At 39.3% G+C, this 72,089-nt stretch overlaps 2 protein-coding genes across 2 annotated transcripts; one reads left to right on the top strand and one right to left on the bottom strand.

The window, feature by feature from the left end:
* Positions 1-23,794: 23,794 nt before the first annotated feature.
* On the bottom strand, positions 23,795-31,091 carry ttc22 (tetratricopeptide repeat domain 22). Its single transcript, XM_036140908.1, is given in 9 exon segments — positions 23,795-24,549; positions 24,634-24,786; positions 25,404-25,516; positions 25,519-25,543; positions 26,370-26,488; positions 27,805-27,920; positions 28,230-28,285; positions 28,512-28,812; positions 30,697-31,091. Coding segments are annotated over 9 exon segments (1,683 nt in total). The 5' UTR covers positions 30,960-31,091; the 3' UTR covers positions 23,795-24,012.
* A 7,470-nt stretch (positions 31,092-38,561) lies between these two features.
* lurap1 (leucine rich adaptor protein 1) lies at positions 38,562-58,600 on the top strand. The gene is made up of 2 exons (XM_036140909.1): positions 38,562-39,220; positions 54,066-58,600. Exons 1-2 carry the CDS (start codon positions 38,984-38,986, stop codon positions 54,888-54,890), a joined length of 1,062 nt encoding a protein of 353 aa, XP_035996802.1. The 5' UTR covers positions 38,562-38,983; the 3' UTR covers positions 54,891-58,600.
* Positions 58,601-72,089: the final 13,489 nt, after the last annotated feature.

Here is a 72,089-nt window from a genome sequence, read left to right as displayed (position 1 = left end):
TTAAATTCATTAAGAATTCGTTTTGCACATAAGCATACATGCATTGGTTTGACAGTTTTAGGATAAATTACCAAATCCAAACACCAATTTAGATTTACACCAATAAGAACAATAGACAGTCATTTGAAAACAACACAAAAACCACATGATAATCTGTTAACAATGCATTTATCTGGGTATCCACTCAGGTACTATTTATTTGACACAGCACAGTAAAAGCAGAAGCCAACCACAGTGGCTGCATTACAAAGCAAAAGTTGTTTTAGCATGGCGTTCAACCTAAGGACAGCTTTCATGTTATTTGCTCTAAAAAGTAACATGGTCCCTTACTGTAACATAGCAGGGCCTTTAACTGAAATCTTACATGATCTATCACCATAGTGAGCTATTACTTTTTCACCGGGAAAGCTTTGAAAGTTACCTGTGGGGTGCTAATGCTGTTAGCTGTGATATCACGTTTTTCTTCTTCAGCCAAACCGGCGCGTTTCAGTTTCTTTCGGGTGCGCCCCCTGCTGTCGGGAAGTCTGAACAACAACAACAACAACTCAATGCATCACGTGACTTTTGGCACAAATTTACCGCAGCGGTAGTGGGATTGTTTCGTACTCGAGCAGAGGCTGTTTTGTGCGAGCAGAGACCGTTTTGTGCTCGAGGAAAACTTATAAATGATATTTTGAGTGCAAGGTTGGCGAACAGTTTGCAAAACATTTTTTTTGTGTGAAACAAATCTTTTTGTGTGCAAACAAGTTTTGTTTGTGTGCAAAACTTTTTTTTGTGTGCAACGTTTTGGCAGAAATTTGTCTCCATACAGCAACCCAATGCATGAGTGTAACTAATCTTTTAATACACTAATGAGTGACATGAGTTCACCAAAGCTACTAAGCTACAGCCACAGGCACAGACTGTTATGAAACACAAAAGCATATTTGCTGATATGCTATTCAAACCACAAAAACTGTTCTGATGAAAATAAACAAAAAGTTGGCAAGGTGTCAACTTTAAAGGTGGAGAAGCAGTTTTCCTTTTAACTTCAATCATATTTTTGTTTACAGTCTACTGCTTGGAAAATTGCTGGAGTTTTCTGTTTTGAGATCTGCACCTAAACAAGGTTTCTGTTTCATACATGCCACTAATTATTAAAACACATTTACACTGAAACACAGCTAATAAAGCCACAATGAAAATAGGCTAACATGCTATGCATTTAACAGTTAATATATACGTAGGTATAATCCAATTGAAACCAGCTCTATGTTTGGCTGTTCTGAATATCTGTTCCATGCGGTTCTCCTCCTCATGAGACGGCATAAATGTAGAAATCATTCTCTGCTCATATGGTAGCAAAACTGACTTTATGGGCCAACATGCTATATGCAGAGAGAAAAAATGCACATCACCCTGAATACAGGTGGCAACGTTTTATTGTGGAGATTTTTGTCTTCAATGGGGACAGAGAAGATATTGATGGGAAAATGTATAGAGCTAAATCCAGAGCAATCCTGGAAAATGTCTGCAGATAAAAAAAAAGTCTCCTGGGGTGAAGGTTCACCTTCCAGTAGGACATCCACCCTATACATTAAGCCAACAATACAATGGATAGTTTAGATCAAAGCATGTTTATGTTAGAAAAGCCCAGACAAAGTTTAGAATTATATCAAATTGAGTACCTTTTTCAGAAATTTAAAACTGATCTTTAATATCTAAGACCTAGCATGGTAGATGCGGGTTTTTTTGGTTTGTTTTTTTATACCATTTGTTTTATGTGTGGGTGCCAGTGGCCTTAATACACTACTGAATGACCTGAGTTCACCCAAGCTATGAAAGACTACAACCCAGAGCATGAACTGTTACCAAAGACAAAACTGAACTGGATCTTTTATACTGGTTGAACAACAAAATTGATTGATCTGAGGAAAGTGAAACAAAAGCTGGCAAGGTGTCAACTATTTAAGGTGAGAAAGCATTTTTCCTCTTAACTTCAGTGAAGATTTAGTTGATATATTTTCTTTGCAAATTATTTAAAATTTCCCTGAAGGCTTAACCAGAGCACAACATCTGGTTGTTTTTTGTGTTAGTGCACAATTTTAGGATTCCAAGCTATGTTAAAGTCACTTACTGGGAGTATTGTTTACAAAAGGCAGGAAGCACTTTATTTACATACATGTGTTCTTTTCATTTTAAATTAAAGCTATTTTTAATAGGAATAATACTCTGATCATGTGAGGATAAATCATTTTTGTGTACTGAAAAACAAAATTTGGCGGTCCTATAGTTCATATTGCATATTATATTATTTAAAGTTCCGTAAATAGCCTGGAGTTTTTCTCCCCTGGTAACCTTACATATAATTTCTTTTTTTTTTCATCAGAGTAGAGGTGCTGGCCATATAATTAGAATATGATGAAAAAGTTGACACTTGGTGCCACACTCTAATCAGCTAATTCATTCAAATTACGTGCAAAGGCCTTTAAAATTTTCCCTCAGTCTAGTTCTGTACGCTACACAATCATGGGGAAGACTTGACAGTTGACCATAGCATACTGAAACAAATCTACTTCATGATATTCTAAGTATTACCTATATGCCATACTATCAATAATTGTGCTATATTTACTTTTGACTTTTTATTCTTAGTGTTTCTTTAGAATTAACTTTAGATTAGATTAGCTTGTTCCTTTTTCATTACTAATTATTGTGTGTAACTATTCATGTCTTTGTCACATCTGAATTTCCCCACTGTGGGTATGATAAAGGAATCTCTTATCTTATATCACAAAAGGTACAGAGCCCCCCCGCTGTTTTGCTGTTTGAATCCAGCAAAACAGTGAGATCCTGTAAAGGTTTTGCAAGATCCTGACTTACTTTTGCGCAATCATGCAAATGTGTTGTGAGGTCCCCAGGAAGAGTTTGTTAAAGTTTCAATTAACTTAACAAATGAGCCAAATTTGAAATGGGCTTCATAAGACGTTATTTTTCTTATTATTTTCCTTGTACTTTAATTTTAATTTTCATTTGCTTTTATTTTTGACATCTACAGTTACATAGACTAACTGCTTTCAGAGTAGTTATGCAGAGAATACAAAAGAATATGTTTTGAAACAACTAAATTACAAAAAGAAACTGAAAGAAAATATTTTGTTGGCTAAACTTCCAATAATGTGCCATAACTTAGAAACATCACATTGATGTGACACGAAAAGGAACAGGTTTTGACTGCATACCTTACCTGAAGACTAAGAAGACTTTTTCTGAGAATTGCTTTCCAGAAGCTGAATGGCGATTGTTCTTCCTGAAATGCCACCTTCTTCCAACATAATACTCTGATAAGTGACCTATTGCAGGCATATGGTAAGAATCATTCCCATAATTAATATTGAACATGCAAGGATAAGTGGATATAACTTAATTAAGCTAAATTTTAACCAACTTCTTCAAGGTTAGTTAGATCTTCCAGTTCAAAAAGGTGGGGAGGAGATAATTTGCTTTAAAAGTAAATTATCTTCTTTTCTACTGACCGTTATTAATAACTTCTGTCCTGCTTTCTGCTCATTTCTTTGCAAAGAAACCTGGTCAATATATTTGGTACATGCTAGCAGGGAATTAAGTCTCTTTCAGGCAATCTTAGGTGCTGAATAGAGAAACAAATTCCCCAAATATGACTTGAAAGGCTGATCCTGGGGACAAAGAGAAAAAGGTGATGTCATTGACTTCTCCATCCACCCATTTTCTGATACGCTTATCTTACCTATTTCCAGCTGTCAATGGGTTAGAAGCGGGGTACACCCTGGACAGGTCACCAGTCCAGGTTGCCAGTCCAGGGTACATCACAGGGCAACACAGAGGCAGACTGTCATGTTTAGGATGAAAGACTCTGAATAAGAAAAATTACAGAGCCAGACAGTTTAGTTAAAGTGTTTATTGTCAGGTTGTGGTTTGAACAAAAGAAAGGTGTCGGCAGGTGGAGGATCTTCCGGGCTCGGCTGGGGAAGGAAGAGGAGGAAGTCTGAGATGAACAGCTGCGGGACTGATGATGTGATCAATTTTGAAGGGACAGAGGAACCTGGGGGCCATCTTTTTGGAAACGCTTTTAAAGGGAAATCTTTCGCAGACAGCCATACCTCTTGTCCGGGGGTGTAAGTGGGCGCAGGGAGGCGCTTACGGTCGACAATGCTTTTGTTCTAGACGGAGGTGAGTTTGAGTGCAGCACGTGTCTGGTCCCAGACCTTTCGACAGTGGAGGAGGTGTGATCTGACTGACGGGAGGACGGATTCAGGGAAGGAAGTGGGAAGGAGAGATGATTGATAGCCGAGTGATGCTTCGAACAGGGAGACTCCAGTTGCAGCTGAAACATGGGTGTTGTGGGAATATTCCACCCAGGCCAACTATTGACTTGATGTATGGGGGTTATGAGAGCAAAGACAGCGGAGGGTGTTTTCAAGCTCTTGATTGAGCCGCTTGCACTGTCCGTTGAATTGGGGATGGTAACCAGATGAGAGGGAGGCTTTAGCTCCTAAACATTGGCAGAAGTCGCGCCAGACTTGGGAAATGGATTGTGGACTGCGGTCTAAAACAATCTCCGAGGGGAAGCCATGGAGTCTGAAGACATCATTAAATAACAATACAGCAGCCTGATTGGCTGATGGAAGTTTAGACAGGGCCACCAGGTGGCAGGCTTTGGAAAATCGGTCTATTATGGAGAGGATAACGGTCTTGCGACTAGACGGAGGAGGGCCAGTGACAAAGTCTAGAGCTATGTGGGACCAGGGACGGCTGGGTCTAGGCAGAGGCTGGAGAAGGCCAGCAGGAGGTCTACTGGAGCCCTTGTTTTTGGCGCACACAGAGCAGGCAGATACAAACTCTGACACATCTCTATTAAGAGATGGCCACCAAAAATATCGCCTGATAAAGGCGATGGTACGGCTCGAACCAGGGTGACCGGAGAACTTAGAGGAGTGCCGCCAGCGCATTACTTGGGAACGGACCGAAGTACGTAGAGTCTACAATGGGGGCCCACCTCCAGGATCTGGTTCATCCACTTGAGCCTGCTTAATTTGTCTCTCTAAGTCCCAGGTGATGGCACCCACAACACAGGTCTCAGGGTGATGGTTACAGGTTCCTCGGATTCTTCGGTGGTGGTGAATAGCCGAGACAGAGCATCAGGCTTAGTGTTCTTGGAACCCGGGCGGTAGGTGATGGTGAAATTAAATCGTGAAAAGAACAGGGACCAACGGCTCTGGCGAGAGTTCAGTCGTCTGGCTGTTTGGATGTATGCAAGATTCTTATGGTCAGTCCAGATGATGATAGGCAATTCTGTTCCCTCCAACCAGTGACGCCACTCCTTAAACACTAGCTTAATGGCCATGAGTTCTCGATCCCCCACGTCATAATTCCTTTCAGCAGGTGAGAAGCGTCTGGAGAAAAAGGCGCATGGGTGGAGCTTACCATTAGAGGTGGACATCTGAGAAAGAACGACCCCAACTCCGGAATCGGAAGCACCAACCTCCAGGGTGAACTGGACAGAGGGGTCGGGATAGGTGAGGATGGGAGCCTGAGAGAACCTCTTCTTTAACAGCTGGAATGCCTGATCATTTTCTGATGACCACTGGAAAGTCATCTTGATGCAAGTGAGGGCTGTGAGAGGTGAGGCGATGACACTATAGTTTCTTATGAGTACGCGGTAGAAGTTTGCGAACCCCAGGAAGTGCTGAAGCTGTTTACGGGTCTTTGGAGTGGGCCAGTTGACTACTGTTTAGACTTTTCCTGGGTCCGTCTTCTCTTGTCCACCCTCAAAGATCAATCCGAGGAAGCTGATGGTCTCTTGGTGGAACTCGCACTTCTCTCCTTTAACAAAGAGACAGTTCAAGAAGACGCTGAAGGACCTGACGAACGTGCAGCTGATGCTGTCTGGGGTTCTGAGAGAAGATCAGGATGTCATCAAGGTACACGAAAACAAACTGGTTAATAAAGTCTATGAGCACGTCATTAATCAGGGCCTGAAAAACAGTGGTAGCATTGGTTAAGCCGAACGGCATGACCAAATATTTGAAGTGGCTGATAGGGGTCTTGAACGCTGTCTTCCATTCGTCTCCTTCTCTAACCCTGACCAGGTGATAGGCGTTGCGGAGATCCAGCTTGGTGAAAATGGTGGTTTCACGAACTGTATCAAAAGCCAATGCCAAGAGGGTTAGTGAATATTTATTTTTAACTGGTTTAGCCCACGGTAATCAATGCATGGATCTAACGTTTTATCTTTCTTCTCAACGAAGAAGAAATCTGCCCCGAGTGGCGAGGATGATGGCCGAATAATACCTGCTTTCAAAGAATCTTTGATATATTTTCCATAGAACTCTGCTCAGACTGGGACAGTTTATAGGGGCGTGCTGATGGCAGAGGAGCCCCTGGGAGGAGATCTATGGAACAATCATAAAGGCAGTGAGGCGGAAGGCTAAGGTCCAGGTCTTTACTAAAAACCTGCTGGAGATCGTGGTACTCGGGTGGAATGTTAGATAGGTCTACAGAAACCTCAGGGGAGACAGGACCTGCCGAAGAATGAGGAAGGGCTGATTGGAGACATGTAGCCAGACAACTGGAGCTCCAGGTCTCAATTCGGGAGTTTATCCAGTTGATGTGGGCCCAGGACAACGCAGTCTTTTTGGGCCCCCCCTCTACACCTGCCGCCGCCACCACACACACACACACACACACACACACACACACACACACACACACACACACACACACACACACACACACACACACACACACACACAAACACACACACACACACACACACACACACACACACACAAAAAGTCAACTTAACTGTATACTTCATGCCCTGGAAATCTCTGTATTTTATATTGGATATTTTCAACCCATCTATTTAATTTAGTGCACTAGTTGATCTTTTCTTCATAAGAGAACAGCAAGCACTGCAGCCAAAATATGGCCTTTTTTAACCTGCTGTAGATTAGCCATTTATTACAATTAAATAATAATATTAATGTTATGCTCATGGTGTTTTTTTTCCTAATCCACCTCTTATATTTTTCAACCTTCTGTAATTTTGTCTGTGTTGTGTGCACCTGCCTATTGCTTTAATTCTATTATTGAGGGATAAATAAAGGTTTAGCTAATGTTATCTTAAATGACACTTTTTAATAGGATATATGTACTGGGTTCTTTCAAGGTCTTAATTACATTTTCTGTGTGGGCTTCAGTAACATATGATAGATAATACCTACTTTGAAAGTTAACATGAACTGCTGCTGAAAATGACCACTCTTATCTACCTGGATGTTCTCTGGAGGACTGAAACGCCTAAGTCAGTGACATCAGTCTGTGGGTCTCGGTCTGTCGGGGCAATCAGAGAAGTTTTGTCTCCTCTCTCCGTTTCTGTCACTCGACGTTTTCTTGCTTATGGTTTTTCACGTGCTTAGATAAATTAGTTGTGTTTCCACTGAATTTAACCGACATTTTACAAAACATACAGCTTGATTTAATTTACAGTATTAAAATAGTGCCAAACGGCGCTACTTTCCCTCTTCATGTTTTTGAGAGAGAGCTGAGTGGGCGGGCCAGGCTGAGCCTGTGTGCTGATTGCCTGGCGCCGCTGAGCCATGTACCAGAGGGGAGGGGAAGCAGCAAAGTGCCGTGACACAGCACACTGCATGAAAAGTGTGATTTTCGTCACTATGCGGCACTGTAGATTGTCGTGGAAGTTCAGGTTAACGGCTGTTCACGGTAATTTGCAGGCAACACCGAAAACTGCCATGAATTGTCAGAAATTGACGTGGGCTTTCGTAGGCAGTGGTACCCCCATGACACCCCTCCTCCTAATTCTAGGGGAGGCTTTAACATGTAAATGAAAATGCTGTGAGCTATACAAACGCAAATCAGTGTTGCAGGGGGATGTTTCGCCTTTCTTAGCAAGACAGAGCCACATTTCTTCCTTAATGCAGACTTTAGCTGTGTGTGAAATATAGAAAGGTATGTGACCACAAGTCTTACAAACCTTTGTGCCATCACGTCTGAGCTCGTAGGTTTCAGTAAGCATGTATACTGTCATACATTTTGGACAAACCACATACTGTAAGAAGTTGTCACGGAGGACACCAGTCCATTTCCTCAAGGAGAATAAAGTCTTTGGAATATTGCTTGCAAAGGCAGTGAGGGAATTAGCACACACAGACAACATTTCCAAGTATCCACATGAAATGTTTGATGCACAGAAGAAGTGATGTGATGGCATTGTCAGAAATCTTGAAGGTTGATTGCCATGACAAAAGCATCATGGCCAGAAGTTTCATCAACAAGTCTCCTGGTTTTTCACCTGTGGACTGATCGCTTCGTAAAATGTGTTATTTAGTTAGAAGTTATAAATTTACTGAAGGCTGTGGCTGGAAATAAATGGGATGCAGATAGACAATCATTATTAAACAAATATAGGGCTCTCATGAGATCAATAATACATTATGGCAGTTTTATTTATGGAGCAGCAGCTAAAACATTACCAAGAATAGATAGATTACAAAGTAGGGCTTTACGTATATGCACAGGAGCAGTGAAAACAACACCTATCAACGCTCTTTTAGTAGAGACAGGAGAAACTCCACTGGAATTCAGAAGAATGAAATTAGGTTTAGTATATTGGATGAAAATTAAAAGTAGTATGGATGAAAATGTAACTTCAACAATTTTACAAACTTGTTGGGAATAAAAGGACAGGCCAAGAATGGAGTCTTAAAGGATTATTGTGAAATAAAGGAAATATAAAGGATATTTATAGATTAAGGAAAGCATTATTTATTTATTATTTATTATCTTCAGAATACAAAATTAAATAGAATTTAATAGATGTAAAACAGTGTTGCTACACACTCATGAACAGTAGGTGGCGGTATGCACCTTAAAGTTGCTTGCGATCCGCCATGATAGAAGAGAAGAAGAAGAAGAAGACTTTTTTGACTTTTAACAAAACTTTAATTACAAAAGGCCAAACAATTAAACAATTGAGTCAAAAACAAGTGTCATTTACATAAAATTCTTAAATAAGAAGCTTGTTAAAGAAAAGTTCTTTTCTTTCAGACACTTCACATAAAATATTTTTAAAACCCCACAACTGCATAAAATTCTCCATGTTCTGTGTGGCTCTGTGGAAGTGAAACTCCAGCCTAATTCTGGCTTTAACGTTGCACTTCCACAGAGCCACAGCATCAAGGTGAGGTCCTCCCTGCAGTCTGTCTCTACGAGACAAATAAATAGCCATCTTTGCCTCACTGATTAAAAAGTTTAAAAGTCTGGCCTTTGCCTTATTACTTTTATTTTGGCACACTCCTCCAATAAATAAAGAAGTAGTAAAAACAGTGCCAAAAAGACTAAAAACATTTGTTAAAAGGCTAAAAATGGTCTTTTGTCTGTTACAGTCCATAAAAACATGAAAAACGTTCTCAGACAGACTGCAGAAAGGACACTTATTTAAAACAGCCCGATTAATAACGGATAAAAAAAGAGTTTGTGGCGATGGCACTGTGTAAAATCCTCCATTGGAGATCACCAGTTCTCTTTTTAATTGGAGGCTTATATAAAGTCCTCCACTGGGGTGCTCTACCAGCAAGTCTATCAGTCCATACACAGGCTGCGCGGGTCTCAAAGTGTCTTCGATTTATCACTTTGGAGCAGACTCTATAAACAGTTTTCTGGTCCATAGTGGATAAAACCATCTTCTGTGGGTCCAGGCTGGAGAGCAGAGGTCCACTTCTCTCCGGGAACCCAGGATCCAGGATAAGGCCAGGAAAGGAGTCCATTGGGTCCGGCTGGCTCTGTCCCTCACAGTAAGCACGGAGGAGGCTCCTCTCCTTGGTCGACATCTTTCCCCTCAGGAGGTCCAGGAAGCGCCGCACAAGCCTGGCAGACCATACCCCCATCACGGAACCCATGGCCTCGCCGTTGGAGAGGGACGGTCCTGCAGTCTCCACCAGCTGTTTCACGGTTGTTATCTTTGACCGGCGCAGCGCCTCCGACAGCCCTGGTCCAGCGCCGTCACACACATCCAGCCTGGACCCACAGATTAAAGGCTCCTGTAAAAGCCAGTGCAGAGAGTTAGTCGTTTGGGATGGCTTTAATTTAAACAGGGTACATGATTTAAAAACACCCTGATAAAACCTTGGCAATCCCCTTAACTTTAAAAGATTTAAATCAGTTAAAAACAGAGCCGCATCCAGCCCCAGGTTATTTACACCTCTAAAAATGCAGCTGGCCACGTCCCTCCACACTAAGTCAGAGGGCCCTGCCAGGTATTTCTGAACAAAACGTAATCTAAAAGCCGCTGTTCTCCCGGCTAGGTGGACAAGGCCCTGGCCCCCCTCTTCTCTGGGTAAAAACAACACAGACTGTGGCACCCAATGAAAACCGTTCCAAAAAAAGTTGACCATTTTTGCTTGTATGTTGGCCAACAAACCAGACGGTGGGTCTAAACAGGAAAGTTTGTGCCACAGCTGAGATGCTACAAGGTTATTTAAAACCAAAACCCTTCCCCTGTATGACATGTGGGAGTGTAGCCATCTCCACTTTTCTAGTTTACATTCTATTTTCTGTTCCATGTTTTTCCAGTTCTTTTTTTCAGTGTTTTCATTGCCTAAAAACAGACCGAGATATTTAAAACCATCTTTTTTCCATAAAAGTCCCTGAGGGAGAACCGGGAGCCCTTCACGCCATTCGCCCACTGCCAGGGCTTCACTTTTTCCCCAGTTCACCCTTGCAGAAGATAAAACAGAGAACTTAGTTGTTATCTCGTTCAGTACGTCGACATCTTGCGGGTTTTTAGTAAAAACAACGACGTCATCAGCATAGGCAGATAAAACCACTCTACTAATAAAACCAGGTAAAACCAAACCATGAACACTAGAACGTATCTTTTGAAGCAGGGGTTCCAGGGAGAGCGCGAAGAGCATCCCGGACAAGGCGCAGCCTTGGCGAACACCTCTACGCACCCTAAAAGGAGCACACAGACCACCGTTAATCTTTAGCATACTCTCAATGCCACTGTACATCACCTGGATCTTGGCGATCAGACCAGCGCCGAACCCAAACCTCTCCATAGTTTTCCACAGGAAGCCGTGTTCGACGCGATCAAACGCCTTTTCTTGATCTAATGCGATCAAGCCCGTTCTTAAACCCAATGAACCGGAGACCTCCAAAACATCCCGAATTAGGTAGACGTTATCTACCATGGACCTGCCGGGGACGCAGTCGGTCTGGTCCCGGTGGATGACCTGCTCCATAGCTTCTCTCAGCCGAGTTGCCAAGGCTTTGGAGAGGATCTTGTAGTCGGTGCAGAGGAGAGACACAGGGCGCCAGTTCTTAATGTCTTGCAGGTTCCCTTTCTTGGGCAGGAGGGTGATGACTGCCCTGCGGCACGAAATCGGGGGTGAACCAGTGGCCAAACTCTCATTATAGACCTCCAGTAGGTCTTCTGCCAGGATGTCCCAGTAGGCTTTGAAAAACTCTACTGTAAGACCATCGATGCCTGGGGCCTTCTGGCCCTGCATATTCAGGAGGGCTGTATGGAGCTCTTGTACCCCCAGGGGGCGCTCCAGCTGTACGTTGGTCTCCTCAGAGACATGGGGCAGCCTACCACAGAACTCCCCAAACAGCTCCTCGTTCTCCTTATACTCACTCTCAAACAGAGAGGAGTAAAACTCAACAGCCCTCCTCCTGATCAGGCCCGGTTCACTCACCTGCTGCCCTGTGTCAGATAGTAAGGAATGGATCACCTTCCTCTGCCTGCGTTTCCTCTCCAAGCTGAAGAAGAAGCTAGAGGGAGCATCCATCTCTGTGATGTTCTGAACCCGAGACCTGACCAACACGCCTTGGACTTTAGACTCCAGCAGGTTGGCTGGAGTCTAAAGTCCAGGGGAAGGGTTACTGGGCCCCCCCTCTGTCCAGGGCCCGGGACAACTGACCCGTTTGCCCCCCCCTGTCGGCGGGCGTGGGGACAGCAATGGGGAAATTCTTGTCCTCTGTGGAGCGGAGGACCTGAATGGCATCGGAGAAACCGCTAGAACGAAGCTAAGTTGCAGTCTCACTTCTGCGCATCTAGCCACTGTCTCTCGCTGTCCAAGGAGCTTTATTTATTTTTCCTCACAGGAAAAGATCGGTCGCCTTCCCTCACCAGACAAACTGAAAACTAAGAGACTGCATGCAGGACGTCAGGCCAGCCTACCCTGCTGCCCGCTGCTATGAGCTGCAGCTCTCCCTTGGATGACCAAAGTGAACTGAACTCACATGAGTCATAGAAAGGTTTGGCAGAGAAATAAACAGGGAAAGTTAAATAGTTATTTTTGAAGGCTTGTGTGATGCGGTTACATTGTGTTTGTAAACACAAAGAGCTATCCGACGTAGCCCGGTAGCATTCTTCAAATCATGTTATTTCTGATGTAATTCTTATGGTTATAACAAACGTTATCTCCAAAAGGGTTTTATACACTGATGGGATATTGATGTTTGCGTTAACCGGTCTACTCATTACGACAAAAATAAAGCCGCAGTTTTTTTTAATTAGTGCCGAAGGTCCGCTAGCCTAAATGCTATTAGGTCCCGGTAACTTCCGGTTTCCGGATATTCAACTACGATTGTTTCAAGCATAAGGCTTGTTCGTTTGGCTCCGCCATCGTTCGATAGTGATAAAAGCATTATTACCACATTAATGTGTAATATTAATGTCGATTTAAAGGCCTTTTGTATTACTTTTAGATCAAGCGTTCCTAAATTTTACAGCTTCTTACTGAGAAAATCAGTCTTTCAAATGTCATTTTATTATATAATGTTTTGTTTGTCACTGGATTTGCATTGTGAATGGATTGAAACCAAATGCTGTTCTGAATTAGTTACGCTAATTTAAGATCATTCCATGTTCTTTAAAATGACCTATGGTTCTTTAACTCAGATAAAATGTTATTTCAATAAAATAATGTTTTGTTTAACTCAGGATTTACATTTTGAATGGGGTGAAACACATGCCAAATGTTGTTCTAAATTAGTTAAGCTAATTTAACTCCATTCCATGTTCTTTAAGTTGATTTTTGGTTCTGTAACTCAGATCTGTAGTGAACCAGGATTCACTGAAATATTCTGATGATGATCAACCACTTTGTTTTGTCTTTTGTGTCTTTTAGTGTGTACATAATTCCTTAGCTTAGCTTCTTCTTATCTTCATTTTGCTTAGTGGTTTTAGTTAAGTTTCACTAGCCTAGTAGAGAGGATTTGTTGATCCTTGAAAGTCGTTTACAAAACTGTCAAACTGTCTTTTCATTGTATTAACACTGGTTATATTGAGTACTGCCATGTATTTTTGGTGAATACTGAAACTACGTCTGTGTCAAGTATAAACATCTGCAGTGCTTCTATAGCTTGTGCCCAGTCCGCACAGACTGGCGTGACAACCAAATGCGTGAGTGTAACTAATCTTTTAATATACTAATGAGTGACATGAGTTCACCAAAGCTACTAAGCTACAGCCACAGGCACAGACTGTTATGAAACACAAAAGCATATTTGCTGTTATGCTATTCAAACCACAAAATTGACTGCTCTGATGAAAATAAACAAAAAGTTGGCAAGGTGTCAACTTTAAAGGTGGAGAAGCAATTTTCCTTTTAACTTCAATCAATTTTCCAAGTCTACTGCTTGGAAAATTGCTGGAGTTTTCTGTTTTGAGATCTGCATTTCATACATGCCACCAATTATTAAAACACATTTACACTGAAACACAGCTAATAAAGCCACAATGAAAATAGGCTAACATGCTATGCATTTAACAGTTAATATATACGTAAGTATAATCTAATTGAAACCAGTTCTATGTTTGGCTGTTCTGAACATCTGTTTCATGTGGTTCTCCTCCTCATGAGACGGTAATATAATCTGATATTCAAAAGAATATGTTTTGAAACAACAAAATTACAAAAAGAAACTGATATAAAATATTTTGTTTGCTAAACTTCGGATAATGTGCCATAACTTAGAAACATCACATTGATGTGACACGAAAAGGAACAGGTTTTGATTGCATACCTTGATAGGGTTATGATAAATAACCCCTTATTATCCTAAAAAGAAAACCACACAAACACAAGTTTAGACTTTTCTGCAGAAGAGGAGTGTGAAGCTCAGATGGAGAAATTTTACTCCCTTGAATGTCTGTGCTCGACACTGCCGGGACATTTCTGTGCTCTGCCTTTATTATCGGACTTCAAAGTAGGGTCAGGAGATCTCAGGATTTACATTTTGAATTGGTTGAAACATATGCCAAATGTTGTTCTATGTCTTTTCATTTTATTTCCACTGGTTATATTAAGTACTGCCATGTATTGTTGGTAACTGATCCTACATCTGTGTCAAGTATGAACATCTACAGTGCCTATAACTTGTGCCCAGTCCGCACTGACTGGCACAACAACCCAATGCATAAGTGTAACTTCTATTCCAGAAATTGTAAACTGATCTTTAATAACTAAGAACTTTAGTAACTAGGAGCTAGTATGGTACATGTGTTTGTTTGATTCCATTTGTTTTATGTGTGGGTGCCAGTGGCCTTAATACACTACTGAATGACCTGAGTTCACCCAAGCCATGAAAAGCTACAACCCAGGGCATGAACTGTTACCAAAAAGAAAACTGAACTGGATCTTTTATACTGGTTGAACAACAAAATTGATTGATCTGAGGAAAGTGAAACAAAAGCTGGCAAGGTGTCAACTATTTAAGCGAGAAAGCATTTTTCCTCTTAACTTCAGTGAAGATTTAGTTGCTATATTTTCTTTGGAAATTATTTAAAATTGCCCTGAAGGCTTAACCAGACCACAGCAATAGGTTGTTTATTGTGTTAGTGCACAATTTTAAGATTCCAAGCTATGTTAAGGTCACTTACTGGCAGTATTGTTTACAAAACGCAGGAAGCGCTTTATTTACATAAATGTGTTCTTTTCTTTGTAAATTAAAGCTACTTTTTATAGGAATAATACTCTGATCATGTGAGGATAAATCATTTTTGTGTACTGAAACACAAAATTCTGCAGTCCTATCATTCTTATTGGTTATTATACTATCTCAAGTTCTGTAAATAGCCTGGAGTTTTTTCTCCACTGTTAACCTTAAATATAATTAATATTTTTTTCACCGGAGTAGAAGTGCTGGCCATATAATTAGAATATCAAGAAAAAGTTTAGTTTTTTTCCCCAGTAATTCTAAACAAGAGAAACGTGTATATTATATTCATTAATTACACACAGACTGATATATTTCAAGTATTTTTTTCTTGTAATTTTTATGATTATAACTGACAACAAATGAAAACCCCAAATTCAGTAACTCAGAAAATGTTAATATTGTAAAAATAAAAAGTCCAATATTGAAGACACTTGGTGCAACGCTATAATCAGCTAATTAATTCAAAAATACCTGCAAAGGCCTTTAAATGGTCCCTCAGTCTAGTTCTGTAGGCGAAACAATCATGGGGAAGCCTGCTGACTTTGTAATGAATGGTGTGGACTAGAACCCGGAATTCAGTCAAAACAATGTTTTCCTTTTGCTGGATTTTATTGAAGGGCAAATGAACAAAAAACAGATCCAAAAGGGGGTAAGGCAGACATCCAAAATACTTGACAGAAACAGAACTGGGGCCCGTTCTTCGTATGTCGCTAACTCAGTTAGCTGGATTTGATTGTTGACGATTAGGCATGATCTTGGATCGTTTGGTTCTTCGAAAGACATCCTGCACTTGTTGTCATAGCAACATGTGCGCCATCTTAAACCTGCTCGAGAGCAGGCTTATTTCATGTAAACAGGATTAGATCGTATAAGCGGAGGAGATAGGGAAGTCTGTCGCAGCCATGTCTTCCATTTTTACGACTGCAACCTGTTGCGGAAGGTGCAAGAATAATTTCAGAGCTTTTCGCGTATTGCGCAATAGACAGGATCTGATAGCGCAGCGCAACAGTGTAATTGTAGAGAGATTTTTCTTTGTGGCTGTTATAAACAGACAAACACATCATTTAACAGTGGCTTTTAAAGAGGAAAAAGTGGTGTTAGAGCCATAAATAGAAAATATTTAAGTTATTTGTATGATGGTTTGCTTTTTTATTTTATTTTTATCATTGTCAGTAAGAAGATTTGTTCAGGCCATTTTATTGTGAAGTTTAGTTTTACTTTGAAAGGCTTGCTTGTTGAGCCATATATTGTATCAGAAAAAACAATGGATGGATTATCTAGATACGGAGCAATACAGTTTTTGACCGTGTAAACTGTGGCTGACTTGGAAAAGGAAGAACTTAATTTTTTATAGATAAAGAATTTTTTTTGTTAAAATTCCCAGTTTGCACGAGTCCTTTACTTCCAGTGTCTAAGGAATGACACTGAAATTTGGATCTCTTGACAACAAGTGCCTTTTTAAAATAAAGTATAATAATTAAAGGCTACCATTTTGTAGAATATTCTTGTACTTCACTTTTACTTGTTGTGCAATTATACACTGTTATAAGTTATTTAATGTTTCATAAATAACTTTCTGTCTGTTAAGTATTGTCTGGTGATGATCAGCTCTTAAGCTGATATCAAGACAACGGTTGAAAGGGACGAATTCGAGCACTAGCGATCTTTTAACAGCAAAACCTGCACACACATAGAATAAAGGAGTGACAGCTTCTTTTCAAGTTCAAGAATTTAATAACAGAAATAAAATGAACATCCAGAGAACATCACTATGTAATGCTGTTTACCTGAATTAACACAATATTTCGATTAATAAATCCTCTCTACTAGGCTAGTGAAACTTAACTAAACTACTAAGCAAAATGAAGATAAAAAGAAGCTAAGCTAAGGAACTATTTACATGCAAAACAAACAAAAGACAAACAAAAGTGGTTGATCATTATCAGAATACTTCAGTGAATCCTGGTTCACTGCAGATCTGATTAACAAAAACATGGAATGGAGTTAAAAAACATCTGCCATGTATTTCAATCCATTCACAATACAAAGCCCAAGTTCAACAAACATTATTTGTTGAAATAATATTCTGAGGACCGTTTTGTCCTGTAAAATCATTTAAATCAGAATCGCTTGCCTCTGTTTATGCGATTCTACCTCCGCCCGCTATGGGTCGCTACAGCGATCGTCGCTAACCTGGTTAAAATCTATAGTTATCAAAATTATCTTGAAAACCGGCATTAATATACCATATTGATGCGGGAATAAGGCTCATAACACCATCGGAGGATGGCGGGGCAGAACAGTTACGCTTTATGCTTTAAAACAAACTACTTTTGAAATGTCCGAGACCGGATGTTAGCAAGGCTAATATCCTGTTAGCTAGCGGACGCTTGGCATTAACAAATGAAAGCTTTTGCTTTAATTTTAGTCATACTGAGTGGCTGGATAACATAAACATTAATGTCCCATCAATGTATGAAACCCTTGTGGAGGTAACCTTTCTGGTAAAACTTTAAAACGCACTCGACAGTGACATGGTACCAAATGCTAGCAACGCTATATTGTTAGCCTTTTGTTCAACACGCCAGGTGTACAACGGTTTACAAATCGTTTCCCAATAAACCTTTTTACTTCACCCTCAGCCCGCTGCCCAAACCTCTGTCCTTTGTCTCGTTTCAGTCTTGTCCAGTTTTGGCCATTCACGGGAGGAGCGTTGAATGAGGGAAGTTGTTGACTAGCGCTAGCGGGCTAGCGCTTGGCTCTTGGCAGGCTAGCGTTAGCCTTGCAGCAGCATGTGGCTAACAGTGTGGTCTGTGTTGGAGGCCTGGTCCTCCAGGCAGACTCTGACCCCGGTTGCAGTCACAGTTTAAGCAGATCTCTCCTCGGCATGGGGACGTTGCTTCTGTGCCGGCTTTTCAGCTCTGCGTTGCCTGGAACCAGCTCTGTCTGTGGTGCGCTGAGAAAGCAGAACAAAGCTGGCATAGACGGATTCCTTCACTTCGGCATCTGTTTTAAGCAGAAGTGAGAGACTTATCTTTGAATCGGCTGGCAGTTTCTCCCTATGCCAGGGAGGAACTGAGTTTCAGAAAGGCTCATTCTGACTTAGCTCGCGGCCTCTTCCAGGCCCCATCGATGGTTCCCGGAGGCCTTCAGTCACATGGCTCTCCCCTCTCCTTGAGTGCTGGTCCTCAGAAGGTTTTGGGGGTGTGTATCTCAGCAGCTTGGAGTCAGGGGAAGAGGTCTGGAGAAGTGGGAACTCTTTGTCTGTGCTGTGTCTTATCTGTTAGGAGGGCTCACAGCTGACCTCCTGCTGGGGAAAAAGGGCCGCCCAAGCCTTGAGAGTCTCGTGTTACGGGCAGAGTGGAATTCCTTTGTGACCCTTCCACTGTTCACAATTCATTCTGAGATCAATTATTTTGATGATCCTGGCGGTAATATCACAACATACTTGTCCCCATGTTGGGTCCCGTGGAGGCTCTGATATAAAAGAGCAAAGTAAATATGAAAGTATTAAAATGCAAAAATTCATACTGTAGAAAGTGATAGAAACATCTACCATGGACAGTTTTTACGCATGAATTTGTCTGCTGCTTTTTGCCAACCCTCTCCCCTGGCTTTAGCAGATTTTGAGGTGTTTTAATTAATGACTCAAATTCGGCATAACCTTCCATTAAAAGCTCTTGTTCTGCTTGGGAGAAAAACTGTGGGCGTTCTTTGGCCATGCTGAACAGCCAATACCAGCGCTGCTGATCATTGTTTCTACTATCACTACATTTCCCCTTTTAAACAAACGCATGAAGGTGCAGTTATCTCAGATAACTCAATCCAGCCATACTAATCATAAACAACAGGTGTGTTCGAAGAACCCAATTAGCCGGATGAAATCATCTTGGATGTGTCATTTGATCTCGGGTGTTTTAAGCAACGTACGAAGAACGGGCCCCTGGGCAGAATAAACAGAAACAGGTTAACCAAATCAGTAGTGACTGCTTCGGGAAGTGGCTCAGATTTTGCCAGATGACCGGTTCATTCAGAACCAGTCATGGCTGCACGCTGGATCATAAAACAGTTCTGCTAACCAGATGCAGTTTAAAACGCCACTTGGTCTGTTTCGAAGTTTTGTTTATATTAATTCTAAATTTTTTAACTACATGCACCGTATTTCTGTGCCTCAGCGCTTGCTCCTCCCCCTTTCCCTCGGACCAGGTGCTTTTATCACCGTTCACCATTTAAAACGTGAATCACTACGTTTAATGTCCTCACATCGGTAGCAACGTGTGCCAGTTAAAGTCAATAGGAGAGTTACTAATTGTGTTTCATGCTCTTTTGTTTTTAACAACATAGAATCAGTGGCGCTTCGGTGGGCTGCTGCCTCGCGCTTTAATTCAGGTGCGCACTTTTAAGGGTCATTTTAAAGAACTTGTAACATCAGGGGCTTCATCTCAGATCTGTCAGTACCCCTGTTCCCTTTATAGAAGCCCTTTACAATATTTAGTTATGCATTTTCCCCACTGTTTATCCATTGCACGCAGCGCACCAACGGGGGTAAAAATCCGCCCACTGCAGCACCGCACTGACGAGAGCAATAGAAATTTGTCTGGTCAGCGCGGCGAGTGACTGAGAAACCTGTCGCAGTGAAAGGTGATGAGGTATTCCTGGAGCACCACTGTGTCAGATTGTGTACTTCCTCTCTGTTGTGAGGCTCATCATTGTTGGATATGAGACTCACCACAGTGGTGTTGTCTGCAAACTTCACAGTTGTGTTTGTCTTACAGTTTGCATACTTACAAAAGCGTGAAAATGATTAACCTTAGAACACCTGGAGTCTTTTCTACTCCTTGTGTGTTGTTAATGCAACTGAGGTGTCCGTTTATTATAGTATATGTGCCATTGGTCTATGGAAAATACTTTACTACTATCTTGTGGTCAGAGTAAGAACTACATGCGATTTTGAGTTAACTGTATTACAGTTTTTATTGATTGCTTTGACCTGTTTGAAGAAACTGACAACCTCTCAGTTTTCATCATCACCATCTCAGTAGAGCAAAAGACACTTCTTGCAAATGAGTTAACCCATTCTCATAGGTTTGACACATTTTCCCCACCCTTTTGCAAAACAGTTAACGCAGATGTCATTCATGCAGTCCAAACTCGATTGCTTTAGCTGTGGTAGCAAAACAGAAATCATTTGTTCCAAACTCTTAGAAACTTCTTGATCGGAATGAAATCACTGAAGCACCTGATTTACACTTCTTTACACAATTTTTCAATTTGCAATCAGTTTGCAGGCTTTACGTAAAAAGGTAAAGGTAAAAAGATTGATGTTCACTGAAACGAGGATGGTCTAAGGCAGATGAGAGTCAGAGTAAGAGGAAGATGGGTCAGGGGAAGAAGATTATGAGGAAGAGGAATCCATGTATGAGGTGGAGGTGTAGCTGGAAAAGCTTAAGTTACAGATGAAATTCAGGCAACTATGATTGATCATGTGGTAAATCATGGCCTTTCAAAGAGTCCAACCTGTTCTCAATAGAAACACAATTGCATCCATTGTAAGAGTTTTTCGACGGGAGAGCAGTTGTTGCTGCTATACAGTATATCCATCTCTATCTATTCCTATAGAGGAATTCTTCAGTGCATGGAGATGGAAGGTATATGATCACTGCCCCTATGAGCAGATGCCCTTGCTCAGTGCAATGACTGCTGCTGCCCATGATATAGATGCAAAGGCATGCCAAGGATGGATCAGGCATGCAAGAAGATTTTTCCCTAAGTGCATCGCAAGGGAAAATATTGAATGTTTTTGTCTTTTTGTCAAAACAGTTAACGCCTCTGCGTTAACTGTTTTGAAAAATGTTAGTTTTGAGTTGACTACTGCTTCAAAGCAATCAATCAAAACTTTAATAAAGGTCACCTACAAGCAAAAATGTGTTATATATTTATGATGACTTTAAAGACGTCCAGGCAGTAATTGATAATTGACAAATCTTTAAGAACAATAAATCATAAACACCATTCACTGGCCTTCAAATGAAATATGATGCAGCTGAAATTCAGACTTTATACTGTATATTTGCAACTGTTGACAGCATTGTGAGACAACAAATATAAACTCCCTTAGGCTCACAAAACCTCACTGCAGTAGTTTTGAAACAGAAAATACTCTAAAACAGACAGTGCTGCAAATCAGTCATGGGCACCTAGACGCTCCCATCTCTCTGGCCACATAAAGTATTTTATTCAGTGCCAAATCCACCCTCTGCAGGACTCTGCTGTGATGTCATCACAAGCTGCATCCATGGTTGCCAGCAGGGTCATTTGGGTATACGGATGCCCGTCATATACCTTCCACCTCCAGGAAGACAAAAACTTCTGAATTGGATTTAGGAATGGAGAGTAGGGAAGGAGATACTCTACAAGCATCCTGTCATGTGCTGCAAACTACTGCCTGACCACACCAGAGTGATGTAAGCTTACATTATTCCAAATTACTGCTTACGTTGTCAGATTGTCACCAGGCTAATCCATTTCATTCTCAGGGATTATGTCCCTATATAGAGTGTCCAAAAAAGTCAACACGTGTTGTGTGTTGTATGGAACAAGACTGGCAGTGTGGGTGTGGATGTCGTTTTCTGAGATTGCTGCACGTGTTGTAATATTCCCTCCTCGTTGGCCTGGGACATCAATGGTGGCCTTCTCTCAATGCAATTTATTCACACGCAGTCTGCCTTTTGCCAGATTGTATCCAACTTCATCAGGATATAAGAATCTGTGCATTGGTTCCCTGGCCTCCAAATCGAGGATACGCTATACAAAAAGGAGATAAAAAAAGTCAGTGTAACAGAGCACTTAGTACAACAGATTGTACAGTATGCAATGTAACTATAGTTACAGTAACATGTGTGACACTGTTAGAGCAGTGCATACTAAAGCACTAAACAGAGTAAAGCATGCGTACAAGTTTTACCTGTACAAACTGGTGACGGAGCTCCTTCACTCTGTCACTGTTCCTTTCAAAATGTATATTGTACAATTGTTTTGTGAACATTTAATTCCGTCTGAGGACTCTTTTCTATTGTAGAAATTGATATTGATTGAATATTTTCAAAGATGTTGTCGTTTTCCAGAACAGGTCTTTGTATTTTTCGTAGTCTTATAGCATTTTTTGCAACCACCGTTGCACAAATGTTTTCCTCTTGCTGCGGAATCAAAAAGGGACCTCTTTTAACCTCTTCTAGGTTGTCTTGCAATCCTTTTTGAGGTGCAGAAAAAAATTTAAACATGCTAAATTTTTACAGTACTGTAATACAATACTCTTTTCTTGACTATTACTCTACAGCACACTATTCCACACCAAATCTGAGCTACAGTTATAGTAAATTGTAAGTCTACATGTAAAAGGTTACAAGTTCATGTCCCAGTGCAGGCCTCTTATATGACTATGATAGTGCAGAGCAAATTAGGTTGTGCTGAATAACCCTAAATTACAGTATGCTCACCTGTTCTCCTGACAAAATGTCTGAATAATCGAACTGACAGTGGTTCTCCCAACATTTGGCTGCAACCTTTGACCAGCCTTTGACCACCATTGTAAAGCCATGATTTACCACAGGATTCACAAGTGTTGCCCTGATTTCATCAGTGTTTCATGTGTTTGGCTGCCTCTTCCTCCTCTTCCCTGGTTTTTACCCCCTTCCTTCACGCATTCTCACCCCTCTTCCACCAGGCTGACGTTGAGTGTATCACAGTTTTGTGGATACAGTATGCAACTCATGTTGATCTTGTCTCCTGGTTTATATGTACTTGTAAAGTGGGGTTTCACATGATTCAACTGTGAGTGACAGTGAAGAAGAGGCTTGTCATTGGTTGCAACTAAAAGTTCACACACCACTTTTCATCAGTGTTATTTATGAACATTTTCATGGAAACACAATAAAAATATTTTTTAAATGGATGTACAAAATGTTTGACGTGTACATCAATTTTGTGTGCAATGAAAAAAGCAATGAAATGAAGATTAGTAGTTGTATGAACTATGACTCTTCATCCTGTACAAATATAGTTAATTTTCACATACATGATAAAACCAGGTTAATAGTGATTAAAAGTAAGTCAAAAGTGATCATGTTGTAGATATTTGTATTTACTCAGTTGCTTTATGTTCAAAAGCATATGCCATTGGATGAAATGAGCATGAAACTGCCACTTGGTTGCGGCGAACGACTAAATGTTGTGGAGGTTGCACTAACTGTTGTGCAAAGTTAATTTTGTTGTGAGAAATGCACCAAAGCGACTGAGAAAAGCTGTAATTTAGAGTTTGAATTATGATCATCCTGCTCGAGCCTGATTAAAAATCAATGGGAAGACATGAAGATTGATGTTCACTGACATTATCCATCCAATCTGACTGAGCTTGAGGTATTTTGCAAAGAACAGGTAAAAAGTTTAGTTTCATGATGGACAAGGCTGGAAAGGATATACATAAAACAAACTTGGAAAACCAGATTTTCTAGTCTCAAGATTTAGTTAAACTTGATTTGTTGAGATTTTTGTTTTATGCATTCCAGTCTTGTTAACTAACACTTGATTAATTATTTGTTGATAAACTTGAAAATCATTCTTTGTTTTAATAGCATCTGTAATGTTTTCCCCCCAAGGTATTAGGGACACTTGCCACAGGATTAATGAAGGTGGTGTTAGAACATGGCTGCTTACATTTTAAATCTTACTGGCAAAAAGTAGCAATATTACAGTGAAATGTGATCCTAAAGCGTATTGACTCATGCGGGCTGAACATAAATGCACTCCACACTTTTCAGATCTTTATTTGTGAAGAATTCTGAAAATCATCTTTCTTCCTTCCACTTAATTATGCATTACTTTGCAAAAAATTGTAAACATCGGAACCTGAAAAGTTAGCTAAAGTTTTCCAATTCTCTGAAATGCTGTCAAGATGTTGCTCGGTTGAGTTTTGCTCTTTGTGTTTTCTTAACAGACATTTATCTAAATGAATATAACACTGTTGTTTCATGATAATGAAAAGGTCCGAGCCAGAGGTCTTCTCTCAGCAAGCTGCTGAGGCGCCACCGTTTCCAGCAGCCTTTTCACCAGGCCCAAGCGTCCTGTCCGGATCAGAGTCTTGGACAGCTCTGTAACCTCTTCTGTGTGCGTTCTGTAAAGGGACCGAAGTTCGGATTTTACTCTATCCTGAGGGTATCGCTCCTCTGCCTTGTTCACCCACGTCTCCAGCTGTGTGATAGCAGAACTGCGGTCGGAGGCTTCCAGTATAAACAGATTCAGGAGGGTCAGAAGGAGGCAGTGCAGGGTTGTGGTGTCAGTGCTCCCAGGTCTCTCCAACTCCATGGCCTGTTTGAAGCACTCTGCAGCATTCTGCTCTTCGCCTTTTATTAGAAGGCAGCGTCCTCTGAGCACATGGAGGTCCGGTAAGCTGTCTGCTGGCTTGAACTGTAGCGCTTTAGACAAACTGACCAAAGCATGATTTATTGAACTTTCATCCACCATAATGGTCTCTTGGAGTGCGTCTACACCCATGTAATAGTATATCTGGAAAAAAAAAAAAGAGCACAAAGCTGTAAGTATGTTTCCTGCATACATCCCAAGTCTCCATCATCCAAGTCTTTGGTTTACCTGGGCCATCTCCAGATGAGTCCTCAGACACGGACGCACAGTCAGTACCTTGTCCAAGTCTTTTCTAGCATCGGCTAGCTTCTGTCGCTCAGGAACTCCTCCCATTCCATGTTTTGCTTTTTCAAGTTGGTTGACATATACAACCACATTGATCTAAAAAGAGCATAAACTTGATATTTATTGTTTCTACACAATCCTACGCAACAAATCTAATCAATGCAATTTAAACAAGTTAATGCTGATGATGGAAAAGCAACAATTTTTATAGATTCAGCACCCACACACTCCTAGCCAAGACAAAGTTGTTATGGCCGTCGAACCATTGTTTGGACTTTTTTTTTTTACACCCGTACCATCCATTTAGGCTTGCATCACATTTGTTTAGGAATTGAGTGCCAATAGGTACACTGGTGATTTTGTTAAAAAATATTGTTAAAGTTGAGATGTTTTCCAAAATTGTGTTGTGTGATATTGTACAACTGGAATAGAAGATTATGATGGTATGATCTTGATATGTTTACCCAAGGGTTACCAATATCTATATCTATGTTTTATATATATATATATATATATGTATTTACCACATAAAATATTCCTAAACATTTATATTAATTAATAGAATATATAATTGAGTATAGTCTGTTCACATAGACCTTACCTGTTTATACCGTATCCATTGAGTACCACATAAAATACGCCTAAACCTTTTATTTGCAACTTTAAATAAACCGTATCATAAGTTATGAGTTACTGTGTCTCAGATGAAGTACCTTGGCGCGCATACAGTAGGCCTCCCAGTTGAGCTCGGGATCTGCAGATATTAGAGCAGTTGCAGAGGTTGCCAGTCGTGTTGCCAGCAAGAAGATAGATGCAGAGTAGGAGAAGAATCATTGCTGGCCAAATCCATGGCCTGGGGGGGGGGGGGGGGTAGAGAGAGAGAGAGAGAGAGAGAGAGAGAGAGAGAGAGAGTGTTATGTTTCGAAAATAGTCCCATATGAAAAGGAGAATTGTTTCTGTGATGTTTTCTTTCTTAATGTCCCATAGGAGTCAATCCAGGTTGGTTTAAATGTACCAGTTAACAACCAATGTATTTCAGGTCATGTCAAAATAAAAGCTAAACTTCACCTTTCTTAACCACCATTAAAAGTGCAAAAAACAAACTACAATCAAACTAAACTTTTTGCTTTAAACTGAAATAATTTTATCAGCCACAGTAGTGTTCTATCTGTTATCTGATTACCTATCAATTACAGTAAAACTATGCAGTTACATGTTGCCTCCTTTGCATTCAGTCACATTAAAATGCTGAAAAAGTAACAAAAAGCATATTTCACCGAAGCCATCTTACTGTTCTAAGTCTTAAATGCAATGTGACTGTATTTAATGGAAAATTTTCTTTGATACTTTTATGAGAACCGACGGTAATTTGTGATTAATATTTTATTTAAAACATTTATTTATTTTATGATTTATTGGTGCATAAACCTTTGATATTTAATTTCATAAAGGCTTTGCAAGATTCTTATGCCTTAGTCAAATGTCAGTATGTGGAGTTGCGTCTGTGTTGTTGTTAATGCCTAAAGCAAAACAACACTTTCAAAATAATGTACTAAAAACAATATGGTGTTATTAGTGTGTAAAACGTGTAAGAAATGGTTGACATTACAGCATGTCTCTTTATTTATCCCTAATTGGATTGTATTTGGCGAGGATTGTAATTGTGTGAGTTTACTTACGGTTCCAAAGCAGGACAGAGGATCAGAGGCTGAGAAACCACAGTCGTGTATTGACATGGGCACGGAGGAAAATTCGTCCTTTCTCTCCAACATAATGCCAACGTAGCACCAAGCTAGAGCTGACAGGAGACATCACAGTAAAATTGTCCTGATGCATCTCAATAATCCAGGTGAAAAAAATAAGATTTACAATAAGATTGTTCCACATATATATATTATGTATCTTAACAGTTTTGGATCCTCCATCTGAACAAAATATTTAAACTATCAAACTTGTAATGAGGGAGTGCTTTACTGGGGTTTTATTTTATTTTATTTATTTATTTATTTTTTACAGTTTTTAGATAACTGAGTGCAATTTTCACTACCACAACAGATCAGATTCTTTACCTGAATTAACTTTTTTCTCCAAGTACCCTTGAAAAATACTTGATGGATCTTTTAGATTTAACTAAAACATAACAAAAAGGTATTGTGCTGAGATTTCTGCATCACCAAGCTGCGATGAAAGAAGCGATGAAACCTCCAGTCATCCAGTCCAGTTGTATAAGTGAGCTCACAGCATTATTACAGACCTAAAATATACTTCCCTTTCCTGTTTGGTCCCTGATCTTCTTGTCTTTAGACTTTTCCATTTTAAATTTTGCTTTTCTTTAAAACCTCTCCATTAACATTTATAATAATAAAACATGAAAATCCTGAACCATGAGGCCTTTTCTTTAAACTTTTGAGAGCGCTTTAAAACTTTTGACACAAGCCTTTACTCAGGTTACACAATACTGTGAACATACAATTATTATTCAGAAAACCCTTCCCTTTTTTCTTTGCATATAGATTTTAGAATTAGTGTATCATCTTGCTTTCCTTTTTCTTTTTTGTTTTTTTAACTTTTGCATGATTAGGAAATAGTACTGAGTGTGAATAAAAATAAATGTAATCCTTGATTTTTTTTTAATTAGTTCGGTTGATTGTAAATAAATCCTAAAACTATAAAATATACAGAATCTCCTTGCTCCTTTAAATTTGTCATCAGTGGGTTAGGTAAGAAATTGTTTGCTCAGATACATTATTGACAGATATTTAGGCTGTGATTATACACATGATTTACATACATTATTATCATATGAACTACCAGGTGAGTATTTTGTTTTAAAAACTTTACCTTTCAAAAGCAATTTGACATTTCTGACAAATTAAGATTTTATTTTAGCAACAATTTATTTCTGCTTATCTCAGACTAGCAAATAATATCGTCAAAGAGTTGTTCAGCTAAACTAATGTCAACAAAACGACAACTGTCACTGTAATTAGTACAGTCTGTGTGAAGAAGGAATATGATGTGAATGGAGCAACAATATTTAAAATGATAAAATCAGAAAATAATGATAAAGAATTAAATATTTTAATTAATTTATATAAGTGAATGCCTGCTTACCTTTGTGCTGTTTTGTCTCAGAATTAAGTGTTTCCTTTAGAAGCCTAAGTCCCTTATTGTAGTGAAAGAGTCTTGCGTATTCAGAGTCATCCGTGGTTTTTATGATCTGGTCCAGCCTTCAGGAGAAAAATAACTAATATTTATAATCACATTCCAATAAAATTAGTTCCCTGCATTTAAACTATCCGCTTGGGGAGCAGTGGGTTGGCACTGTGTGGCCCCCCCAGGGAGAAATCTGGGGTTAAGGGTCTTGCTCAAGGAGCCAGAGTGGCAGTTGAACCCAGAACATCCGGGACACAAGCGCAATGCTCTAACCACTAGCCCACTACTCCCCAAAATGTATGTGTGTATATATATATGTATATATGTATGTATGTATGTATGTATGTGTGTGTGTGTGTGTGTGTTTTCAAGCTTTTTCCTACCTTACATAAATAGCTGCCATTTTAAAATACCAGGTTCTTTTTTCCTCTGAAGGTATCTGAAAAATAGAATCAGTTAAATATTAACACTTTTTTTGAGACTTTCACACCCAAGTGTTTTGAGCCAAAATCTGGACTGTTCTCTACAAGACGCGGTTGGTTATAAAGTTTGATTTTCATTATAGTTTTACACGTATCAGGCATGGCAGTGCAAAGAAATTATTGATGCATTTTATCCATAATTCTCAGACATTTATTGTACATTTTGTATGTTTTATCTCTCACCAGGTGACCACCATAATGCAGAGCTTTGTTATAAAGCGACAGCGCTGACGTCAGCCTTTCTCTCAAGTTGTCTTCGCTGTCCAGCTCCACATCATATGGAAATGCGTACGCCTGCTCGGCCAGACAGCGTGCTGCCAGTAGCCTGGTCTCCTCCTGGGAATCCTCCCCGGAGTTCATCCCCATGAGGTAAGAGACTTTGTCCACACATTCCTCTGCATCCGGCTCTCTCCCCTGTGTGTCATACACAAAGCCCAGGTTAGCCCAGGCGTTGAGATTCCCAGGGTCTTCCTTACAAATGTTCCTAAAAGGCCATAAAACAGAGAGATTAAAAGAATATTTCTTTTTAGAAAGCCATAGCGGGTCAATTGAAACTATTATTTTTGTTTTATTTAGATCACATTACAATAAGTCACATTATTTTAAATGATTCCCGGAAATCTCCCTGCACCCAAAGTAACGGTTCATTACACCAATGTTGAAGTTTCTGTTTTGGCTTCTTCAGTGTTTGAAATTTTAAATTAAAGAACATTTAAATTATTTTAAAGTGAACAATGGTTGTAGTCTCTTACATTGATTGCATCTACATTTATTGAAGGAGCCATCCAGTTCCCTCATATCCTTTGTGCCACGGTGAAGCAGCACTTTTATTTATTTTTTTGGCCCTTACAGCCTTGTTGCAGACCTGATGGCAGCAGAGACCATTGATGTTTTAAAAAGTCAATTTAAAACAAATCTTTTTAACTTGGCTTTGAGATTACTTTTTGAAATTATGATTAGTTATTCCTAATTTAACCTTACTTTAACTTAATTGTATTGGTGGATTTATTACTTTGGGTTTGATTTTAAATAATTTGAATTACCCATACTGCAATTTATAAGCTATAGTTGTGTATTTTGTTGAATTATTTTAAGTAATAAGCTCTTGCACCAGTTACTGAATTATTTAGGATTTCGGGTTTTCTATTATTTATTTCATATCTTTATTTTAATGCTTATTTGTGTTTTTTATGATCTTAGTTTTAACTCTTTTCAGGAATTGTTAAGCAATGTTTATTATTTTTGTTGTTTTTATGCTGTTTACTTTTCTTCCTAAAATCATTTGCCCTTGTTGTCAGCTCATTAAGATAATTGATTTACCTCAGTGCCACCTCTGTCCAGTAAAATAATGAATTGGTTTATTAAACCAATCTGATTTGTTAAATGTACCCAATACAAGCTGATAACAATGTGTCTCTGCATTTTATGCCTTCAACATTTTGTACTGTATTACTATCAAAAGATCAAATTAACAGTTATTGCAGTCACCTTAATCACCGGTAACACACATTTTTGGATTTTATTTTGGATTTCAGGTTAGTGGGAAACTTTCAAAGTTAGCCTTCCATTTTGATAAAAAGAAATTCATGCTAGCCTGTGTTAGCATGGTAACATTGCCGCCCAGCAATGTTACATGTTGCAAATGGCATACTTTAAAATCAGTTTGCCAACATCGTTTCTCTTTAAATGAACCAGAAAACACATTAATGAACTTATTTAAAGCTGCTCAACTCTAAATTACATAATTATTAACGGTCGATAACGACTAGATTAGAATGACAACTATTTGTTGGGCATTCTAGCAAAGGTACAGAATGTGATCCACACTTAAGATAAAAAGAGGAAAAACTAAACATAGCGTATAGTTTTGTTTTTAACACTATCATATGAAAGAAATATTTACTGCTCTTGATGAAAAATAGGTTAAAATCATATGTGTAGCCCTATGTCAGAAACATCAAATTATATTTATTTGTGAGCTAAAGTCAACTCTGAAATAGCTTAATACGTAGGCAGGCAAAACAAAAGAATTAAATAAAACTTTTAAATCATGAATCCTGGTATTGGTGTGTTACATGTTGTTGTGTTCAGTCATTTCAGGCCTGTTCTGTGTTTGTTATGTCCATCGAATCTTGTGATTAGTGGAAACAAAGCAGTCTTAATGATAAGGGTTTAATGTCCTGCCATTTTCGACTGAAAACCTTCTGTTTTTGGGAAATCCCAAATTTAAAGCAATTGTACTGCATTCATTTTAATGACTCTTGTGTTTCTATTGCTGGCCGCTAAAATCACCAGGATCCAAACACTTAACATGATTAAAATGATCTCTCTCTGCCTGAGCTTTCCAGAAGAAGTTAGCGTCTTATACCTGAATATTTCCTCAGCTTTGTCCGGCTGGTCCAGGTGAAACGCCAGAAGCCCCAGGAGATTTCGGACAGCGTACTGCAGATGTCCCACTTCGACCTCCAGCTCAGCTTGCAGGCTCTCCTGCTTCAGGAGAGTGTCTCTGAATCGCAGATTCACAGGACCCACAGGATCACAGTTCAGACTCAGCTCCAGGTGGAAGTGGCCGGGGATGTACTGCATGTCCTCAATCAGAGACTCAATGTCCTCCGTGTTGTCTGTTTCCATGTCTTCCTAATTTGAAGATCCTGGAAAGGGTGAAAAAGATTGTGGCTGCGTGTAACCTTAACGCCTCGTCTTCCTTGGTTTTGACTTGCGCAAGATTCCAGATACCGGCAGGTTGAACAGGTTAGACCTACGAGTCACTAGGGAGGGAAATACACTGCTGGTTATGTTTAACAACAACACGAGCCGACACATTTGTTTTTATTTCAGTTTTTCCTCCCTCATTCTTTTTTTTTTTAAATATACGAGAACGTCAGTATTTTTATTTGTTTTCTTAAATTAAGAAAATGCAGTTTTTAGCTATCATTTATTTTGACTTAGATTTGGATCTGTGACTAAAATGCCATTTAGCATTCCTTAAAGTCCTCTCAGACAAGATAATTATAACTTTTGTTGTCTTTGCATTTTGAAAGTCTCCATCGCAGAGTGTTTGGGCAGATTTTCTTCTACTGAGTGTGATTGACTTTAATTGTGCTTGGTTTTTTTTTTCAGTTTTCCTGTATCTTACAAGCTTTATATCTCGTTTAATTTTGAAATCCCTTCATCACAGAGCATCCCTGCCCCCAAGGATTGCTTCTCTCCTCACACGCCTCTGTTACAATGGTTGATTGGTCCTTTTAATATGAACCTTATTGTTACTTCCTTTACGTACCAGATTCAGTTTGTTGCCATTTGAGCATGGATTATTGGCTTTATGATATAGTTTGGATTTAAATAAGCCCTTTGCTAAATGTTCAGACCTCATAGCAACTAGCTTAGCGTTCCACAGGCTATCTTAGCCTTATCTATGCTTCTGCTGGCTGTGCCAAAGAATAAGAATGTCACCAATCAGGCTCAAGATGACTCAAGAAAACTCCACGTAAAATCCAGTAAGTGTCATGCTGCCTCATTCAGAATGAATGGAATAGAAAAAAAAGATTTATTGTCATTGCAAATAACATAGTATAGCCCGCAGCGAGGTTTGGAAGAATGCAACTGCAACAAATGTTTACGGAGAGGTTCAATTAAACATTGAACCTGAATTCAGAAATAATAAATAGTTTTACTAAAATAGTTAAAGCATAAAAGAGACATAGATTTGACAGGATATTTGATCACCTACAGCAGACAGATGACATTTAAATATCTGAATTGACACATTTGCTTTGGCTTCTCTAAACTCTTGCTTATCTTACTACGACTTAAAATTAGATTTATTTATGGTTTGGGTGTTTTTACAAACTCCTCCACCAGGTGGCAACTTGGTACTGCGTCACATCATGACCACCCAACTAACTGAAGGCCGCAATCACCAACAAATGATAGTAGGTTGTTTTTGGAGGTTTCACAAGCAATTAAAAGTTGTTAATTAAAAAAAGATGCCAAATGAAAAATAAAAACGTGCTTTAAATGTCTGAACAAATTAATTTTTAGTCAACTGGATCAAGATAAGGAAAAAATAAGACCTGCAGAAAAAGTTGTAACGTGAAAACTGTGAACAACTAAAAATGAATGTAACAATATGAAAAAAAATCAGCTTTTGTAAACAAATCCAATCTTCTGTCTTATTTCTTTTTCTTTTTTGTTGTTTATAATTATACAAAAACAGTGACATCATAAATCAAACCATGGGTAAAAGTTTTACATCATAAAGTAAGGACATGTAACAGAAACATATCTTGGATGACACCAAAAACATTAACATATTGGCGGAGGCAACAGTGTTGTCTTTTCTGTATCTTTTCTGTAGTTGAGATAAAACTCTCTGGTTTGTAATGAAGAACATTTTTATTCACAAGACAAGAATCCTTTTTAAAGTGTTTTAATTTGAAGACCAGCCATGGTGTTCTATGAACCATTCTCCTCCACAGATGTAGTTATTCTAATGTGGAAAATGTTTGTTTTGGAGTACAAGCTAAATTATTATTAATAATTATTATTATTATTTACTTTGTTAGAAAAATCGCACTTGACACTTGACACTGCCTCTCTCCCTCCCCTGTTCAGGACCTACAAGCTACACCAATGTAGCATCTCCAAACCTTCTGCATTATATATTATAATCACTTTAAAAGTACACTTTCCTGTAAACTTTAAAAACAAATCCTGTTTTGTGTTTCAAAACCAAATCAAAACATTGTTAAATCTTTTTCAAACTTGTATGTGACATATGTTCTGTACAGTTCCCCAGTAAAATAAAATAATTCCTAGAGAAAAGTAAGGAAAATACAGAGGCTGCCAAGAGACTGACATCATCCTTAAAAGCAGAGGTTCTCCATGTGCCAACAATCACCTGTATTTCTGAGACCAGGAGTGGGGCTGTAAGATTAATTATTTTTCTTCCAGATAAACTTCCAAACCAGAAACATTTCCTACACCCTTGTGGGAGAATCCTGTTATGATTTGAAGGAGTGAACTCTTGGGCAACTGAGAAATGTTTGGCATGGAGACAAAACACACAGTGCCTATGTTGAAACATAGTGGTGGGACATCATGCTTTGGGGTTGATTTTCTCCATACTGGAATTATATTTTTCTATCTGAAAGTTTATAAAAACTAGACACGTTGTGATGTTGACACGTAGTATTTAACTGTCAGGAAGGAAGACCAAGAGGGATTTCTGTTTTTACACGATGACCCCCAGCATACATCCAAAATAACAGCAGAAAAGGGTTCACCAGAAGAATATTTAGGCTTTTAGAAAGTCCAAGATCTTCTAGATATTCTGTAATTGCAATAGGGGTAACCTGAAGGGGCCTGCAGAAGAGATATCCTTGCAATCTGACAGACTTTGAGAACTTTGGCTAGGTAGGGTTGGACGATAGTTGCATGTTGTCATATTATTTATTAATCATCATACATTTCTTTTACCTGGTCTTTTTTCAGTTTATTTTCCCTTTTGTTTGCCTGTTTTTCTGTTAAACTAGACTGGACATGCCATAAAAGCAGCTGTAGCTTTTCCCAGTAATATAAATCTTTTTATTTGTGTAAGATTCCTTTTTATTACAATAAAGCAATACCTCTAATTATCCAGTGCTCTGTTTAAACCTTTCCATCAGGCCTGAATTAAACACTCTTTTAGCCACATATTGCCATGAGCAGGTTGTTGCATGAAAAGTGGACAACAGAGCGGCTTTCTTTAAATAAGTGCGACAACAGAGAAGCAGGTTTTATGGCTAACATGAAACCAGATCACCCGGGGCAAGCCAACGCAAATATAAAGACGACATGCAAACCTAGACAACAATGCACGAGTTAGGTTTGAATAACGCTGCTGGTTCTGCAGCACCTGGAAGGAAAGCTTTGCAACCAGAGCGTGTTGCATAATGTGGACGCCGTAGATCTGCCTCAGCATGTGGGCGTGCATGAAGCGGACATTTTTCTCCTCCTCCAGCCGTTGCCAGGGTGGTCATCATGGATACTGGTCTAATTGCATAGTAACATAATCATAACAGGCACCAGTTTGTGTCCTTTTAAGGCCAAAGACAGAATTTCATGTTGCTTTTATTCATACTTGATTATATTTAAAAGGCAAATTTTACATTCCAGCAACTAAGTGAAATAACAAAGCCATTATAGGATGGAGCATGTCCCTGGATTATCACATCAGAGTTATTTCTCTCTCGTGTGGGATTATACCATGTGTTCCATTTATCATAAGCTTCTCACAAGGGTTTTTATTAACTTTTAAACTAACCCACTGTTAACCTATTTACCTGTTTTGTTGACTGTCTCTATCATTTCTGATAGAGACAGTGTGTTTGACTTGGCTAAAACGGAGTAAAGAAGTTGATAATAGGAGACAACAAGCCAACACTGCAAAAAGGCAACTAAAAGGAAGTACAATTTACTTTAAATAAGTGCATTTACCCTCAAATTGAGCAGGTAAATTAGATTATCTGCCAACGGAATTAGTATTAGATTAGTTATAACGCACTTGAAATAAGATGATGGAGATGAGTTGTTCCTATTTTAAGTGCAAAAATCGTATTCCATTGGCAGATCATTTAAACTTGCCTAAATCAAGGGCACTCATTGTAAGAAAATTGTACTTACTTTTAGTTCCCTTTTTGCAGTGAAATGGTGGACAGTACAGCTTCCCATCCATCCATCAATCAATCCATCTCCAGAGGGAGACATCCAGGTGTCTGACATCCTGATGTCTGAACCAGCGCAGCTTATTCTTTTTGCTATGGGGGAACACAGGCTCTGCTACAAGCTCCCTCTGGATGACTGAGCTTCTCCTCTTCTCTCTCAGGAGTAGTCAAGCCACATTATGGAGGATGCTCATTTTAACCGCCTGTATCCGGTATCTTGCTTTTGTCACGATACACATCTCAGGATCAATGCCTCTGTCTATCGCCCATTTTACCCTACCTCTAGCTGTGAAGAAGAGTCCTCTTTCCATCGATCTGAAGAGGGCGATCCACTAACTTCCTGGTTATGAATCATGGCCTCCAACTTAGAGGAGCTAACTTTCGTCCCAGCTGTACCCCTTCAGATGCACAAACACATATTGACTGAACACCTTAAGTCTCACGACCCCGTCAGCAACTCTGTGAGAATAAAGATGTAGTCCACCACATTACAAAGCCCAAACCCCTCTTCCTGATCCTAAGGTATGACAATCTATGGGAGTCTCATTTACCACATTAGCATGAACTTCACCACAGAGGCTGAGAACTGTTGTCTTTTGAGAGTTTAAAGAGTTTAATAAAACTCTTTACTCCCCTCTTTTCAGAATAAAATGAAATAGAGTACATCTTATTGTAGTGTGAGGGTGTGTGTGTGTGTGTGTGTGTGGGGGGGGGTATGATTGTTTCACAACTTTGTTAAAAATCAGTGGATCAAAATGAATCACGTGGGTAGCTCAGCCGGTAGAGCAGGTGCTCCACATGCAGAAGCTATAGTCCTTGACGAGGCTGTCTTGGGTTTGATTCCTGATCTCTTCCCTCTTCACTCTCTTTACTATCAAGTAACTGTTCAATAAAGGCCACCAGCAGCCAAAAACCTTTTTTAGAAATCATCATGTGTAATGATGTCATGTCAAAATAAAGAGAGTACCTCTTTGGGCTGCACAATTTCACCTCATATCTTATTAGAAAGAACAATGTCCTCCTTGAAAACAATTCTTTAATTCATTGTTACTTTTATCAGTGATAGACCTTTTCATCCTCTGAAGCGGCTTCATGCATCAATTCAGTGCATGTATTTCAAACAGCAACCTTTCCAAGCCATCTCGTAGCCGCAGACTGCAGCTATTAGCTTCTTATCGGCAGCTAAGATGAGTGTTTACAGTAAAAGCATCAGGTCCCTCCAGGGACCGGAGTAGATCTGACCGCTGATCAAGCTTCCCAGGGCGTCCTGTCCAATGCAATGACACAACACATAATCAGCAAAAACAGCTGATCTTATCCTTGGTCGTCATTATATAATTTATTCTTCTTTGCCCCAGCACTCATTTTAAACCTGTGGAGAAAAGAACCCTTATCTCCAGATATGGTTCTGCTTCCCCTCTAAAACGACATGAAAAAAAAAAATCTCAGCAGGAAAATTATACTCATCGTTCAATGTAAATTTTTGTCCATTTTTGTCCGTGCCTGCTTCCATTAATGACGGGACCCTTTCATCTATTTTTTTTCCCTAAAACCTTTCCAGTGGATCAGTCCTGCGGTCTCACAGCCACATGGCTTTAGCCTGACGTATACCCACAGGTCCACATCAGGAGGTTCAGGCCTGTTGGGGGGGGGGGGGGGGGGGGGGGGGGAATCTGCCCGTCCTGTGGATGTGTAGGCGGGGAAAAATGTGTGCAAGTGTGAGTCAGGCTGTGGAGAGTGGTGTGATCATCATTTGTAACACCTCATTTATCACACTCCTAACAGCTTTCCCAGATAAAATGATTTCCTAGACGGGAGTTGTAGCTTTAAATCTGTGAACGCTGCTTATCCAAAGGTTCAATAATACCATATTATGACGCAGGGTCCAGAGCATGAAGCAGCTATTCCAACATAAACAGAATATTATTTTAGTATGTATAAATATATCAATTTTTACTCGTGTCTTCATACAGATGATTAGAGGTAATTTTGTCTAAAATGCTTATTTAATTTTTTGATTTTGAGCCACAGAATAAAGCAAACTGCCAAGTTTGGAATTAGCTGTTGCGTAAATGGGCTTATCCTGCAGAATGTTATACCTTTCTGCTATTTCAACCTTTGTAGAGCAACAAAAGTCTGGCTGATATTAGGTCTGTAATTAGTTGGGATATTTGCTTTATTAGCCACCTGCAGTCATCTGCTTAACACACATGTTTCTGGAGGAGCTGCAGATATCCACTGCTCAGGTGGGAGGATCTGTTTGAATCAAAAGCAATAGTTGTGGGTTGAAATCTGGCCTGTATGGAAAAGTGTCAAGTAGGAAGTTAAGTGCTGAAATACAGGCACATCTCAAAAAAGTTAAAATATCTTTAAAAAGTTTAATAGTTAGTGTCACTCATTTAAAAAAAGTGAAACCCATACATTATATAGACTATATATTATACATTAATTATCTCCAATTATCTGTAAGCAGTAATCAAAACAATGAGAAATAAAAGCTTGAAAAATGTAACAAACTTATATGAGTTTTACTTTATAAAATGAGTGACCAAAAATATAAAAAAATTTTTTAGATGTATCTGTGCTGCACATCAACCTAACATAGGGTGGTGGCAGTATTTTGCCATGGGGTGATTTTCTTTTGCAGAGATAGGGAAGCTGGTTATGTGATGAAAAGATGGACAGAGCTAAATGCAAATTCAGGAAGATAAACCTGTTAGAAGCTGCATCTTGGCAATGGGTGTGTAAATTATCTTCCAGCAGGACAGAGACCCAAACGTAAACATAGAATTACCATGTAAATATTTAGAACCCTGCTAAGGACATGCTCCAGATTAACTGGAACTGCAACAATAGTTCTACAAGGTACTGACTCCTTTTTAGAAGTTAATTCTGTTAGACATTTTTAAAATTGTGGGTCCTTTTTATCTTCCCCTCTAGGACTAATCAATCCTTTATGTCGTTGTAGAAATACAACTCCAATTATGGGTAGCAAAAAAATACTTTATATCTTCATGGCAGCTTTTATTTTTCTTCGTTTGCCCAACAACTATAATTTTTTATACTGTTTAGAGGGTTACTCTTAATTTGTTATGGAATGTTAATTCATTACCACCAGTCTATAAATGTATATGACTGACAAAATAATGGATGGATGGATGGATGGATGGATGGATGGATGGATGGATGGATGGATGGATGGATGGATGGATGGATGGATGGATGGATGGATGGATGGATGGATGGATGGATGGATGGATGGATGGATGGATGGATGGATGGATGGATGGATGGATGGATGGATGGATGGATAGATAGATGGATAGATAGATAGATAGATAGATAGATAGATAGATAGATAGATAGATAGATAGATAGATAGATAGATAGATAGATAGATAGATAGATAGATAGATAGATAGATAGATAGATAGATAGATAGATAGAGTTGCGTAACATCTGTTTCCGTCCCCCGGGTCTTATTTTGAAAGGTATCCCGGAAGCAGATCGGTGTCATTGCGCCGGGCTTTTCTCTGGTGCTGGTGGCTGTCATCATGCAGGTGGAATCTGCGCAGTGTGCTTCAGAATAAAGAGCCGCTACAGGGATCCCAGCTCTACAGCTCCTCTGAGCTGCTGCTCAGCTGGACCGGATCACAGCGCGGCTGAGGACGCAGCAACAGATTGGATGTTTCCTTCTGCCTTTTGAGCTTTAGAAAGATGCGTGAACATGGATCAATGCCCCATTTGAATTAATAATCGAGGACATATCGATCTGCGGGGGGGATGATAGCACGCAGTCGCGTTGTTCCAAAGTGTTTCCTCTCTTGGCGCAGTCAGACACCGCTCCGATCGCAGAGGATGTTACCCAACCCTCAAGGAAGTGAGAGCCCCAGACCCACCAGAGGGACGTAAAGCTTTTGAGGATCTCTTCGCTCTGCTCACGCCGGCGCGATGGACGAAGGAACCGGCGGCGACACCATCCCAGATCTGAAAGACATAGAGACGAAGATCGGCCGGAAGACCCCCGAGGGTTTGCTCAGGTGGATGAGAGAAGATGCGTCCTCCCTCCGGAGAGAAGATGCGTCCTCCCTCCGGGGAGACGGCAGACCGGCCACCCCACAGGACAGCGCTAAAGACGCCGGGAGGAAGAGTTTGGATGAGAAGATTAGGAAACTCAGGACGGAGATGGTAAGACTGTTTGTCTTGTTTTTATTTTATTTTTTTATCTTTTTATTTTAGTTTTCATGTGTTTTCCGATGTGATGGGGGGGGGGGGGGGGGGGGGGGGGGTTGTGGATGTAGATCCTGATTGCCTGTGTCAGTCAGCGCAGAGTAGAGCTGTCACTTTAACGCAGCTCAACAGAGGATCTGCTCCAGCTGAAGGTTGTTGAATTTAAATACAGTTCAGCAGCAAGTGAATCCATCCTTGCTGAGGAGAAATTGTTTGAACTGATGCACATTTGTAAATGACGTGCAGTACATGCACTACAGGCCAATAGAGTTTATTTTATTTATTTGTTTATTGTGTGTCCTGTCGGGCAATGTGGCCAATAAGAATTGTTGTCTTAATGCCAAAAAGATCAGTGGATATTTTACTTTCACAAGTGGAGCCTTACTGCTTTCGCTGTAGTGCTCCGCTTGATTTATACATGTAATAAGCTTTATTAGAATTTTATGCTGGGACTATTTCATGTTCAATGGCCACTGAAACTGGAAGGTAAAAGAGGGGAAAAAGGAGAGAAACAGATGAGACAAAATGCTAAAAGGGAGAGAAGGGGAACCAGAAAGAGGAGAGGAAAGGGAGAGAGCAATATAGTTTTGCGTGTAGGTTCATTAAGTTGGATTATCTTGTTAAATGTTGGCTTTGGAGGAAGTAGTTGTACTACATCCCATATTACCCCTCGCCCTTCATTTTAGCCGTTTCACCCTACATTTCTTAGCAGAAGGGGGTCCCAATTGTTTCAGTGGAATTGGGATGGGACCAAAGAAGATTGGCTGTCCAAGAGATTTTTCAGGAGCACATTTAGAAGTGAGGCAATGGGGGCAAAAATAATATAATTACAAATAATAATAATAATAATAATAATAATAATAATAATAATAATAATAATAATAATAATAATAAACAGTTTACATCTGATTTAGTTATCTCTCAAAAGATAAACAAATGCAAAAATAGAAATTTATTTAAAAAAATGGTTATTCATAGCCAATGGATTACTATATCAGATTCAACTCAGAACTATGGTTGGACCTCTTTAAACCTCAATATTACCTTCAGTCATAAAAAGAACATGCTCGTGAAATCAAACAATTACTTTCAGTTATACATCAATTAAAATAGACGATGAGAAAGATGGAGAGGTAGGGGTGAAGATGAATGGATGGTTGGCAGTCAAAAGAACATAACACACAGCGCTATATGGGGAACTGAGTATGAACAGAGCACTGTTCATACTCATGCTGAGGTGTGGTTTTTGTGTGCCCGTAAGTTAACATCTTAAGTCCTGATAATTTAAGTTCAATGATGACTTAATTTTGGTAAAATAAAGTTTGTTCCAGCGAAGCTGAAGTTGTAAAATCAGAAAGATCATCTTGTAAAATGGCCAACGCAAATTTTTAGAAGCAGTTGAAGGTAGGCATGGTGAGGTTACTGGTACCATGGTCTAACAGGGTTTTAAAAAGGTACAGTTTGAAAAGCAGTTCTTCTCTCCATTGTTTCCAACGTATTTTAATAAAATGATAGAGAACGACTGGAGATTTCTCTTGTGGAGCATGGAGGAAGGCAGTTCTGACCCACCCCCGCCTGTTGCTGCGCACAGCGCTCTGTCGGCTAAAAGGAAACTCTTCTGCTTTTTCCTCAATAAAAAAAGAGTTTTATGAAAATAATTGACTGTTTGGAAATATATTTTATAGTAAAAACAGAGAACTATGTTGTGAAAAGTAAGTAGAAGTGTCACCAGTCAGTCCTTTTAAGGTCAGGTTTCTGAACTCTCCACTTGGTAAGTTAGGAATGCCGCATCTGTTAACCAGTGGACTACAGGCTGGCAAATAAAGCCGACCGTACGGCTAATTACCCAATCGTTATGATTCTGTTTGACTTTTCTTAATAAGCAGAACAGCTAAAAGATACGATATTGTCCACCTTGAGCATGATTACTTTAAATCTGCTACAGTGTGTCATTTTTAAAAATAAATCCATGAGTCAAAATCAGAATAAAAACGAGTGATCTATTTTAATACTATTTATTGGCAATGTTGGGAATAATTGTTGCTTTTGTGCTTGAAATATGAACAATCAGATCATGTTACGCAGTTTTTATTAGAATTTGTGTGTCAGAACTCAGGTACCAGGAAACTGTGACATTTTTTAATCAAGTTCATTGGGCCGTCATACCAACCAATGCCTCGTTGGAAACAGACATTTTGAATTTCAAATCTAACTGGACTTTCTTTCAGTATACTATTCCTTGTTGGTAAGTTGGTATTAACAGTGTTAGCTATCACCATTAGCCATGATGTGAGGCCTGTCAAACCAGTTCATCCTACCCATCAAGAGAACTGCTGTAAACCAGTTAATTTTTGTTATTTTACTACTTGATGTTCAACTAGATTTTTGTGCGGAAAAAAAACTTTCAAAAGTGGAATAAAAACCTAAGATTGCTTCGCAGTTTGTTAGAGGAATTACACCAAAACAGACAAACTACTCGTGCACTTTAGTGAACCTTTCACTATACAAGTGAGAGTTACATTATGACTAAAAGAGGTCTGCCACTGCGTCTGATACACTTGTTAGTATGTTTTTAATCTATATTGTTGTAGGAAGACCCCCCCCCCCCACACACACACACACTCATTAAATATTTAAAACTTCTCATTGCCACCCAATCAGCTGAATGTTGCTTGGTACATTGACAACTTGCTATGTGAACATTTTATTTTCAGCTGTCTGGTGGTAATCAGTTTATTCATGAATGGTAGAAATATGGCATTGTTTTATTTCTTGTGCACATACATGTAATTTTAAGACAATTGAAACTCGATTGCTTTAATATTTCAGATGTTATCACTCACTTCTCTAGTAAAGATCAGGCTGTTTGTTGTTGTTAAAGCACTTTATTTTCCAACAAGCAGTTGTTGATTTCTCTGTCATCTTGTTTACAAGGATCCCATCGTCCTCCAAGAAGCAGAGTAAATCCACTGTCCCACAGTTTTTTCCCCTCAGTCTACATGCATGTAATGAATTCCTGCGGCAGATGGAGGCGTGTACGCAGCCTGTGGTTCTGACACGGAGCCCATGCGCTACCACATCCAGACTTCGCAACAAAGAGAGCCGTTATCTGCGGACATTTATTCAAAAACATCCAATAATAACAGCATTGGTTGGTCACATGTAGGACATAGATGCTTATTTGACCTCATGACCGTAGCTCAAAGTGGTGAAAGAAAACCAATATGCAACTTTTCTGGGAGCAGGTACATCAGTGTTCTGTGCTGTTGTAAAATTAACTTCTACTAAAGATAAACATGCATTTATCTTTAGTCCCACTGATTACCGCAACAATGTCGTCACAGGTCTGCTAAAAAAAAAAAATCAATCAGATAACTGCAGCTGATCCAGAACGCTGCTGCTCCTGTTCTCACTAAAACCAGGAACATAGAGCACATGAACCCCAGTGCTAAAGTCCTTACACTGGCTCCCTGTAGTTCAAAGAATAGACTTTAAAATACTTCTGTTAGTTTAGAAATTACTGAATGGCTTAGCAACAAAATACATTAAAGACCTGTTGCTGGTGTATTAACCCTCCAGACCTCTTAGATCTTCTGGTTTTGGTCTAGTCTGTGAACCAAGAACCAAACATGGAGAAGCAGCATTCAGCTTCTATGCTCCACAGATCTGGAACAAACTTCCAGAAAACTGCAAAGCAGCTGAAACACAGAGTTCCTTTAAATCAAGACTGAAAACCCACCTGTTTAGAGTTGCTTTCCACCCATAATAACAGGAACATGGACCAACATGTTTGATGTGTATTGATTTTTTCACCTGATACAAGTTAATGTGTGTTACTGGTCTCACTACCAGTGATTGTTTCAATGTGTTTATGATGTTTTTATGTTTTTATGATGTAAAGCACTTTGAACTGCTCTGCCGCTGAAATGTGCTACACAAATAAACTCTACTTAACGAAGCATCATTGTTACTAGCATGAGTTAAGCTTTGTCCATAAAGCCAATGCTGTAAAATTACAGTTTTTATTGCCAGGACAAAGGCAAAACCTTGGCCTTTTTAAAGATATGTTCACAATTGAGTTTCTGTTTCTAATTGCAATTGATGTTCAGACATAACAGTTTAGGAAAGCAAAATGTAGAACGAGTGGCAGCAAATGTGTCATCACATATAAAGAATTACAATGTACTATAACCCAATGCATTATATCTCCTGCTCCAGGATACTGATGCCTTGCAGCAAGAAGGTCCTAGGTTTGTTTTCCAACTAGGGCTTTTCTGCATGGACTTTGCATGCATTCGTTTTCACTGACTTCTTCCCAAAATCTAAAAACATCCATCTCAGGTCTGAGTGTTTGCTGGGGGTTTGTTTCTGTGCTGGACTGCCAACATGGCCGGGGTGTAACCCGGGCCTAGCCCATTGAGTACTGGAAATAGTCACAGCACAGCCCTAACACATTATAATATATATATTTGATTTAGGTAGGGATGCAGTGGAAAAACTGGGTGACCAGAATCAGAAGATCTTCAGCTGTATTGGCCGGTCAGAAAGTTGAGAGTCCAATCTCATTGTGATCAGTAAATGCACCAGATGCTAATGCTTAAAACAACACGTCTATGAAGTGGATTCTGCTATTGAGTAAAGAGTAAAATTAGCTTTTTTCAGTATCATTGAAGTGTTTGAAATTAGTTCAGAGGAAGCACAGACACGATAGACGCTTCTAAGGAAAGGAAGACGTACAGGACTGTCCGCCATTAAGGCTCCAAGAGAGCGAGAGAGAATGCGAGCGCTTAAGGTTGAACTGACCACAGCAGAGTAGCTCATCTTTATCCTTTGAGAGTTTCAACCCGTATCTGTCATTGAGTATGCTTTATTTGGAAATGTAGGCAGCTCTTTAGTAAAGTCACATTTCTGCATTATCTAAGACTACACCGAGACACTGCAGCTTTAGTGATGCTAGCTCTGCTAAGCACTGACATAAGAAGCTAATGACAGTTTTAATTGTCACATCTGTAATCCTTTGTTTTAAAAGAATCCAGCCATCTCAGACATGGTTTGACTTCACCTCAGCTCTTAATATAAATAAGTCAAGAATTTATCTCAGGAAGGCTAAAAAGATAATAGTTCTCAAAGAGGATTTGCTAGATTTACTATTGGCAGATCAAAAAATTTACAACATGTGAGACAGGAATCAACCGCATAATACAGATCAGTGCATCTCTTTTAGAGGGAGATAAACTTGCTCTTTGTTTCAGAGGTGACTTTTTAATCTACACTCGCAGCAGATACAGATGTTGCATTGTTCACAAGAGCATTTCTTTTCCAATTAGATAAGCCTCCAAGGCACAGCTGGCTCTGGCCACCTTGGTGCCCGATGTGAGATCGCGGTCTGCTCCCTCCCATAATAGAAGGTTTTCATAAGCGATACTCTTTTTCTTTTCAATGGAGTCCTGGGAGGAAGGTCAAATATTTGGCAAAACTGTATTAAAAAGAAAACGATAATCTTCGTGGAATCTACAGTTCACATTGGTTTCTGTCTCTAGTAAGGTTTTAAAGTTTTAGGATTTAGCTATTTTTATTGTCAGAGTAAAAATGAACTTTTAGAGCAATTATGTGGACAAATGTGCTAAAAATGTCCTTTGTTCGACTCTCCACGATGGACCTAGATTACAGTTTCTTGTTGCGGACCAGTTCAAGCAGAACATACAGCTTCAGCAGGCAGACTACTTCATGTGCTTAACATGTCATTATTAAATTCAGATTATGGATTACATAAAGGAGGGTGGATTACGCATACATAGCTTCACCGCAGCTACAAAATCTACTGTATTTTAATAATTTAATCTACCAACTTTTTTTAGAAAAATATTTAAATGGTGATAAAAATTATCTTCTTAATGCTTTGCATTCAAAGTTCCCTACCGGTGCTGAGGAGCTATAAAGAATCCCACAATCCTTTGCGTGACATGACGTAAAAGAACAGCCCACCTCACGGAAATTAATAAAAATGTCCGGAGAGAAGAGAAAATTTTCGGAAGGCTACAGGCCCGGGTTTGACTCACATCATCCACGTTAAAGGCTGTCCAAAATTGGCACAGCAGTCTGGAGCTCCTTTCCTACCCATGATAGTGTTCTTACTGCTGACCCCATGAAAGGTCAGGGAACAGGAGCTAGGAGCTGTTATTAAGGGTATTCGGATGTAGCCTTTTGTTTTTTTGTTCTTTTTTTGTGAGTTGTTGCACAAAAGCTAAAGTTTCAGCAGCTGGTGCTCTCGGCAACAGGCAACGTTGCTTATGCCAAGAAACAGGCCATTTCCAGTTTTTTTTTTATGTCTGTGAATCTATTAGGAGCACAGAATCTAACTGTGAGTCGTCATCAATTCACTCTGCTGGGAACAAAGACAGACCAGACGGAGCAGTCGTGGTGAAAAAGCAGCAACTTCCTACCCTGCAGAGAGTGAAATGTCCACCACAGATACACCCCCCTCTGTGTATGTGTGTTTCAGCCATCTCAGGGAGTGGTGTAGTGTAATGAGAGTGGAGAGGAGTAGATGCAAGCGCTGCACTTTCATCGGCTATCTGCTTAGTAAGATTTGCAGTAGCGGATGTGCGAAGAGTCTGCAGAGTAATGCCTAATGGGAAAGCTCAGATGCACACAGTCTAGCAAAGACGCAAAATGTGCTTTTGTGTTTTCAACACCTTCCACCATGCTGATAAGCTCATTTGAACATCATTAGCAGACAGGGTGTTAATGTGTAAAGTCAGCATGTTTTTTTTTTTTTCATGCAGTAGTTTGAAGCCTTCTGTTATTTATGTGACAGAGTGTAAACACAGTACGGAGCTGTAGCATCTGTCTGCTGTAAGATCAAATGCTTATCTTGGTGTGTGTGTGTGCGCGTGTGTGTGTGTGTGTGTGTGTGTGTGTGTGTGTGTGTGTGTGTGTGTGTGTGTGTGTTTGTGTGTGTTAACTTAGGCTATGATCTTTGAACTGTACCAGCCCAGCTGATGCATTACTGTGCATCAAGCTAATATCCTTACTCTCTATATTCGACAGAGATTCTGCTTAAGTTTTGATCAATCAGCAGCAAAGAACGTATTGAACTCTTGTTTAAAAAATTGGTAGAAGTAATTTATAATTTTTGGTGTCAATAAATATAACTGTTTCTGGATTATAGCTCACAAGTTTTCAACCTAGTATAGGCCAGGAATAAATAATAATAATAAAAAAAAGATTCCACAAGGTTATTGCTAGGCTGCTTTATCCAAAACCAGTTTTTGATGTGTGTTTGGGGGTCATGTATGGGGTAAGGATTTCAATTCTCATGCTGTGGGTGTGTTTTGGGTTTTTCTGTGAGTCAAACAAGGTGGGTGGGAAGATTTCGAAGTAGACTATCTCAGAACTCATGAACTACATCCCAAGAAAACAAATCTATTTAGATGTCCTTAACCAAATCTATCTAAAGGAGTGGTCAAAAGGCATCCAGAATTACACTGGAAGCTTGAAGTTAGCCTAGAGCTTGCATAACTTTCTTCGGCATATTTAACCAAAATTGTGTTTATATTTGAGCTTTTGTTTATAATTTTGACAATTGGTAACCTGGATAAAATGCACAATAATTCAAACTGTGTTCTCAGTTCTAGTTAGTTGTCTGATCCTACCACTCTGGAGAAGAAATACTTCAGATAATGAAGTAAAAAAAAACACGTTTTAATAACCATTATGCCAATGATGACCGCATGCAAACCTCACTGGAATTGTAATAATATATATTTTTTTCTCTCACTGCTTTTCTAAACATTACATATGCAAGGAGTAAAAAGTAGGCAGATTTTGGCGTTTCTTTCAGCTGCTAAAAGTTCTCATCTGGGGAGGATTTAAAAATAAATCAGCCATCATCTGATCTGAAATTAATTTACAGGAGAAAGAAAAGATGAAAGACAGCTCGACATCCAAACATTCACACAAAACTTGATATATCAGCTGATTTGTATGTTTTGTTGATGAAAAACAACAATCATTTTTCTTGCATTGTATGCTCATATGTCCCTCCCTTTTTGTTTTCTGTAAATCAAATTGTCCTGCTTGATCTTAGTTTTCGACTTCAGGACAAATAAATATCAGGGCAAAGTGAGAACTGAACACCCAAACTGCACTGTGGAAAGTCTTAATAGCTGGCCAGCAGCTTATAGTTGTCCCATGAGAGAGTGGTTGTGTCTAATTCTTAAATTAATACCAAATGAATACTCTCTTTATCACTGCCCTGTTTACAAAAGCTTGTACCGCAGCCCTCTGATTAAATCTTGCTGTCTCGTTTATTTACTCCAAACCAAACCCGACAGCTTGGAATTCAAATCAGAATACAATTAGTGGAACCATGATCATATTTTGCATTTAATTGCTTTTTTTTTTTTTTTTTTTTTAAATCACATTTTATATTCAGTTAGTCCCATAGTTATGAAAGCTGCTTTATGGAACACCACCTTAGATTTTAAGCTCAATTTTACTCTAAATTCAAAGCTGCAACTTCACTTTTACATCTAATCAGCACCAAAGGGCAGCCTTTTTCCGTAATGTTTGTAGCATTTTTATTCTTGATGTGTATTTTGCCGTTAAACTCCCTACGAAGCCATAACTGCTGACTAGAATAAAGCTTAAGATAACATTTCAGGGGTGGAGACATATGGTTTATTTCAGGGTGAAGGGACTCTGCAAGGACACCGTCTGTCTGCAGATGACCTGAGAGAGACTGGGAAGGTGAAAAAGCAGACACTATCACCAGAGGATATAGGAGCACGAGTGTGTGTTGATTTTGCTGCTGAATGAGAAGAGCGGTGTGCCAGCTGGCAGTGATTCAGCAGTCTGTTTGGAAGCGGTGTGACATTGGAAAGCTGTTTTTTTTTTCCTTCCTGCCACATGGGTGGGTCTGCGTCATGGTTCACGCTCCAACTGACCGTACAATCGTTTCTGCTCGGATTTTACTATGACTTCTCTGAATCTCTGCTGCTGCAGTAGCTGCACGCCCTCCAACCCCGAGCAGAATGTTACACTTCCCACTGATCAGATCATGCTTTTAAAGGGCATATAGCTGCTGCTGTTATTTCTGGTCTGCTTTATTCTTTCTAATTGTTTGTCCTTTTGCTGCAGAAAGGACAGGGTTCGTCAAAGGCATTGAGCAGACAAACCAATAGTTGAAACAGTTTTGCAGAGGAAATAATTAAGAAAAACCATTAGTCATTTTGACACGTTAAAGATAATCCATACTGAGTTTTCCCTAATTTTATTGTTCATTATACGTTTATGTAAAAATGCCCATTTTTGTTTTAAAAGTTTTGTTTTGCCCATTTTAATACTCCTATGTAATGTAATTGTTGTACTGTACAATCATAGACCAAGTAAAATCTCTCCTACTCTAAAAGGAAAAACAGATTTTATAGCACAAGATATGCATAACAGGGAAATTAGCTTTCCAGAAGCATATGGATAAATCAGATGGAGCCTCATGCCTCAGTTGCTAGCCTGAAATTTGTCTTTGGCTGTGCTGTGTTCTGATCTCTACAAAAACATGAAAATATCATTAGGGATGGTTTGTGTTCCACTTCCATCCGGTCTGGGTGAAAGAAAAACATTTAAGCCCCCCCCCCCCCCCCCCCCCCCCCCCCCCCCTTTGACCTTTCCTTCTGACAGTGGCTTTACTGTAATGAACAAGTCTGAATTCACTGCACAGTGAAGAAAGGAATTAAAACAACAACAAAGACAGAAAGGCCTCCTGGATTAGCAACATAAACAATGCTAAGCAACGTTGACGCACATGCAAACTGCACGGATTCCACTGCTGCAACAAAGAAAGTACATTGCGATTACATTTTGCGTGTTTGCTTTACTGATTTTTCAATACGCTTCTCCACAAGTTTGCATTCAAGAAAGTTGCAAAAAGGATCCCAAGTTTTAAATTGAACATTTTTATGTGCTAATCTAGGCAACAACAAAGCAACAAAGCACCATCGCCTCAGTTCAGCACTCAGTAGTATACTGAGACATGACGGCATCATAAATCTAGTCAGTCTATAGACTCCCCAGTAAGAGTTCAGCACACAGCCTCCGTTAGCATTATGCCACCTCAGCGCTGACAGGCACTGAGCCACTTTTATCACCACCCTCATTAGGCACTCGGACGCTGCCAGCCAGAATCAGCCTGTGCCAGGTTGCCCGCAGGTTTAGAGCCGCACGTCCAGGAAGCTGTAGTTGCTGATCTCCAGAACCCATTCATGCAACATTCCCCCCCTGAACACGGACCGTGTGTGTTTATATTTATATATGTTAGTTAGAATATCATCATCAAGAAGTTACATCAACCAGAATGATACTGTTCAATCACTTATCTCTTTAAATTTGGCTGATTGTGGCTTACAGCTAATTAAAAACTGCTATTCTGTTGCTCGAATGATGGCTTTTTTTTTTCTTAAAAGAAGACAGATAAATAGGGGATTGGATGTGTTTTCTCCAAGCCTCGACACCATGAGCACAATCTCACCAACATATTTTGCCATTGAGTTTGACCCAATAAGGTTTTATGTTATGAAAATATTACATCCTGCACAATCATAGGGGGAAAACGCTGACTTGACAAGTCAGTGCTAAGAAAGCCGTCTGTTGAGTGAGTGCTGTGTCCAAGCACCAGCGGAGAAAGCAAAACAGTACCATTCATACACCAGGCATTCCAAACTGCTTTACACAAAATAAAAAAAAAACAATGTAGTGAAATCTGCTCTGAAAAGATTACTGAAAGTTAAAATATGACATAAGCTTAAATCTCACGTTTCAATCATTCATCAGTGATTGGGTAAATAGTTGGATTAATCAAAAGCCGCAGTCAGCCTGATGTTTTTCAGCCTTGAGTTTAAGGACCCAGCAGGTTCCCCACGTCTCGTGTTTTCAGGGAGTTTGTTTCAGAGCTGAGGAGCATAGAGACTGAGAACACTGAGTGAGCATCTCTCTGAAGACCTAAGGGGCTCGACAGGTAACACAGAAATGTATTTTGGCCCAGGAGCAGTACTTTATAGACCAACTGCAACATTTTAAAAGCTATACTTTTACAAACACGGACAGCGCAGTCAATTAAAAACTGGCGTGTGTGATATAATCAATATCCCTGCTTTTATTCAGGACTCTGGCAGCAGCGTTTTGGATGAGCTTCAGCTGACTGATTGATTTTTTTTTTCCTACAAAGACCTGTAAATAAACCATTACGATAATCCAACCTACATAAAAAGCATAGCTCGGTTATTACTGTGTCCTGTTTTTGAAATTGAACGCAAGCTTATTAAGTAACAGACTTTATGTTGTTGTTAAAATTTAGATCTGTGTCCAAAATAAACACTTAGACCCTGTGGTCTATAGTCCTATTGAGTTTATTGAAGGTTTTATCTTTACTGTCACATTTTTGGGATCAAATGCAATGATTTCTGCATTATCTGCATAAAGCCTGAAGAAATTCTGACCCACCCACTCACTGTATTATCGATACATTGACTAAGCGATTGCAGTAGGCTCTGGTCTTGCAGTGACAAAGTGATATAAAGTTGTGTGTCATCAGCATGCCTATGCCAAGAGAGCTCTACAAACCCTATAATCTGCTACATCAGCCTTGGGAAGAATGTGAGTGAGTGATTCACACGCAGCAATGGTCTGCAGCTAGAACATACAGACCTCTTCAGGAGACAAAACTCCTGGATAAAACTGTTGCATTCACTTTTTAAGCAACTCCTGAAACAGAGAGAATATCAGAAGCAATTTAAGCCAATGTGTGATGTCCATGACTGTACAGGACTGGAACGTGTCACATTGACATAAAATCTTAAAGTTGACATTCTTTACGCTGTACAATAAAAGATATCGGACTGCACAACTTGTTGCCGTACCAAAATCACCTCGGATCTGACAGATCTCCATTACCCAACAGCATATAAACACTCAGGGTACTAACTCGCTCATTATTAGATGTGGACGCTGAAAGAAGGAGAGCTAAAGAAGCTAAATGAGAGAATAGATGGTGGTAAAAGTGATCCTAGCTGTGAATACAGGGGAAGACAAAGACGTTAGTCGGAGCAGAAAAGAATGCTTCAAGGTTTTCCCAGAAAATATTAGACACTGCTTGCGTCAGATAAGAAAAGAATAAGCTTGTCTGTCTCAGTGAATGACCAAAGTTCACTGATTCAGATTCAGGACCAGAGACTCTATCACAATTATTTCACAATAAAAAAGTATTTTTTCCAAGATAGTCAAAATTCACACACAGTTAAACTGGCTTTACTCGGACTAAGGATAAAAACACAAAGTCTTACCTTACGCCACGTAAGATGCTTCATTACTTCTACATGTGCAAAGCACCAGTATCATAAATAGGGAAACAGCCCGGCATCATGATACTGCCACCACCATGCTTTTGTTTGTAGGTAGTCTTGCAGTACACTGACACCACACCCAGCCTCCCCTTCTTCACCAAACACACTTCTTGTCATTGTGGCCAAATTGTTCAGTCTTCGTCTCACCCGAACATGAAAGTTTTCCACAGAAGTCATTTAGCTTTTTCATGCAGGTAGCTGAAAAGTTCGATCAAACTTAGAAGGTACAGTTTTCGAGAAATCTTTTTGTTGCCACCATCTCAGTCCACGGTGATAAAACTCTTACTTCAGTTTGGACACCAACACTGTTATACTGTCCTGATGCATCTCAATAATCCAGGTTGGAAAATTAAAATGAGTGGGGGTGGAGGCTTCGATTGTCCCCCTCTTGCAATACTGTTATTGTAAGTTTCACTCAGTGTCCTGGGAACGACAGGCGGCCATCAGAACACCAACGATGGGTTACTAGCCTGATGATCCTCCTTTGCATGTGAGCACAAGTTTTAAATTGTCACAATGAACCCGTTGAGCCACTCTGCAAAGGTACTGCTTAAAAGGCTGAGTTTATCGGTAACTCCTTTGACTGATGAAGTCTCTTTGGAGAAGAGACGAAATGTTTCAACAAATAAGAAGCCGTCCAGAAGACCTACTCGTTTTTTGTTGTTGTTATACCAGCCATTTACAGTTTATGGCAGGCTTGAGGATGGAGGTTCCTTACAGCGTTCTTGTACATTCTAACCCTAACCAATTTTCTTTCATCTGAGGGTGACATGTTGGGTCTTTTTCCAGACTTGGTAAACTTGGTAAACTATTGACTTGGAACCCAGCTGTTTGACCTGTTCTTTGAATCTTCCTGCGACTCTTCTTTTACAAAATGGCTCCAAAAGACATTCCTAATGTGAATACTGCAGCTACAGTTCACCGTCTTTGATTTTCTGAAGTCCTTTGGCCCTCCCACTGTTCTGAGTATTGGTCAGTCCAGGGAATGGGAATTATTACGATTACGCAAAACCACATGACATTAAAACTGTTCTTAGCCAGAATTACAAGACATAAAACAGATTTTATTGCTACTGTGGCAGTAGATCTTGTTGGCTTTTAAAGACAGAGATTCAATGACCTTGGAAGAAAAACAGACACTGTTGGGTCAGAATCATAAATTAAGTTGACAAACAAAATGAATACATGGAGAAAGCAAGTAATATTGAAAACGATTTCCATTAGTGGCGAGGGAACAGTTGTGATGAGAGAATATAATATGTCTGAGCTTTAGTGTTGGTGCCATATATCACCTCCTGGTGTGCACTTTGCTGCAGACCTCTGCAAATCTATTCTAAGGAAGAATTTTCCATGAACACAGAAACTTTTCCATCTTCTGTATCCAGCTGAACATTTTGCAGCTGATTATGGTGGCCAATTTTGTGTAACTATTGCGTGTTTAACCAGATGTCACTGTTTGCAATTGAACTTTTGGAAAGGTTTTAAATATTTTTAGGCTGTTTTAGACCACCAGTGGCAGTGTGTCACATTTTCCACTCTGTTTCATCTAAATCTCTCAGCTTCTTCTGTACGGCCAGGTTTAGTCATATTTTCCTTTTATTTTTTTATCTGTAAGACCTTTCTCTAATTTATTTCCCATTTATAGTATTGGGGACTCCACTTGCTTGTGTCTGTTATACATTTCTTCCAATTATGGTAATCTGTAAAACTTTAATAGCCTCATAATAGTTTTAGCACATGTGTCTTGAGCCAATAGTTGACTGTTTTAAATGCTTTCCAGACGTATCCTGTGGATTCCTGTTGTAGACATTTATTTTTATGTCAGCCAACATTATTTTGCCACTTTTGCAATGTATTATTTAGTTGCTTTCTATGTAGTGGATGTCAGCCACTTATTATTTTAAAATGTGGATAGTATCACAGGTTTCTCAAAATCAAGCCAGTTTCAGTGAAGTTAATTCCTCTGAAAATGAATTATTTCCCTTTCTAGGGAGTCAAAAACTGCACTAATAAAGATGTTTAATTTTCTTATCTATAGTTATTGAAAGAATGATCAATTTAACTCAAGATTGTAGAAAAAATATAATGTATAGTCTTGTAGCTGCTCTACAAGACAAACATTTCTGTGTCTCTACTTTATTTTGGAATGATTACTTTAAATGTGAATGCTTTAAAAAAACAAACAAAAAAAAAAAAACAATTAGGTTGATTAAAGACCTAAAGGTTATTTTTGTCTTCTGATTCATATTCTTATGATCTTATGAAGCATATTTTAAAAGGTATAACAGAAAATCACTAAATACTGGAAACTGCGTGGCTAATCAGGAACTGAAAAACTAAACAACACTGCCACTTGCATGCATAGTCATGATATTTTCAAAATATCTCTTTTATTGTGTCTGCAGGCTATTCTTCGCTCCGTGGATGTCAAGATTCTGCAACAATTACTGGCGGTCCATGAGGGCATCGAGGCAGTGAAGTGGCTGATGGAGGAGCGCAGCACACTAACCAGTCACTGCAGCAGCCTGACCAGCAGTCAGTACAGTCTGGGCGAAGGCCCCGACACGTCTTGGAGAGGTTCCTGGAGCAGCCTGCAGGACCCCACTAATGACAAGCTTGACAACATCTCAATTGGCAGCTACCTGGATACTCTGGCTGATGACATGGATGAGTACTGCCCCTCCAGCTCAGAGTCTGTCATTTGCTCCACCATACCGGCGGCTTCAGAAGCTACCCCTGGGGGCAACATGACCGGAGGTCCCAGAGTGTCCGGAGCAGGATCCGCTCTGGGAGCTAGGTCTAATATTGGGGCTGGGAATCGGATTCAGCCTGGGATGAGTAACAAAGATGACGGGATGGGGGCACCGGGGGTTAGTGGAGTTGGGAAATCGGCAGATCTTACCAAGGGCAGGTCAGTTGGCTCCAAGGACGACGCTCCCGTCTGGACCAAATCTGCAGAGGTGGAGAAGGGCAGCCCTGTCTTAAAAAACAATGCAAAAACACAAGCAATGACAGCCAATGGTGTCCTGGAGAATCCAGCGGCACAGACAGGCAGTCCTACTCGCAAAGGCCTCGTCGACAAACTGGGAACCAGCCAGAGCCCCAAGACCAAACAGTACAAAAATGGAAAGATCGACTTGGATACATGTAAGATGAATGGCAAAATGCACCTGGAGTACGACGCTCACTGGCGCTGGGTGCAGTCACAAGAAGATGTGACGTTTTTGTAAAAAGGCCCGTAACATGGGAGTCCATTTGGAGGAAGCTGTTGTGTTAAATGCACCTATTCAGTAAAACACACTGGGTGTGGTAGACAACAACCTGTCTATCAATCCTTCCCTGTTGTGGCTGCACTGGGTTTACTGCAAAATGTTGATGTCACTATATTATAGGATTTCTTTCCAATTTTTGGCTAAACAGGGCAGCCTCTCTCAAATGTACAAAATAAAATAAATAATCTGCACCATGAATATTCTCAGGACATTTTTGGCATGCCCTGATTTTAATTTTAGATAGATGTGTTTAATTATTATTCTTATTATCATTATTTTCCTGTAGAATTAAAGCACAGTGGCATAATTTCCCAGACAGCTGAAACACGGTTACAGATTCCAGGATTTGGCAGAGGTTTCTACATGTCCTTGTTTATAAATTTGTATTCCTTTAACTCCTTCTGAATCTCAAGAGATAGTCTTGTTGAGAATGAATTGCTTATCTTATATTGTTTCATTTAACCGGGTTTAGTCATGAAACTCTCTCTCCAGATTCTTCTCATGACCATTTGCAGAGGTCCTGTCCCTTGAGATTGGTCATTCCAAAAACAATGGCGCTGTAGCTAGAGCTACTACACTTAAGAAGGAAGAGATGCAATAGAAAACCAGGGGATTGTTTAAAATGTACTGTGCAAACCTATTTATACAAACCATAACTGGACTCCTCCAATCATTTTAGACCACACATTTTAGCGCATTCTACCAAAATGTGCATGGAAGTGTTTTGAACTCATGCGCTTGTTACCACCTACAACATTCCTCTAACCGACGGTAACTTTTAATGTCCTAAAAAAAATGCACTAAAGTTTGAAAAAGGTTAACAAAGGTAATATACCAGTAATAATAGTTGTGTCCTTGTAAAGTGTTACTTCAGTGCAACCATCTACAGTAACGTAAATTCACAATACAGCTAATCTGTGCATCTATTGTCAGTGGTGACTGAATTTGTGAAGATCCTAAATAGGCTATAGCCTACTGTTTTATCTTTTCAACATAAAGTCTCTTAGTATAAACTTTAACAGCAAAATCCTGTATTTTTCTTTGAACGATTGCACAGATGCCATGGTAGCCTGAACGCCATGGTCCGCTTTGGTTTTTCTACTCCTTCACCTCTGCCTGCGTGTACAGATATAGCTAAACCAGGACTCTGTGTGCTTTTTTTTGACTGTCGACTGGTAAACGTATTATGCCCACTGGGTTGACATTGCATGCCCAGTGATGAAAGCTTTAGTAGTTGATTTGTGGGGATGGTGAGGAAGACCGAACAATCAGACAAGAAAAGCAAGATTTTATTTTCTTTAAACTCTTGCAACTGGCTTAAAAGTGTGTGCTTATAAAGCAATCTAACATTACATTCTGGTCTTGGATGACACAGTTGTTTATGAGCCAGATGAGAAAAGACGAGTCCAAAGGTTTTAAAAAAACCTTCTCGGCTCATCCATCATATTGTGACAGCTCTTCCTGTCAGTCAGCACTTTAACAAAGTAATGTTAATGGCTTGGTGGACTAAATCTGTTACACAGAGCTGCACATCCCACATTATATGCGCATGGCATTTAGCCTATGAAGGGAAAGGGTTTTTGTAAAAGATTAAAGGGCATGCATCATCATTTTTATTGCATTTCCTTTTACAATTTCTGTTCTGGCTCGTAGCTCACAAGACTCGCAGCACATTCAGATCCATTTTTTTTTAAACTTGAGATATTTCTGGAAAAGGGTTGCCAAGAACCCAGTGGAAATATGCGAAAGAGTGACGTTAGGTCTGGAACTCAGAACATCGTTCTACGCTGCATAACTCTATGACCATCCCAGACAAAAGAAGTGACAGCAGAGCGGGAGCCAGATTTAAATGCGATTTCCTTTTTTTTTTCTTGTGTAAAACCGTAGATCTTAAACTTAACATCTATTCATCTGAGCCACTGAAATGTTTCCTCTCTGCCTCACTTTCTTTTTTACCCCCCCCCACCCCCCAAGTAGTTTGATGGAAACATTCAGTCGATGCCAACAAACACATCATGTGCAGTCAGTGGCCTCTCATTGGAGACAGCGAAGCAGAAACGGTGACTAAAGACAAGCAGGGAAAAGTGAGCTCAAACTTGATCCTGAGCTGTTAAACAAATGGGAGCACCCCCCCCCCCCTTCTCTCTCTTTTCTGTTTTAAAAAAGAAGGATGTCTATCTTTATACAACCACAGCCAAGGTACAGTTTTAACCCACAACACATCAATTCATTTCATACATTGCTTTCTTTTAACATATGTGCTACAGGAAAAGCAATAAAAAAAAGACGGGATGTCGGCGCTGCCGCTTTGTGGTTTTGTTTCCATAAGAGCTGGGATGTAAGTTAGAAAATAGTGCAGAGAACTAAGCTGTAAAACTCATTATATACCTACATAGTGTGTCTTTAAGTGGATACAGCGCAGCGGATGATAGGTTTAGTATGTTTTCTTCAGTCACATCCTATTTAGATTTGAAACATAGGCATCATGGCGGGGATGTGATGGCTGCTAATGGTGCAAGGCGGAGCTGCTTGTGGTCTGACTGTTAATTTAGAAGGGAACAAGACTGCTGAGATAGTTGTTAAATCCTGGTGATCTTTAAAATATATATACATATTCAGACAAACCTGGTACAAATCTAACATTTAATTTTTTTTTAGAGGCTATTGAGCACCTATACATGTCCAGGATATTTCAAACGCTCACTTTGATGGATTTGTCCAAGCCTCAGGTAACAGCACCCTCAGGCTATTCTGGGAACCAGATAAATGGCGTGATTACGTAGATGAGTTGATGTGCACATGAACGCGGTTGCCACGGCAACGAGGCCAGTGAGGCTGCAGCTCGAGCGTCTATATAAAACACCGGGCACAGCAGAGGCAGCAGCTGCCTCTACACGCCGGATTCCAGATCCAAAGAGACTTTACTGACTTAATAAAGTTAGAGTTAATTATCTGACCTCTTAAAGATGACCCCCTTTCCCTTTTAACATAATCTTTTGAACAAGTCAGACGATTTTCTGGAAAATTGTCAATGGAACCAAATTCAGCCAAACAAATTTAACTAAAAATGCTCTCCAGCTTAGCCTTCCTTGCCAAGAGTGGCCATTTCAGACGATGGACTAAAGAGTGGGCCCATGCTATGACTTTACACTAATATCATATTTTAAGTAAAGTTAGTAACAGGGAGAGGCAGCTTATTACAAACATGATGCATGTACTCAAACATTTTATAATCGCTCCATTTCCTTTCATCTTACAGGGACTTGCGTCTCCATTTTTACAGTTTCTCCCATTCAGCTGGGTTTGGGCTTGTGCTTCACAGTAGCTACATCAATTTCCATGTTTAATATTGAGAAATATGTAAAAACAAATCTACTTGCAAGATAGCTGAGAATGGAAATTTAATTTGCCAAAGAGTTTTGATGTTTAATTTTGAAGGGCCAACTTGAGGGTAACTGAATTACAAACTGGCAACACAAGACACGGTTACTGATAGCAAAGTCTCCTGCTTCAAATTTGGGTTTATAAAGATTTATTAGGCCCTTTAATCCCTTTAGGATACAAAAGTTGAATAACACACCTAAAAAAAACAACCAGGATTTATTAAAAAGCTAGATGTTTCAAACCCATTCTGCTTTAATTCACCAAAATAGGGACAAAAAAAATAAGGAAATTAGAAACAAAACATTTCTGCCAGAATGCAAATGGAACATAATTTCTGCTCCACAAAAATGGCCAATATTATGTGAGTGAGTTTTGCAAGCCTCACTTTTCTGCCCATAATCAGTAAGCTGTTAAAACATTATTCTGAGGACACTGTTGCAGCAGAAGGTAATGATCATGGCCAAACATTCAGGCGAGATTTAAATTATTAATTCGATACAATCCGAAGACATCACCGGGTGGTTGTTGCTTTTTTTTAACTGAAAGAGGACACGTAAAAAAGCTGCTAAATTTTATGCACACAAACAACAGCAGCAGTTGCCTCAGTGGTCTGGCTGTTTACCTCCTGCTTGAACTCTTCATTCTAGCTGGGGCATAAACTTTGTTATCTCATTCCTCAGCATAAAATACAATTAATAACAGAGAGGGTTTTTTTTAGTAGTACTGAGAATCTTTTTCCTCATTTCTTTTAATTTTAAATAGCTCATTCAAGCTTCCTGCACAGCATGTTCTCCCTGTGCATGCATGGATTCTCTCTCTGGGTACTCTGGCTTCCTCCCACAGTCCAAAAGCATTACTGTTAGATTAACCGGTCTCTCTAAATTGCCCTTAAGTGTGATTGTGTGTGTGAGCACATGGTTGTTTGTCCTGTGTGTTTTTGTGTTTCCCTGTGATGGACCTGTCCTGGGTGTGCCCTGCCTCTTGCCCAATGGTTGAGATAAGAACCAGCACCCTGCGACCCTGCACAGATAAGTGGGTATGGACAATGGACGGATGAATGAAAGTTTCCTGCAAAAATCATTTTTGCAGCAAAGGTGCTCACTGCTCACTGTGTCCTTTTTCAGAAATCCATTCAATATATCTGCATGAAAAAGTTATTTTTAGATAAAGAAAGAGCATTGTGCCGCCTACGCACACCTTTATCAGACATTGCAGATTCAAACCAACACCATCATCCATATGTTGTGCTTCTGTGTTTGAGAAAGGGGGTTGCTACAGTTATTATTATCAAAGTAATGCATATAAATTTACTTATCCTCTTTAAAAAAAACAATGGGAACGTTTATGATTTATTTACATTTCATACTTCCAGTATTTAAAGGTTCTGATGGCTCTAAAATATGTTGACATTTTCTGTTTGCATAGCTGTTTGCGGCGCTAGTGGGTATCCTGACCAATTTTTCAAATAAAAAGCTCAAACTGTTAGTGATGTCATTTCTAATCTATCAAAAAAGGAAAATAAACCTGGTAAACGTGGCTGCCTGTTTTGTGATGGAAAATATTCTCACTAGTAGTAGCTATTCGGTTTGGATCAGGACCCAGTATTTTTTCAGATTAAATTTTATGAAAACAACAAAACCCTAGAAGGTTATGGCAGTGTCTTATTTGGTGTAGTAGTATTTAGTATTGATGCTACAATATTCCTGTGCATGTGAACAAAAGACATTGGAATTTAACCTGGAATGGCTCCACAGAATAGCAGTAAACATGTCCAGTTACCCTCATCTCTAGTGGTTAAACTAGTAGAGAATTAAACTGGTCTCTTAGACAATTCTAAAATGATTTGCACTGTGTTGAACCAATATAATTTCTAAATGTACAGTTTTGCACTTGTGAAATGCAAAGGAGCATGCTTTAAAACATTCCCGTAATAAAATAATTTAATGTAAAGAAGAAGCAGGGATTAAAGATTTTATGGACTGAAAACTTTTCCTGTGTTGCAACTATTTATTTTTCCAACAAATAGCATATTTTTCCTTGCATTTCTTAATGTCTCTGCTGTTCAGCCTTCATACCCCTTAGCCACCTGTATTTACTGTTGTCGAAGAAGATTTAAGGGGATTTTACTATTTCTTTCAAGCCACAGCAGCAACTGCTTTGACGGGCCAACAGAAATGTGTGCAGCATACGTCTAGAAGGAAGCTGAACTTGCTTTGTCCCACTGTGTGGTTACTTCCTCTTACCCACAGACGACAGCATTTCATCCCCCCCAGAGTCGTATTTATATGTTCTGCTTCTGTTTGTCTTTGTTCACATGTCAAACTGCTAAAAGAAATGGAAGTGAACTGAAACACACCCCGCTGACTGCACAGTGAGCTCTGAACTGGATCCAGAGGGAAACGTTGCCAAATCTGAGCAAAGCAAATCTAAAAATAAAAGCCCACTGCAGTTCACTGGATCAGATGAATCATTATGTTACTTTATTGAATGATTTTTTTTTTTTTTTGATTATAGTTCTTTTGTTTTCTAGTGCTTGTTATGCAATGGGGAAACAAGGATTTTTCTCTTTGTAAACTAAAAGTATTCAGTGATTAACTGACTATACTTGTTGGTGTGAAGAATGTATATTCAGAATGTAAATAATACGAGCTCATCCAATGATTAAAGATATATGTTATTATAAATGTTTTGCCTTTGTTGTCCTCTTCCTTTTTCGTGGTCAGTTTTAGAAGGCGCATGTGGTTTCTCTTGTGCTTTTCCACTCAAAGCGCTTTGCACTAGAGCCACATCCACATATTCACGATCACATTTATATGATATGCAGATTGGTGGGCGACCTGCAATTGATAAGGGCATTCTAAGTTTAAAATCCCAATCTCCCTGACAGCCGTTGTTTTTCTCCACTTAATGTAATTTACTTTGAACACCTTAATTGAGATTCCTGATCAATGTTTGGCATTTTCTCAAAAGCTTAGCAATACAGATCGATTACCAAGGCACTCAGTGGTTGTTTTTCTGAAGCCATTCACACACAAACTACATACCTAAAGTTCCTTATCTCAGAAACATACAATTACTAAGACTAATAAAAACGTTTTTTTAATACAGAAATGTGATCTTAAAGGTGCTAGTCATATAATTAGAATATCATGAAAAACATGATATATTTTTACATTAACTTCATGCAAAAAGTGAAACGTGTATATTATATTCATTCACTACACTCAGATTGATATAGTTCAAGAGTTTATTTCTTTAAATTTGATGATTATAACTGACAACTAATGAAACCCCCATATCCAATATATCAGAAAATTAGAATATTGTGAAAAGGTCCAATACTGAAGACACCTGGTGCTACACGAATCAGCTGATTAACTCAAAACACCTGTAAATGCCTTTGAATGGTCCCTCGGTCTACTTCTGTAGGTCGATGTTTACTGGGTGCTTTACACAAGCACAGTAATGAAAAGTTGAGTGGAAGGAAAATGTTTGGTAGAAAAAGTTGCAGATTCAAACAAAGTAACTCTACAAGACTGTAAAGCAAAGCCAAGTTGGGGTGTGGGGGAGGTTTGAGACTTTGCATTAGGCAGAAGTTTGGGTTTCAAGTGCCAAAACACACAGACATTCCAAGCACATGGTGATATTTAATTTGGCAATCCTGGTCCCAGAGTGTTAAAAAAATAGTTTTTATTAGTCTTAAACAATAGTCTCAACTTTTCTGAGAAAAATAATCTGGGATTTGCATTTCCTAAAAAAAAAAGTAACTGAAAGAAAGGCTACAAATATTACTCTCTGTGCAATAAATGTCCTAGTTTCCCTCTATGAATTAAAATTGTAAAATAAATTTGTTTTTTTATGCCAATCTCTAAAAATTCTATGAAACTAACATGGAAAAGAATCAAATAAGAGTAACATTTTGCACCAACATTAGGAGTGAAGGATCTATGCTCATCATTCTGTTGATCATGTATCTCCTAGACATGCTCACAGGGCTGAATTGGGAGGGATTATGCGTCATATGGAATTAGGAGAAGGATATCCCGCTGTGAGCTTTATGCTGATCTAAATGTTTGGAGCCAGAGCTGCTAGATGAGAAGCCTCTGATGTGAAGTGGTGAGGAAGGTTAAGATTTACATTATACATCATTATGCATGTATTGGATTGAACAGTAAACGAGAAAATAAACTACTTAATTGATCGTAATAAAAGTTCCCCGAGCAAAACTCCAAGCATCATGAGTTTGTAAGTAAGTAAAACAAAACTTGTAAACTAAAGTAATAAACAGCACTTGCAGCTTTAAACACTGGTGTAAATTTGATTGAAACTGGTTTACTCAGCCAAAATGGACTCATTAGGAAAACCTGAAAACTACTGAATTTGTTCAAAAATAATCACAGACAATAAAACCAGAAATATTTAGGAGTTTGCAGAGTGGCGTTTTCTGCAGAGCGGGGATGTTCTTCCTGCAATGCCCAGGGGAGCTCTGTTTAGCGGGGCACATCTCTGTTAAATGAACCAGGAAAAGTGTTTGCAGCTGCTGAACACGCTTGTGTCAGCAAACATTTTCTTTTTACAATCAGAATCCACAAGGAGCCCTCATAGCCAGGCAGGCTTTTTAACGCTCTTCTAATTGACCGTTTATGTGAATTTCAGCGCTTTCACCTGTGTTATACTCACAGCGTCAGCGGGGTATTTTAATTTCTTGTTCAGATTTGTCTTCTTCCATTAATTATTTGCATGTGGATTATGCAAACAGAGATTCACTGCACTTTTAACATGGTTAGGTAAAACGTATATTAACAAGAATTAATGGGAAAACTTTGTGATAGTTATCTTGTTTTGATATTTTTTGCCTTGCAAAAGTAAAAAGTAAGATAGATCAATATAAAGAAGGAGATAATTATGAAGCAAATGGAAAGGATTGCATATGTTTCTAGCTCCCTCTTTCTACCCAAAAACTACTCCAAGCTTTGCTTCAAAATAAAACGCATCCCTGTAGCATGATGCTGCCACCTCTGTGCTTCAAGGTTGAGATGGCATGTTTACCTGAAGGTGTAACTTTAGTTTTCTGTTTTTACACATAACATTTTGCAGATCCAGTTGAATTCTAATCTTACCTGCTAAGAGTAACTTCTTATACATGTTTGTTGCAACATGTTTGGCAAAATTGGGCTGTTTTGGCACTAGTCAAATGATTTAAATTGTTTATGGGTAAAGTGCAATAATGTTTCCCATTAGATGTGCTACGTCTTACACAGTGTTGTTGAAAAAAAAAAATGATTTTCTAAGATCCAGATGTGAAACAAATGCAGGAATTTGTTAGACTTTCAATTTTAGCAGTACTATTCTGCTATTAATCCTTCTCTTATATGCTTGGATTAGAGCTTTGGTCCTTAAAAACCGCTCGATGCATAGACATCCAGGTAAAAAGGTAACAAAGGTTCCGCTGGAAATGGGCCCTATAATTACTCTGAACATGTAGCTCTCGCATTTAGACGCCCAGTCTCTGTTTGTATCCAGAGAAAACATAGCTGCTGACTGCTGTTGGGTCAGCCATCCAGCCCAGTTATGGTTCCTGGCTGTAATGAACCACAGACTCCAGCCGCACTGCACCACTAATGTCTTTTGGTGCTCCATGTCATGACAGCGACTGCTCAAAATACTTTGGGTCTTCTAAAATTGCACAGAAAACCGCCACAGGCTGCGGTGGTAGTGCACATGTGCTGTATTTTACCTTAAAGTCTTCTCAGAGGGTGAGACTTTGTTTTTCCTCTGACACTAAAGCTAAACTCTGTACATACTTGAACAGAGAGTCGCTGCATGCCACAAGGTCAGAAACGCTTCATTCTCAATCTTTGAGTGGTCAAATAGTTCTGTTGAAACCAAAATGCGAGTTCTCTTTACTTCATCAACAACACAAACCCGCAAACAGCCGGTCAGAACTTCCCATGCTGCTGCTACCACTGAGTGTTTTTGCTGCAGAGGTCTACAGACTCTATGGGACGCATTGGGGAAACAAACAAAAGGGGCAGAACCGGGCCGCAGCGTTCCCACCAAGTGACGTGATCCAGTTTGGGTCAAGGTCGGCAGAGGCCAGCATTCTATGGAAATGTTTTTTTAGTTCCTGTATGGTGAGCCAATGATGGGGTGGTACAGGGACTCCAAACGTGGACTAAATGAAGCCATCTGTTTTGTGTTATTGTGCATGTGCGTGAGCAGTATTGGACCACTATCTCTGCAGGTCGTCATTACAAACTGGTTCTGCTCACTTCTTTGAGACTTTCATAAATGGGATGGAAAAGAGAAAATAAACATGAAACAGTTGCAAATTGGAGGCAACAGGACTTTCGCTCAGTTTTTGCTCAAAAACTGAGCGAAAGTCCTGTTTCAGCTCGTTTGCTGTTGCGATGACCCAGATAAGTGAGGATGAAACAGTTGTAAATTTAAGTTAATCTGAACAAATGGCAAAAGAAGAACAAAAAACAATATGAGTTACTCAAAGCTATGGATACAATTTCATGGTGCTTTCACTTATTTTAATCTCACATATATGACACCATTTAGAGTGTAGACAGTCAGACCAAAACTTGACAGTAGACCAACGTTGTGTGGATAATTAGCATAGCAATTAATCAACTGGAAATTAGGTGTTTCTTCTTTTTTCACAATGAAACCTAGTCAGGTAAAAGCATATCAGACTTAATGTGATCCAGGCAGCAAAACGCACAGGTCAAAAATAATTAGAAAGTTATATTGCACAATAATAAACTTTCTATTAGATCTACTGGATTTTTCGGACTATAAGGCGCACTTAAAATCCTTAATCTTTCTCAAAAATTGATGGTGCGCCTTATAATCAAGTGTGCCTTGTATATGATTACTGTTGTTCTTACTGACTGACTTTATGTGGTACAATGATATGTCAAAAATCTGTTAAAATGTGTAAGTATAACTTTGGTTAGCAATGAAGCCGCTCCGCGATATGTATAAATATATTTTTTTCCCCCTAAAGACTGATTTTATGGGTCTCTGGGGATCAGCAGACTGGGCCTTCCTCTAATGCGTTTACATTAACAACCCTCTGGTCTCTAATACTGCTAACACAGCTTATGGGAATGGTTTTCCCTCCATTTGCACACGTGTGGATCCATCGTTCTCATGATGGTATAGATCCATACCACCACTCGGTCCTGAGTAACATTAATGGCAAGCTGCCTACATGTTTGAGGAAGAGAGAGTCAAATGATCATCTTTTAAGAGGCATCAAAGCTACTTTGGTTGTCAGGATCAATGGAATATATTGTGAAGGAGTAGCCAGAAAAACACTGAAGGAGTACACAGGGAGCTGTGCCATTGCTTTGCCACATTTCAGCCATGAACCCGAAACCAATTAGGCTTAACGGAGTGTCAGAATAAACAGGGCGGACATTCAGCTGACCGCCTTTCACTTTGTTAGCCAGAGACAAGTGGGCTTTGTGGCCCACATCCTGACTGATCTGGGGGGCATTTCATTCATTTGACCCACTTTCAACAAACAAGGCTGCCCATGGGTTGTTTTAAAGGACTCTCACGTTCTCTCTATAACCAAGAGGTCAAATCAGGTTTTCCACGCAAGGGATTGAGGTAATTTTGAAGGATGATGTTTTTTTTTTTTTCTCCTGCTGATAAGTAGAACAATGAATCTGAAAAGTCAAGGAGGAGCTCTGATGGGATTCTTTTGTGCAAAACGGGTGGGTGGGTGTTTAAATGGACGGCCTTGTTCTTTATGAAGTCATAACAGAGGTTTGGTGGGAAGGTTGAATTAGAAGTGCCACTTTGCCATAGCTGAACCTAAATCTGTCATGATGTGTTTATTGAGATAACCATATATGCTGATATTTACTACTCTCAGATATTTTCCACATTTTCTACCTAACCATGAGTCAAACTTTTTTTTATTATTTTCTTTAACTTCCTGTCTTTATCCTCTTTCTAACTTTGTTTAACTTGATGTCCTTATTTAGAGGCATCAAGATCATCTCCATTTACCCTGAAAAAGCAATTATAACAATCCGATTTTCATACCACTGGTAAAGTTGAACTAAAACAATAGCAACAAGTAATGTTGTATTCTATGGATAATAAATACCCATAAGGAAATTGCTATGGTATACAGCTGCACATAAAGGACACAGAAATTTTGCAGGGAAATATATGGAAAGTTTGGTCTTCTTTACTAAAAGCAATACACCAGACCACGTTTAAAAGAAACATTGCCAAGCCCAAAAAAATTATCAGATTGCATTATTTGCATTATCTAGTCATATTCAAATTAGATTATTGAAACGTTAATTTATTTCAGTAACTCAATTCACTGAGAAATATTATGGTAAATGAACTGTACTTGTATTTCGCTCTTATAAGTCTATTGACCCCAAAGCGCTTCACACTACAGTCACCCATTCACACCCTGACGGTGGTGAGCTGTTAGCAGCCACAGCTGCCCTGGGGCAGACTGACAGAAGCGAGGGTGTCATACATCGGTACCACCAGGGCCCTCTGACCACCACCAACAGGCAATTCGGGTTAAGTGCCTTGCCCAAGGACACAACAACTGAGATGGTTGAAGCGGGGGATCAAACCGGCAACAACTGAAGGACAAACTACCTAACTCCTGTGCCACTGTCACCCCATTGTCACTTCATTATATAGAAGAATTACACACAGACTCTTTATCTCTGTTAATCTCTGTTAATTACGAGGATTTTCCACTTACAGCTAATGAAAACAGGGGCAGACAAAATAAGATTCTGTCTTTTTTCTGCTCCCTTTTACTCATGGGAAATGTATGACAGAAAGGGACTGTTTTTGTCTTTTTTTTTTCCACAAAGCAATAAATAAATCTGAATCGGAAAATCTGAAAACACAACACTTAACGTGGGCTTTATGATAAGTGTTTATGAAATGTGTTTAAAACCTGCTTAAAGGTTGTTGTTTTTTTCAGTCTGACAAATGAGTCTCATTTGTGAATCAATCATTTGTCTCACTTTTTACATTTGAGATTAGCAAATGTGCTATCAGACTAAAGATGACCAGCGATGTGGTACAGGTTGGAATTCTGACCTACAGTAATTGAGTTTCATTAGCAGACTCCATTGCAGGGTTTTACTTTTAGTTGTTAGATTCTTGGACTTGATTCAGACTCAGGGTAAAAGAAATGTGTCTTTGCTTGGGCTTCCCTCTCAAAGACTCCAATAATATTAGTTAAATTAAAAATTAAATAAGTTTGGCTCCCCTGCTTTGTTAGCCACATCAAACACTCAACATGTGGGATTGAGCAAATCCTCATCAGTGTAGACAGCATATAAAATACAAAATAAGCAAGTTATTTCTTCAACATGTTAGCACATTTGTTTTGTAGCAGCGGTGCCCATGTGCAGTATGTTTTGCATCTTTGTGTTGAGACTCATTTTTTTGACATGTCCAACAAAACACTGGGAGACCGGCTTAGTTGGAGATCCCATTGTGGATAACTTCATATACTGACACAAGCACTTGTTTGTGTGAGTTCTTGGCACCAAAAGGAATTTTTGTCCTCAGTTTTGTGTCCTCCTTGTAATTTTTATTTTTTTACACCATTGCTTCTGTTTACTGCTACACTTTTTTACATTTTTGAGCCATTACCATAATTTGTTGTCTGGTTCTCCTCCAGTTGTATTATGTTGGGCCTGTTCCTCAAGTTTAATCCCGCCCTGCTAAATATTTTCTGTGTTTGTGGATTGACCCTGGCCTTTTCCTCATCTTTTTTTATATCTTTATTTATCAAAAATAGCTTTTTTTTTCTTCATTTGTTGCCACATGACTGCCTCCATATTATTTATTGTCCTTAAAGTTTTTCTGTGACAAACTAGAAACCCTTTCCAAGCACTTTCAAAGCAAACATGGTGTCCAAGAAGGGGATGGTGTGCATTTTGTCACTATAAATCATATTTTGAAAACAGTATGGAGTCGCATTTGTATCTGCTTCATTTAGATTTCTGAATTTAAAAAGAAAACATCCACTGTGGCAAAATTAACCTTTCAGGACAGTCATACACATGTATTTTAATGTTTTCTCTTGATTATTCTGCATTATATCACAAAAATGTTTAAAAATTATAACTATGCACATTACACAATCAGTCTGGTTTAAAAACCTCAGAAAAGCAATAGATGAAGCCAATGTAACAGAAGAAGAAAAAAACAATTCAGGATAATGGAATGCTTGGGGATTAAGGCAATTTTCTGCTGGAAGATTCCTCTAAAAACAAATGAAAAACGCAAGAAAGGTCCAGATTTGTGAGATCAATCAGGTGACGGACATCAAACAGATACTATATTTGCGGCCCTTTGTGAGAGTGATGGAGTGAGACGACGAGGATTTCTGCTAAAACCCCTCAGAAGATCCAAGCACAGAAAATGCCTCAGGAAAAGGTCTTATAGGTCAGCAGGAGGTTCGATGATGTTTTTGATCCAGGAAAAGATTAAACCCTTTTGCTCTGTTTACTCAGCCCTGCTCCACCTGAAGTTACTCTTTTTTTTTTACCTTGAATTCAGATTTGTTTTTTCCATATCACGCTTTCCTACAAATGTTGACCAAAAATGACAAATTACACAGAAATATTACACTCCCGCAAAACCGAAATCAAACTAATCACAACAGAGTAAAGTTTTTGCCCCTCTCCTGTTGACTGAGAGAGCGTAAAAGCATATGTGGCTCTGAAGGGAGCATACAGAGATTTTCCTCATTTCCCTTCGCTTGAGGTTTGGAGTGAGCGTGCACGCAACCCGACCTTTACCCCAGATGTTAAGGCCTTCAAAGCCAACGCGGATAAACATCTGTAGCCCCTCCTCAGAGCTGCGCCCGTTAAAACCAGGAGATCAATGAGGGATTAGCGTGGTCAAGCCATTGAATTTCTCTCCTGATTCACATTAACCGGCTTGATGAAAGAGGCTCCACGTACAGAGATGTCCGATAATACATTTATGTTTTTATTTTTAGGTTCATTTTTCGCATAAAAGACATTTGTTGAGTTCCCCTTTTTGACAATTATGTGGATTTGTTTGCAAAAATGAAAAGTTTTAACCATCAATATTTTTGGGAGACAAATAATACTTATTAATTAAAAAAAATGTATTTGCTTATTATGGTTATAATATTACGAATTATAACCACTTTTCCAGAGAACATTACACCCTTTGTGCGTGGTTTCTGTTTAATTTTGATTTATTAAATGTCTAAAATACAAATTGGAAACTGACAAGGCCTCCTGACTGAAAGGGGAGTACGGTTTTATAAAAGAAACGTTGAATAAAAACAAAAATAGCATAAACAGAAAGGTACAGCAGTAAACTAAACAAACGTTACCAAGGACACAATGAAGAGCATGGCTAAGGAAACAAACGGGCAACTGTTTTTACTAAAATGGTGGCAGCCTTCTTTCTCTATCCAGGCTGCATCTGAAAAAGTTTAATATACAAGGACTCTTTAGCCAAAGCGGAAGCGCGTCAGCGTTTCTAACGGTAAGGGCTGTCTGAATAGTGCAGTCAGTAAGGAAGGAGGTAGGAAAAGGAGTCTGTATGCTTCCTATCATAGTTGCTTCAGCATAGAAAGCTCGTGATGTGCCTTACTGGCGCTAAGGAGCGATAAGAAATCCCACAATCCTTTGCGTGACACGACGTATAAGCGTAGCCCACTTCACGGAAATGTACAAAAACGTCAAGAGAGAAGAGCGCGCACTTGTAAGCAGCACCATTTATTCTTTCACGTGTTACATCAGTTGTTGGTCATGCATGTGGATAAGAGGCCTTGGCCAACTCCACCTTTGTTGTCTACAGCAAATAAGGTCCGATAAATAGTGTCAATCAATGGAAGCAATGAAAACACCAGCTATGATGTAATAAAATATAATGTATATACATGTTAACTTTAAAAATAAAACTCTGATAATTTGTTTATGTCATACTCATCGTTTATCTTGCATATCATGTGCATACACCAGTTTCTGAGCTTCAGTCATTCGCCACATTTGTCTAACTTGTGTTTTTTGTAGTTATTTTTCAAAAGGCTGTAGGCCCCGATTTGACTCGCATCATTCATGTGTTTACGTACGGGTTAAAAGCTGTCTGAAAGCAGCAAAACAGCTCCTTTCCTACGAGTTCTTGCTGTTGACCTCATGAAAGGTCAAGGAATAGGAGGTAGGCAGGGGAGTTAGGGGCTATAATTAGAAAATGTTTGGGGATGCAGCACCAGTATGACTGAACTTGAGCCATTCTGCAAAACAGAACGGTCAAAGATCCCCTCCCTCCAGATAGATGTCAGAAATCATTGACCAAAGGACTGTATCAACACCACATATTTCTGTCTGGTTGGTCTTTTTTTAGGTAATCCATCCTGAAACTATATTTCTTCCATTACATCTTGAACTAAGATAATATTACTTGAATGCTCTCATTCGCGCTGTCATTTTAACACATTAGCAAAAACAAAACCTCCCCTGCTCTCTATTGCATCGGATCCTGCAGCGTTCTGTCAGGCAGCCAGCCTCTGTGATTTGCAGCTTCTCCTTGCCAAAGGCAGCAACACTTCTCACCACCATGTCCTTCTATGGCAAACAAGACAGAGCCTGGAAGGGCCGCACTTCCCTGACATCACTGCAATGGTGCTCACCGACTTGACTGGTGGTGCTTTTCTGTCCCCTTGTGGCTGAAAGCAGCAAACTCAATCTGCTACATCGTGTTTTGGTAAAACATGACCTGCTGATCTTTACATGTGTAAATCGGTATTTGAGCTGCCCTGCCACATTTCTTTGAGGAAAAAATATTGATTAACATTAAATGTAGTCACTGTTTTCCTTCTTTTGGTGGTTAATTTGTTCTAACTGTTGAGAAAAGCAGGAGAGCATCACATAAATTGCAGAGATCAAATTGAATTAGTATAATTATCAGTTGCTTATATGTTGGTTTAGCCAAATCTGTCGCTCTTACAGTCTTTTTGTGCATGTCCCTTGGTTATAGCATTTGTAAACGCTCACCTAGTAACCTAAACCACTCTTTATTTAAAATATTTTTCTAGACTGTTTAAATGTTTCTACTCATGTCTGACTGCACTTATTAGTCTCATTGAATCAGTCTTATGTGAACCAAAATAGAGGTAATAAAATGTATTTCTAATGAAATTTACCTCCTTTGTTGATTTGTTTCTTTCTTTTTTTTGGCCTTCAGTACCATCATTTTCAGGTTGTTGTTTTTTTTTTTATTTAAATTTCAATAAATTATTTAAAACAAACTCTGTGACCCACACAAAGCTGCTGAAGTCTAAGAAATTATTTGAATTCAAGATATTTTTGGAATACATATTTTTCAGCACTGTTAGCACTGGAGGGAATTCAATTCAATTCAATTCAATTTTATTTATATAGCGCCAATTCATAAAACATGTCATCTCGAGGCAGTTTACAAAGTCAAAATCAAGGGAAGGTCCTGGGTTTAAGTCCCAGCCTGGGGTATTTCTGCATTGAGTTTGCATGTTCTCCCTGTGCATGCATGGGTTCTCTCTGGGTACTCCGGCTTCCTCACACAGTGTGTGTGTATGTGTGTGTCCTGTGTGTCTCTGTGTTGCCCTGTGATGGACTGGCGACCTGTCCAGGGTGTACCACGCCTCTCACCCAATAAAAGCTGGAGATAGGCACCATCCTCCCCTTGACCTCACACTGGCAAGCATGTATACACAGGTGGATGGATGGATGGATG

This window comes from Fundulus heteroclitus, chromosome 9 (assembly GCF_011125445.2).
Source record: "Fundulus heteroclitus isolate FHET01 chromosome 9, MU-UCD_Fhet_4.1, whole genome shotgun sequence".
NCBI classification, from domain to species: Eukaryota; Metazoa; Chordata; class Actinopteri; order Cyprinodontiformes; family Fundulidae; genus Fundulus; species Fundulus heteroclitus.
The sequence above is the reverse complement of the archived record's forward strand: the minus strand, read 5'-3'. Positions and strand labels throughout refer to the sequence as shown.

Bases quoted from the DNA above. Each gene is read 5' to 3' on its own strand.
- lurap1 (XM_036140909.1), top strand. From the start codon at position 38,984: ATGGACGAAGGAACCGGCGGCGACACCATCCCAGATCTGAAAGACATA. The intron at 39,221-54,065 runs GTAAGACTGTTT...TTGTGTCTGCAG, and splicing joins GGAAACTCAGGACGGAGATG to GCTATTCTTCGCTCCGTGGA.